The sequence below is a fragment of the Notolepis coatsorum genome (genome assembly GCF_963971535.1).
Source record: "Notolepis coatsorum genome assembly, chromosome: 6".
NCBI lineage: Eukaryota > Metazoa > Chordata > Actinopteri > Aulopiformes > Paralepididae > Notolepis > Notolepis coatsorum.
Window position 1 is genome coordinate 70812620 of NC_140170.1, and position 72089 is coordinate 70884708.

General features: G+C 41.2%; 3 protein-coding genes across 3 annotated transcripts; all 3 read left to right on the forward strand.

Moving 5' to 3' along the window:
• Positions 1–1131: 1131 nt before the first annotated feature.
• On the forward strand, positions 1132–2004 carry LOC311229544 (Y-box-binding protein 1-like; the record flags this gene model as incomplete). Its single annotated transcript, XM_084315619.1, has 1 exon — positions 1132–2004. One exon carries the CDS (start codon positions 1132–1134, stop codon positions 2002–2004), a length of 873 nt encoding a protein of 290 aa, XP_084171745.1.
• Positions 2005–3821: 1817 nt separating this feature from the next.
• On the forward strand, positions 3822–12062 carry LOC311229545 (acidic mammalian chitinase-like; the record flags this gene model as incomplete). The annotated part of the gene is made up of 11 exons (XM_084315620.1): positions 3822–3846; positions 4215–4238; positions 5127–5328; positions 6362–6418; positions 6567–6732; positions 6873–6997; positions 8629–8752; positions 9041–9226; positions 11020–11136; positions 11409–11547; positions 11794–12062. The coding sequence occupies 11 exons, from the start codon at positions 3822–3824 to the stop codon at positions 12060–12062; spliced, it is 1434 nt and encodes a 477-aa protein (XP_084171746.1).
• A 1618-nt stretch (positions 12063–13680) lies between these two features.
• On the forward strand, positions 13681–37330 carry LOC311230590 (nucleolar protein 56-like). The gene is made up of 31 exons (XM_084316913.1): positions 13681–13765; positions 17237–17326; positions 18284–18398; positions 19362–19404; positions 19573–19608; positions 19812–19892; positions 20077–20103; positions 21142–21190; positions 21376–21403; positions 21684–21715; positions 22466–22499; positions 22856–22921; positions 23102–23151; positions 23692–23732; positions 23992–24018; positions 24487–24558; positions 28324–28403; positions 28572–28607; positions 28830–28910; positions 29095–29121; positions 31813–31861; positions 32047–32075; positions 32358–32389; positions 32944–32977; positions 33165–33197; positions 33923–33986; positions 34167–34206; positions 34739–34779; positions 35032–35058; positions 35511–35593; positions 35833–37330. The coding sequence occupies exons 1-6, from the start codon at positions 13763–13765 to the stop codon at positions 19828–19830; spliced, it is 306 nt and encodes a 101-aa protein (XP_084173039.1). The 5' UTR covers positions 13681–13762; the 3' UTR covers positions 19831–19892; positions 20077–20103; positions 21142–21190; positions 21376–21403; positions 21684–21715; positions 22466–22499; positions 22856–22921; positions 23102–23151; positions 23692–23732; positions 23992–24018; positions 24487–24558; positions 28324–28403; positions 28572–28607; positions 28830–28910; positions 29095–29121; positions 31813–31861; positions 32047–32075; positions 32358–32389; positions 32944–32977; positions 33165–33197; positions 33923–33986; positions 34167–34206; positions 34739–34779; positions 35032–35058; positions 35511–35593; positions 35833–37330.
• The last annotated feature ends 34759 nt before the right edge of the window (positions 37331–72089 follow it).

The following is a 72089-nucleotide window of genomic DNA, read 5'->3' on the forward strand; positions in this document are numbered from 1 at the left end:
TGGCGGAGTACAGGGAAAACGCTCATCATTGCTGACGCGTCTTGTAAGATTTGCTGCCATATTAATGTGCGGCATCTTTTTTCTTTTCTTGGCGCGAGCACCGCGATAACCTTAGTATTCATCATTCGCTTATTTGTATATGTTCCACTCTTAACGCCGTAGACAGCGTGAGCGCATGCGCTGGGTTCTCGGGACATGCCCGGGCAAAGTGAGAGAGAGAGCATATTGATCTGTGGGGATGAACAGACTCATCCCACAGGTAACTAAGATAGAGTGTGGTGTGGAGAAGACGTTTGGCAGCATTAACAGCGCGACGCAGCAACGTATCTTGACAGAGAGCTGTACAGCTAATTAGATACTACCTAATATTGTCGAGCCACTATTGGCACAGTATAGTGACTTGTGTGAGTGAAGTAACGTTGAGAGACTTATAGCTAAACCCAGCGGCGTTCTGGATTTACCTACCTATTGAAGACGACATGTGGGTTGGCTCTAAGTGTACAAGGGCTAACTAGCTAGCAACCATGCCATCGGGCTTTTTGGAATAATAGCTATCAATCCTGCCATCGGGCGCTAGGAATACAGGAACCCGGTCCGTACGAGACCTCCTCCCCAGCGACGACAGGATTACCACCCAAGTTTGTCTACAGCTCTCTGGAGTAGGAGCTCCAGAGAATTACCGTCTACACCCGCCATCTTGCTCTCCCCATGCGGCTCGCTTCTTCTCACTCTACTCCAAGCTTCAATGGTCGAGTACTCGTAGTTCAAGACTATCGTTACCTCTGACATTATTGCATTGACACTATCGTATTAAAGGAGATCTGCGCTGTGTATAACATGTATGTTTTGCTATTGCTATTAAAGTGATTATTCAACTTGTATCACTGTCCCCTCGCCATTAATAGAGCGTCCGCCATTTTGTGTACCTATACTGTCTGGCTAATTAATATTCTTTCGTAGTGGTTTAATCTAACATATCAATACAGTCCGGGTTGTGTAGCCCCTTAGCTACAATTGGTCCTTCGAGCCGGAGGGTATCAGTAATAATAATAATATTAGTGATAATATGGCCAGCGGCGGACACTCTCCAACCAGCTCTCCCCCCTCACCGCGCCCGAATCTGCTGTAACCATGAGCAGCGAAGCCGCCGAAACGCAACAACCACCGCAGCCCGCTGACGACGCAGAGAGCCCGTCCAGCCCGGCCGCCGAAGCTTCCGCGGCGGATAAGAAGGTCATCGCAACAAGAGTCTTGGGGACAGTCAAGTGGTTCAACGTCAAAAATGGATATGGTTTTATCAACAGGAATGACACGAAAAAGGACGTGTTTGTACACCAGACGGCCATAAAAAAGAACAACCCAAGGAAATACCTTCGCAGTGTTGGAGATGGAGACACTGTGGAGTTTGATGTGGTTGAAGGGGAGAAGGGAGCAGAGGCGGCCAACGTCACCGGCTCAGCAGGCGTTCCAGTCCAGGGGAGCAAGTACGCCGCTGACCGGAACCGCTACAGGCGCTACCCCCGCAGGAGGGGCCCACCCCGCAATGGAGAATACCCTGAGAAGAACCAGAGAGGTCCAGACCAGGGCGGCGACAAACCAATGCGACAGACCTACTACAGAGGCTTCCGACCAAGGGGTCCATCCAAAGTACCTCTTAACTCCATGTTAGAAAGGCAACAGCAAATCCTGCAACAAGTTCAGCAAAATGTGGCTCAGGCCCAGGAGCATCAAGCTCGAGGCTACAATAGAAGGAGGTCTCCTGTCACATACCAAGTAGGAGAGAAGGTATGGGTTAAGTTGCACCCACTGTATGATGCCAAGGCCATGTTTATGGCAAAACTTGCTCCAAAGTGGAGAGGGCCAGCCACAGTTCTCAGACATTTAGGGTCAGTGAACTACAGAGTAGCCATGGATAGCAGTCCTGACACCCATGAAACCTTGCATGTTGAGAACATGAAGATGTTTTATGGCAGTGGTACTACGCTTGGTGGGGGGGATGTGTAACATGCGTTACTCTATGAAGAATATGTCAATGTGTTGATAAATGAAGTGTGGGCCCAATATGTTAGGATATGCCAATGTCAGCATATTTGGGTCACTTGACCTTTAAGATTCCAGGTATGGGTGTGGTTAGAGGCGGTCCTAACCATCAGGGGGCCATCTTGGATTGGAATCATGGCCGCATGGAGTTTTGTTTGCTACTGCTATTGTGAGAGGAAGGAGGGATTTTTCCAGGCCTCCTAAAAGATTCTCCATTAACCAAGGACAGTTCAGCTGCAGTGGTGCTAATGGACTGTAAAGCTGACAGGACTGTTCTTATTAAGATGTGGATCAACCCAGGACTTATCACCTTTTGGACACTCAAAGGTTTGAGTGTTGCTGGAAACTACTAGCTCTACCATGCAGGCTGCATGGTCTGGTAGGCCTGAACATTATACATGGTTACATTAGACATGGTAACATTATACATGGTAACATACATGGTACATTATACATGGTAACATTATACATGGTAACATTATACATGGTAACATACATGATAACATACATGGTAGCATACATGGTAACATACCTGGTAACATTATACATGGTAACATAAATGGTAACATTATACATGGTAACATACATGATAACATACATGGTAGCATACATGGTAACATACCTGGTAACATTATACATGGTAACATAAATGGTAACATTATACATGGTAACATACATGATAACATACATGGTAGCATACATGGTAACATACCTGGTAACATTATACATGGTAACATACATGGTAACATACATGGTAACATTATACATGGTAACATACATGGTAACATACATGGTAACATACATGGTAACATACCTGGTAACATTATACATGGTAACATACACAGTACATTATACATGGTAACATTTATGTTGGGGCTAATGGACTGTAAAGCTGACAGGACCGTTCTTATTGGTTTGAGATGATTTTTGTTGTACCATATATTGCTATGGGGTGCCCCATTTATTTTGATCCTCTTTTTGGTTAATACAACACTTTGAATTTAACACTGTTCCAGTACTCTCATTCTTTATAGCTGAACAGGTTTGTTTATTATTTCAAGCTTGTTACACTAGAACTAAGCATCATTCTTGTTTCTTTTGGACGTTTTAGATTTGTAATCAACGTGTACTTGTTAATTGCATGCAACTGCTAATTGCTCTTGCTTATGAACTGTTGTTATTATTATTATTATTATTATTATTATTATTATTATTATTATTATTATTATTATTATTATTATTATTTTTCTGACTATGTATTGATGATCTATTGTTTTAAATGGATTGTGTGTCCTGTTACATGCAATGCTCTGTATTGAAAACGAGGGTATCCCTCAATGACTCCTGAGTTTAAATAAAGTATGAATAAATAAAAAAGATTACGTATGTACACTCGACGTGACTGTAAATGAGGGACACCTCAGTTGTCTTTCATGTTTAAATAATAATTTAATTTAATTTATTCTTAGCTGCACAGAGTTCTACACTTCCTGCTGACTTGTCGTACAGAACTCGTAAGTCACTTTGAATAAAAGCGTCAGCTAAATTATTAATCATACATAGAATCTTTATCAAAGGGTATTTCAAGTTTATCAGTGCTTTCAACAATGTCAGTGGAATATCCAGGTGTTGGTCAAAACAAGTGAGTCAGGCTTACTGCTTTATATGGAGTTATATGGCAGAGTTTAATCTGCCAGATCAAACAGGGCATACAGATATGGAGACGGACTAGGCAAGTATATAAGGGACCACAGACCTTCAGATGGTTGTAGAGAGGCACCATGGGTAAACTCCTCATCTTCGTTGGTAAATTGAGAAGTTGCTTCTCATCCTTTCTTTTGCAGATTAAATATGTTGGTATTTAGTAGTCAAACTGAATATACTTGTGATCAACATGATGTTGTATAACAGTGCATCAGAATGATCTCTTAATGCCCATTTCTTACCTTAAATACATGCATGCTAGGTAGGTACATACTCCTGCCATTGACCTTGAGCAAGGCACTGGCATTAGACCTGGACGTGGTCCCTGGGCACCAGACTGTGGCTGCCCTGCTCCTAAATAGTTAGGATGGGATTAATGCAGAGGATGCATTCCTAATATGTGTACAAATGTAATGCTACTTCTAATTCTCTCTGTCTCTATTTCCTTCTCAATCCCTTCCTCTCTGCAGGCCTGGCTCTCCTGCTGCAGTTAGGTAAGATACAGTATAATACAGTATATAATGCAGTTAGGTAAGATACAGTATAATATAGTATATAATGCAGTTAGGTAAGATACAGTAATACAGTATATAATGCAGTTAGGTAAGATGCAGTATAATACAGTATATAATGTAACAACTAGGTAAGATACAGTATAATACAGTATATAATGTAACAGTTAGGTAAGATACAGTATAATACAGTATATAATGTAACAGCTAGGTAATATACAGTATAATACAGTATATAATGTAACAGTTAGGTAAGATACAGTATAATACAGTAATGTAACAGCTAGGTAAGATGCAGTATAATACAGTATATAATGTAACAACTAGGTAAGATACAGTATAATACAGTATATAATGCAGCTAGGTAAGATACAGTATAATAATGTAAGTTATAATATACAGTATAATACAGTAATGTAACAGTTAGGTAAGATACAGTATAATACAGTATATAATGTAACAGTTAGGTAAGATACAGTATAATACAGTATATAATGTAACAGTTAGGTAAGATACAGTATAATACAGTATATAATGTAACAGTTAGGTAAGATACAGTATAATACAGTATATAATGTAATATATACATCTTCTATGTTCTGAAGTGGTTCCCTGGGTCTGAGGATCATGAAACTCACTCGGCACATAACGACCTGCAAACTTTAAATGCAGATGCAGAAAGAATTATTCAAACAAACACTAGAATTGAAGTTACAAGGTTTTTAGTCCCAATATGTCACGATGACGACAGAATAGCACAATATCCTCCAACCTCGACCTGTACTTGTACCTTCACCTGTACCTGTACCTGTACCTGTACCTGTACCTGTACCTGTACCTGTACCTGTACCTGTACCTCACCCCCCACAGCTTCATCATACAAGCTCTCCTGCTACTTCACCAACTGGGGACAGTACCGTCCCGGAGCAGGAAAGTACTTCCCCACCAACGTGGACCCGTGTCTCTGTGACCACCTCATCTATGCCTTCGCCGGGATGGACAACAACATGATCAAGACCTACGAGTGGAACGACGAGAAGCTCTATGCCCAGTTCCAGGCCCTCAAGAATGAGTTAGTACATACATGGACATGCACATGTACATACTGTATACATATATATATATATATATTATGCATGAAATGTTCACATAACCAGGGGTAGTAATTGAGTATTTTTTACTCAAGGACGAGTTTTGATGTACTCAGCAGTACTGTATTTAAAGGGACAAAAACAACACTGATTTATTTTGCACATAATCTCACACATATCCCAAGGCTCTAAACTGTTTTGTACACATTCCTTTAGTTTGACAGTTAAAGAGAGCTAATGAGTTTAAATGTCTCCTCCCATGATGTCATCAGAGGACACTGAATCCTTGCGTTGTGTTAATTACCGCTCAGTGAAATGATGTCGATGAGAAAATAGAGATAAGGATTGCAATATGGATCCATTTCATTGAGCTGTAATTAACACACCACAAGGATTCAGTGTCCTCTGGTAGCTTTCTTGTACTACTGACAAAAAAATATGCAAATGTCTCTGCTTTCTGTTGTACCAAGTTATTTACCTAGTTACCGAGACCCTTTTGAGGAACGTGATGATAGCACCATGACCATTGATTAATGCTTCCATTGAAACACTAGCCTGATAGTGTGAATCCAGCAGGATACACACAGAGGCAGAGACACAAAAGTACATGAATCATGCCTGTAAAATGAGGCGAGAGCCAGTGGCGGACTGGCCATCGGGACGTTCGGGACGAATCCCGATGGGCCGGAACCAAAGTGGGCTGGTCCAAAAAATAATTATATATATTTTTTTAAACTTTTTTTGGGGGGGGGGGGGGGGGGGGGCAGCAGTGTGTGGGCCAGTGTGTGGGCCAGTGTGTGAGTCGGTGTGTGGGCCACTAATGTGGGCCAGTGTGTGGGCCGGTGTGTGGGCCGGTGTGTGGGCCGGTGTGTGGGCCGGTGTATGGGCCAGTGTGTGGGCCAGTGTGTGGGGTGGTGTGTGGGCTGGTGCGTCTGAATGTCCCGGGCTGAATTTGTGTCCCAGTCCGCCACTGGCGAGAGCACTAAATCAAAGTACACTTTCCTCTGCTTTCAGCAACGCTGACCTGAAGACTCTGCTGGCTATTGGAGGATGGAACTTCGGCACTGCCAAGTGAGTATCCAATAGGATCAATGATGCCAGGACCTTGAGTCCCTTGTTAAGATGCTGATTGTTATTGTCTCTCTCCTCAGTTAAGATGCTGATTGTTATTGTCTCTCTCCTCAGTTAAGATGCTGATTGTTATTGTCTCTCTCCTCAGGTTCACAGCCATGGTGGCCAGTGCCGCTAACCGCCAGACCTTCATCAAAAGTGTGATCAAGTTCCTGCGCATGTATGAGTTTGATGGTCTGGATATTGACTGGGAGTACCCCGGGTCTCGTGGTTCCCCATCTGTGGACAAGGCGCGCTTCACTGTCCTGTGTCAGGTCTGTCTGCTTTAATCCATATGATATATTGTTATTATTATTATCATTATTATAATAATAGCACCCTTATATATCTGAATATAATGCAACAATACAATATACCTCCTCCTCCTCCTTGCCTCCTCCTGTCCCTCTTGTAGGAGCTGCTGACGGCCTTTGAGGCGGAGGGCAAGAGCACCAACCGTCCTCGTCTGATGCTGACGGCTGCCGTCTCCGCTGGAAAGGGAACCATTGAGACTGGATACCAGATTGCTGAAATCGGAGCGTTAGTACACAGACGTGCACACGCGCACCTGCTCTCATGCACTCCCATGTTTTCACATGCCCCTTTGCAGTGGCTCCCTGTAGCTTTGAAAAATTATAATAATATGGTAATAAATAACGGTTATTTTTTATTTATTTTCAAAAGGAACACCTCTTATTTGGATATCGAGGTGATACTGTGACACTGAAATAAAAAAGTGTTTAATATTTCATCAACTAGGGCGGCTAGGTGGCACAGTGGGCAAGGCGCTCGCCACCAACGCAGGAGATGCTGGGTTCGAGCCCAGCTCTCGGCGTTGCTACCAGCTTGGCTGGTCGTTCATGCTAATACAATTGGCAGTATTAGGGGGTGGGAAGCTGGTGGGTGGGGATCGGACGTTGTGGACAGCGACTCCTACAGGTCGGTTGGTGCGCCTGCGCAGTAGAATCAGGAAGCGACGGGGGCGGCGTGTCCCTCCCACGCAGACCCTCGCTGCTGAGAGATCGCGCTGTGCAGGTGAAAAGATGCGACGGCTGCCTCCTCGTGTACCAGAGGGGACACGTGATGCAAGGCTTCGTCCACATTGCAGCTGGCTTGTGGGAGGCATGGCCTAACAACGTTCGAGACAGGGGAGGGTAGAATTGTACAATAAGAAATTGGGGAAGGGAGAAAAATAGAAAATGGGGAAGAAAAAGTAGATTAAAAAAAAAATGTCATCAACTAAAATATATACGTCACACCCCGGTGCCTCTCCCTGCCATCTGCAGATGGCTAATCTTGCATTTCCGACACCTAGTAAACTAACCAGGAGTAGATAGAGAAATTATAGGAAATATATAAATAGATGCGTTCGTTAGAGAACACTAATTTCAATAATCTATGCCTTATTCTATGCGCACTGCCAGCCAGCTACACTTAACATTTTGACAGAGAAGATAATCTCCCAATTCAGATACAATTCAACACAAACGGTTCCAAACATATTGAATGTTTGTCGGCATATTTTCACACCAACTGGGTCCGTTGTCTCTTATTCGGAATGGATTTGGTGCCAAAAACGGGTGTTTTTTCACACAGTGTGGGAGATAATACAGCCGGACTATCTAACAATAATTAACATATTTACAAGTCGGATTAAGTTTTGTAAATAAGGAGACAGATATAGAAGATTTCAAAATAAATGAATAAATGAACAAAAGAATAACAATAAAAAATAACAATAGGTACATACTAGAATTAAGCTTTTAAATAAATTCCAATCCCTCTCTATATATTATATAACTACAGTATATATAAAACGTTATACACTGTATTATCTTAAATTTTAAGGGTAAATAGGTTTTGCCGCTCCAGATTAACTTTATTTCGTGGCAGAGGGCAAAATGGCTTTTGATAGTAAAGGTTGCCGACCCCTGGGATAAGGGGAGAGGTTGCTACTGCTGGCCACACCTCAGGCTCTGCCAAGGGAGGTCTGGAGAAACACAAACTATAATAATTTACTAAACTCCAATCCACACATCAAACCAAAACAAAAGAAAATGTCAACAAAGTGCAGTACCAAAGCTGGGCTCTTTTGCCTAGAGGTCACTGTTTGATTCTATACCTTTACACAACCCTCATTGACAGTTATCCCCATGTGTTGTTGTCACCAGCCTGCTGGATTACTTCCATGTGATGACCTACGACTTCCATGGCTCCTGGGAACGCGTGGTTGGAGAGAACAGCCCTCTGTACAAAGGCGCCGCCGACAAGGGCTACAGCATCTACTTCAACATGGTGAGCTGGAGGATTCATTTACAATGATCATATTTTAGGCATTTAGCAGATGCTGTTATCCAGAGCAACTATATTGACCTATCTCAAACCCTGCCCTCTTTCCTTGATCCTCCAATCTCCGGGAAGCAACCGTTGTTATAGGATGATCAAGACAAGAGAGCGGGTTTGAGAACAGGTCCATATCACTGGATGTAATGAATAGCACTGTAATAGCACTGCTTTTTTACAGGGTTTTTTACTTTTTGTTTGTGATGATTCTTCTCATAGCGCCTGGTTCCCTCTCCTTAGGACTATGCTATGAACTACTGGAAGAGCAACGGTGCCCCAGCTGAGAAGCTGCTGGTTGGTATGGCCACCTATGGACACAACTTCAAGCTGGCCTCCCCCTCTAACACAGCTGTGGGAGCTCCCAACACTGGACCTGGACCTGCCGGTCCCTTCACCCGTCAGACTGGCTTTTTGGCCTACTATGAGGTGAGATAAGATGAGGCTTGAGACATGTTGGCCTACTATGAGGTGAGATAAGATGAGGCTTGAGACATGGTGTCCTACTATGAGGTGAGATAAGATGAGGCTTGAGACATGTTGTCCTACTATGAGGTGAGATAAGATGAGGCTTGAGACATGTTGTCCTACTATGAGGTGAGATAAGATGAGGCTTGAGACATGTTGTCCTACTATGAGGTGAGATAAGATGAGGCTTGAGACATGTTGTCCTACTATGAGGTGAGATAAGATGAGGCTTGAGACATGTTGTCCTACTATGAGGTGAGATAAGATGAGGCTTGATACATGTTGGCCTACTATGAGGTGAGATAAGATGAGGCTTGAGACATGTTGTCCTACTATGAGGTGAGATAAGATGAGGCTTGAGACATGGTGTCCTACTATGAGGTGAGATTAGATGAGGCTTGAGACATGGTGTCCTACTATGAGGTGAGATAAGATGAGGCTTGAGACATGTTGGCCTACTATGAGGTGAGATAAGATGAGGCTTGAGACATGTTGGCCTACTATGAGGTGAGATAAGATGAGGCTTGAGACATGTTGTCCTACTATGAGGTGAGATAAGATGAGGCTTGAGACATGTTGTCCTACTATGAGGTGAGATAAGATGAGGCTTGAGACATGTTGTCCTACTATGAGGTGAGATAAGATGAGGCTTGAGACATGTTGTCCTACTATGAGGTGAGATAAGATGAGGCTTGAGACATGTTGTCCTACTATGAGGTGAGATAAGATGAGGCTTGAGACATGGTGTCCTACTATGAGGTGAGATAAGATGAGGCTTGAGACATGTTGTCCTACTATGAGGTGAGATAAGATGAGGCTTGAGACATGTTGTCCTACTATGAGGTGAGATAAGATGAGGCTTGAGACATGTTGTCCTACTATGAGGTGAGATAAGATGAGGCTTGAGACATGTTGTCCTACTATGAGGTGAGATAAGATGAGGCTTGAGACATGTTGTCCTACTATGAGGTGAGATAAGATGAGGCTTGATACATGTTGGCCTACTATGAGGTGAGATAAGATGAGGCTTGAGACATGTTGTCCTACTATGAGGTGAGATAAGATGAGGCTTGAGACATGGTGTCCTACTATGAGGTGAGATTAGATGAGGCTTGAGACATGGTGTCCTACTATGAGGTGAGATAAGATGAGGCTTGAGACATGTTGGCCTACTATGAGGTGAGATAAGATGAGGCTTGAGACATGTTGGCCTACTATGAGGTGAGATAAGATGAGGCTTGAGACATGTTGTCCTACTATGAGGTGAGATAAGATGAGGCTTGAGACATGTTGTCCTACTATGAGGTGAGATAAGATGAGGCTTGAGACATGTTGTCCTACTATGAGGTGAGATAAGATGAGGCTTGAGACATGTTGTCCTACTATGAGGTGAGATAAGATGAGGCTTGAGACATGTTGTCCTACTATGAGGTGAGATAAGATGAGGCTTGAGACATGTTGTCCTACTATGAGGTGAGATAAGATGAGGCTTGATACATGTTGTCCTACTATGAGGTGAGATAAGATGAGGCTTGAGACATGTTGTCCTACTATGAGGTGAGATAAGATAAGGCTTTAGACATGTTGTCCTACTATGAGGTGAGATAAGATGAGACAGGTCAATTGACTACAAAACAAAAGAAAAACACATCCAATGATCTTTAAGGTGGTGGAACGAGCGTGAGTGTGCGAACTATAGAGTGTGTGTATGATAAACGGGAAAAGAGACCTAAATCTCTACCCCCTCCTCTCAGATCTGCACCTTCCTGAAGACAGCCACTGAGGCCTGGGACGCCCCTCAGCAGGTGCCCTATGCCTTCACCAGTGAGGTCTGGGTCGGATATGACAACATCAAGAGTTTCAACATCAAGGTATGTTTATATGCGATTGTTCAGATGTTGCACATCGCTGTGCTTTATGACCAGTTGAACCACTGTGTGTCTCTCCACAGTCCCAGTTTAACCACTGTCTCTCTACAGTCTCAGTTTAACCACTCTGTGTCTCTCCACAGTCCCAGTTTAACCACTGTGTGTCTCTACAGTCTCAGTTTAACCACTCTGTGTGTCTCTATACAGTCCCAGTTTATCCACTCTGTGTCTCTACAGTCCCAGTTTAACCCCTGTGTCTCTGTGTCTCTCTACAGGCTGACTGGCTGAAGAAGAGTGGTTTTGGAGGAGCCATGATCTGGAGTCTGGACATGGATGACTTCAGCGGCACCTTCTGTGGCCAGGGGAAATATCCTCTGATCAGCGCCCTCAGAACTGCCCTGGGAACTAGCAGCGGTAAGACACACACACACACAGACAGACAGACAGACAGACAGACAGACAGACAGACAGACAGACAGACAGACAGACAGACAGACAGACAGACAGACAGACAGACAGACAGACAGACAGACAGACAGACAGACAGACAGACAGACACAGACAGACAGACAGACAGACAGACAGAGACACACACACACACAGCCCTGCACACACAGTTCGCTCTCTTGATATTTTCTTCTTTTCCTCTGTCCCACCTAGACTGCAAACCTCGCCCTGACCCCCTGCCAGCCGTCACCCCCACCGCACACCCAATAACCCACCCAGGCGGCGGTGGTGGAAGTGGAGGAGATGGTGGATCCGGTGGATCTGGTGGAACTGGCTTCTGTGCTGGCAAATCCGACGGACTCTACCCTGACCTCAAAAACAAGAAACACTTCTATCATTGCTCACAGGGAAATACCTACAACCAGCAATGTCCTGCCGGCCTGGTCTTCGACGTCAGCTGCAAGTGTTGCAACTGGCCTTAAAAAGGACTTCGCTCCAGTTCCATAGAATGGTTCCCCCAGCCTTCTTCAGTTAGGAGCTGGTCTGGGATCTGCCTAAGAGGGCATTAGGGATGCACCATATATGGCTATATTATTTCTTTGTCTTGCTGCCGTTGTGTGTGTTTGTGAGTATTGAGAGTTTGTTTGGGTAATGTTACTTGCATGTGACAATGACTCAGCATAGGATTGTTTTAGTAATTTGATTATCATAGACATTTGTTTTATGTTTTCAGATCATATCAACATCTGTAATATTGGTTAACATCGGTGCATCCCTAAAGACCATGATGGTATGACCCATGTAATTAGGGTTCCATAGAAAGTAACATCACAGATATTTTCCAAATAAATCCATGATTTAAACGAGTCTCCTGTGTCTTCTATTGATCAGCTCTATTTACAGTTGGTGTCAATAATGTCACCGTAGACCAAAGAGGTACCAAGAAGTTCTTTATTGTAGCAGAATTTTGAGATGATCAGAGATGTGGTCGACACCAATCATTATCATCAATGACATCATCATCATCCTCATCGTAATCATCACCCCATAAGTTAATGCATGTATGACCGTAACAGTAGTAAACTAATCTAGTAGACACATCAACACCAGGAATGTAACAGACACATCAACACCAGAAATATAAGGCAAAAGAGCCCCTTCTGGTGTTGCACTGTGTTTACAGCATGTGAGGGCAACAAGGCTGCTGATTTGGCAGCCAAAGAGGCCCTGAGGAGGGAGGAGGTGGATGTGGGCATAGCCTTGGGGATCTCAGAATACTGCAGTAAAATACAGGAGGAGATGGGAGGTGGCAGAAGGAATGGGAGGGAGAAAAAAATGGAAGGTTTTATTACAACATACAAAATAATGTCAGGGGAGGGAACGTCACTCTGGGGAACGACAGAAGGGAACTGGTGATAATGACAAGGTTGAGGTTTGGACACTGACTGTGGACTAGCAGGGGGACTGGCTGGCATTGGGAAGCATGACAATGGACTGTGTGAATGTGGGGCAGAAGAAACGGTGCAACATGTGATTATGGAATGTGCTAAATACACAACGAAGAGGAGTGTGCTGTTCACTGCAGTACTGGATGCAGGGCTGCCCTGCATCTCACTGAGGAATATACTAAAACCTGACGAACAGCAAACTAAAGTGCAGTGGTGAAAGCTGTCACAGAGTTTCTTGTGGACACAGGCCTGTATTATATACCTGTATGTCATGTATGTCCGTCCCTATGTCATAAATGTCATGATGTCATGTATGTTGTGTAACTTGTGTATGTCATAAATGTCACTATGAAATTAAAATGGGGGACCCTGATGTAAACAAGACAAACGTCTTTCTCTGGTCTGCATCACCTTAACAATTGTGTGTATTGAGCCGTACTGTATTGTACCCCTTCTGCAATCTGTTAAATAAAGTTTTCATTCATTCATTCATTCATTCATTCATTCATTCATTCATTCATTCATTCATCATAAGGTGGTAAGGCCACAGTAGTGTGCAGTACCTAACACAAACAGTGTGAGGCAGCAATACGCCGACGAGTAGACTACCGGAAAGCCAAAAGAAGAAGAAGACGAAGAAGAAGACGAAGAAGAAGAAGAGAGGGAACTTCCGGGAAGTCTTTTCTCTGAGGCGACGAGAAGAACAGGACACACGCAGCCGATATTTTACAATAATGGTAAGATTTTGTTATTTATTTGGTGCCAATTGTCAAAATAAAAGTCAGATTAGTTACACAATGGAACGATACTTAGACATTTAGCTTCAGATAAGCACAGAAATGGTATATTTTCTTTGTACAGCTGTTGGATTGGAAGGCATCCTGGGCATGGGCTCAGCCCGACCAGAGAGATGACAACCTGTTAGCGTGGCGACACAGGAGTGTGACATAAATAACTTGTCATTTCTTCTTCTTCTTATTTGAATTTCCGGCAGAGTAGACGCATCGAGGCGTATTACTGCCCTCCGCAATTCTTTTTATGGGCTCTTCTTCTTCTCCTTCTTATCCTTCTTCACCTTCTTTTTCTTCTTCTACTGGACCCCGTCATCAACTACATTGTCCATTGGAGTGCATCTACTGCTGCTACTTCCTGTCTGAGCCCCCCTCCGCGGGACCCTCCTTGCCCCCTGCTATCTTATCCTGGGCCGCTTTGTCCCTCGCAGCCCTGTCCCTCGCAGCCCCCTCAGCCAACTCTTCACACACCTCCCTCCAGTCCAGACCTTCCAATCCCAGATGTTGAACCGCTATCCTAACAATCATCTTCACCATCTCTGTTCTACCCGTAACCTCTGCCATACCAGTAACTACCCCTGCCACGAAGGCCACAATACCTAATTTCTCCTCCCTTCCCCTGTCTCTTTCCACCTGCTCTACCCTCACTGCCAAATGCCCTCCTTCAACCCCCTGCACCCTTTCTTGGCTCCCCTGTCCTGCCCTGCTAACCGCCCCAGCATACGTCAACTTACCCTCCCTTCTCTCTCTCCGATCCGCGACCTGCTTCATCATCACCTCGCACCCCCGAAACGCTACACTGTGCTCCCCACCACAACTACAGCACCTCGGCTTCACTCCCTCTCCACATTTCGCAGCTGAATTGTTGCCAGTTGCCACGTGGATTGATTGAAAAGTTTATTAACAGATTGCAGAATGGGTACAGTACAGCTCAATACATACAATTGTTAAGGGGATGCAGACCAGAGAAAGACTTTCGTCTTGTTTACATCAGGGTTCCCCATTTCAATTCATCATAACATATATGACAATGACATACAGACAGTACTGCTACATCTATACATTTATGACATATCAGATTAGCAAATACAGTAGTTTGTGATACAAAAAGTGTCCAAAAAAAGAGTGTATATACATTTGATGTAGAAACTACATTGGAGGAGGTTGGGTGGGTGGGGGCTGTACATTGGAGGTCGGGGGGGGGGGGGGGGTTGGGTAGGGGGCGGGGGACACTGTACACTCTACATTGGGATGCTGACAAAGCCATACTTGGTCATTTACTGTACAACTGGGTTAGGACATTTGGAGGGGCCTGTTTCGACCAACAGTGCAGCAGGATTGAGTTTCAAGTTTCTTTAATAGTTGTCATACAGAAGTACAGAATACTTTCATACAAAATGCTTCTTACTGTTACGCTCCAGAGACTGTGCTAGACAAGATAGTATCAAATAACATAGTATAGCATGTAAATTAGAAGTAGAAAATGAGGTCACAGTGTTCAGTATAGACATATGTACAATGTTCGATGCAGAATAGACGTAACTGAGTTACCATATAATATACAATACTATGCAGTGTACTAATGTACAATATTATATAGTGCAAAGCAGAAATGGGATGACGATGAGGTACAATTTAGGTACAATTTACAGTAAGGTGTACGAGTTGTAGTGCAATCCTTCATCAATAAATATAAAGTGTGGGGAGTGGGTGCTACAGTGTGTTTGTTTAAAGTGAGTGTGTGCTATAAAGTGTGGGGAGTGGGTGCTACAGTGTTTGTTTAAAGTGAGTGTGCGTGTGGATGTGTGTGCTATGTGCGTTTGATGGTTGTTGTTGTGTAGTGTTCATTGTTCGTTAAGCAGCCTGATGGCCTGGGGATAGAAGCTTCTTCTGAGTCTTTCTGTGCTCCCTTTGAGACTCCGGTATCGCTTGTCTGACCGCAGCAGTTCAAAGAGGCAGTTGTTCGGGTGACTGGAGTCTTTAATGATTCTCTTAGCCTTGCCCCTGCACCGCTTGTTGTAAATGTTCTGGAGGGTGGGGAGCCCCCCTCCGATTGTGCGTTCGGCTGAACGTGTCACTCTTTGTAGTCTGCTTCGGTCTTGTGCAGTGCTATTCCCAAACCAGGAGGTGATGTTGCCAGTCAGGATGCTCTATTGTACATGAGTAGAAGTTCTTAAGGATCTTCTGACTGACTTGGAACTTCCTTAGGCGCCTGAGGAAGTAGAGGCGTTGTCGTGCCTTCTTCACAACACTGTCAATGTGTTTGGTTAGGGCTGGGCGATATGGAAAAAAATCATATCGCGATAACGATATGATAATTTTATTTTATTTCTCTATCGATAATTATCGAATTGTTATAAGTATAAAAAAAATAATTTTTTTTTTAACAACAGATGTATGTTTATTTTGCAGCAATTCTTTGTCATTGCCGCCATCTTTAGTGTTACATCCCCTCACACTCCAGTTCTCAGGCTGCAGCTGAGAAAGCTAAAGTAAACCGGCTTCTCTGCTGGCTGTGGCTCCAGAGGAGTTGAACAGTTCTGGCTCTGCTAGTTTATTTTTGATCTTTTGGCGCTTTTTTGGTGGACAAACCACTGCACATGTGCACCGTGACTCGTGACTGGAGTCTAGCTCTGCTAGCACACATAGCCTACTGTGTACAGACGGTTTCAAAATGTATTTTAAATTAGAAAGCAAACAAAATAAATGGACAAGAGAAAAAGAAATCTGAATTTGGTCAGTATTGTCATTTGGACAAGCAAAGCCATTACTTTAAGTTGCAGGCAAGAAAGACAAGTCTGTCCACTGTCTCTGGTTTTAAAACTGCCCTGTTGTAGGTAAAAAAAAAAAAACGATTTTTTTATTTTTTTTTATTTCGATATCGATTATTAAAATATATCGCGATATTTATCGTTATCGTTATATCGCCCAGCCCTATGTGTGGTCCATGTCATGGCTATGAGTTTGGAGGGGACTATGGTATTGAATCTGATTGAAAACGTTATTTAACGGATTGCAGAATGGGTACAACAGTGCAGCAGGATTGATTGATTGAAAACGTTATTTAACGGATTGCAGAATGGGTACAGTACAGCTCAATACAAACGACTGCTAAGAGGATGAAGACCAGAAAAATACTTTTGTCTTGTTTACATCAGGGTCCTCCATTTTCAATTCATCAAGACTTATGACATACAAGAAGACATACAAATATATGGTTCTGTATGTAAGAAAGAGAACATCATAAAAAAATATATATATCCGAAGGGGAAGAAACTGTAAATTAGAGGGGGTGGGGGGGATTTTTCCTAAATTTGCTTAGCAAAATTGCTAAATTAAACACCAGATGTTTTATTTACACCATGGTGTATTTTTCATTTGTTTTCAACATGGATGACCTTGTGTTTCTCCTCCTAGGTGCTGTTGCACGTCTTGTTCGAACATGCGGCAGGCTATGCTCTGTTCGCCATCAAAGAGGTGGAGGAGATCGGCATGCTGCTGCCTCAGGTGAGTCAATATGCTACACATTTTACACATGGACATTCATGCAGTCTCTGTATTATATTAGATTAAAATGTGGGGCGCCCTGCCAACCACATAACGCGCTGAGTCGCGGCACGGCCGACCCGGGTTAGATTCCCAGACTTGTCGTTATTTGCCAAATGTCTTCCCCCAATCTGTCTCCCTCTCCTTCTCTCTCTCTACTGGACTGCCCAGTGGGAAGAAAAAAAACGATAAACGCTAAAAAAAAATCTTAAAAAATAAATGTAACTAAAAGGCGACTAATAACATTCATTAGATTAATGTATCGTCATTATTCAGCACAAGTACAGTACAACGAAAAGAAGTTTGGCATCCAAACCAGAGTGCAAATGTAACAGTGCAATAGTAATAACCAGTGCACAGGTGATTTAAAGGGCGTATAAAATATATACATTTGTAGCCCCTTTTTTTCCCCACTCTGGACTAATGCCATGTCCTCGGTGCTAACACAGGGGGGCAGAGCCAGCTCTCTCATAAACCTGTAGTGAAGGCAATACCACCTCACTGCGGATCCTGTCGGGAGAAACGAGCCACGCTGTCTTCCTGGGAATAATAACTAGTGTTTGTTATTTGATCACATCCCTATTTTACGTTTGAGGACAAACCATGCACTACTGAGTAATGGTGCTTATCGGATGCACATGCAGAGTTGGTAGTATTAATTCATTAATATGTTGTACTGTGATGCAGGTATAAAGGCGGTATGGTAGTAAGTCATACTGGCCAGCAGTGTAACTAGTAGGGGATATGTATAGATATAGTATATACAGACCGATTTGTATATATATTTCAACAAATTGTTCTAGTAGGTTCTTTGAAAGGACCACTGCACTCGGGACAAATGAATACCTCATGTGGCAGAAGAGTGGTACTGTGCAGAACCTTCTCTAACCGCAGCGACCTGTTTTATTTCCTCTGCAGGTGGAGGAGAGTGTGCTGAGTATTGCCAAGTTAACAAGCATGGTCAGCCTGGCTGCCTTCTTCCCATTCAAGTCGACACAGGCTGCCCTGGAAAACATCAACTCTATTTCCGAAGGTGTGTTTCTTTTTGTCTGTTGGATATTTTGTTTAGTTTTACCCAGGTGTAATGATGTTAAAGTTAAATCTGTCAATCCTCTGAATCTCTGTGTTGAGAGCATACCGTAACTCCTGAACACCTGGGTACAAGCTGAATACTTCTGTTACCAGAAGTCATGTTAACTAATCACAATATAGGTCGGCTACGTGGCGTAGTGGGCAAGGCGCTCGCCACGAATACTGGAGACGCTGGGCTCGCCTGTTCGAGCCCAGCGCTCCACATTGCGTTCAGTTTAGCTGGTCGTCCGTACTAATACACATTGGCCGTATTAGGGGGTGGGAAACTGATGGGTGGGGATCGGGCGTTGTGGACAGCGACTCCTACAGGTCGGTTGGTGCGCCTGCGCAGTAGAATCAGGAAGTGTCGGGGGCAGCGTGAGCCTCCCACGCGTTACTCCTCGCCACTGAGAGATCGAGCTGCGCAGGTGAAAAGATGCGACTGCTGTTACCTCAAGTACCGGAGGGGACTTGTGCTATGTATGACTTAGTCCACATTGCAGCCGGCTTGTGGGAGGCAAGAAACGGCGTTCGTGACAGGGGAGGGTTGAATTGGATGATACGAAATTGGGATGGGAGAAAATATAGAAAAATGGGAGAAAAAGTGGATAAAAAAAAACGAATCACAATATAGACTGTGCCATTTACCCACTGGCTTAACCTCTTCCACTCGTGCATTCCGGTACCGGACCACAAATGACATCATGTCATAAATTATTCTCTAGTCTAGACTGTCCGTAGAGTAGACTCACTATCATGAAGGGTATAAGCATTATAAGCTAACAAGCGAACGAATAAACACAATATGAATATTATATTTAATATCTGGTAATGGATCTCTTACACAATGGACCTTTTCTTTTTGTGCCAGATATGCTTTAATCGCAAAGGAAACAACATTTTAACATGAATTGCATTCCACCAGGTTTTATCTTGCTGGTTGAAGGAGATGCTGGATATCTTGACTGGTAAGAATAATTGACTGATTCTGGTGCACATCTAATTCAAAGTCGATGATTATTCAAGAGTAGTGGACAGATGTGATTTCTGAGAACTTATACACTGAGACTTTAATTGTATCTGCTTTATTTACACGTTAAAAAAAACTGCTATAAGACTTGCTCTTGTCTCAACAGGTATCTAGCAGAATATGAAGAACTTGGACAGATGAGGTACGATGGCAATTAGTCACAAGTTTAGCTTGGCTTAACTCTTAAATAATAAAAAACTACATGATAACTATTATGATGACCTCATTTGCTACTCTTGACAATCAGGATGATGAACACGCAACCACCAATTGCATTATCTGAAACACTGATATCATCTCAACTTGAATCCTTGCGTTGTCTTGACCTTTTCTTTTTCCTTGCAGTTGCAAAGTCTTCTGCTAACCTATTAAGTGATGTCCAGGCAAACTCTTACAGCCTCCCCAGGGCCAACTGTACCATGACAGGTAATATACCAGACTGTTTTATTGGCACTACAAAGACTTCTACTGTCAATGATGATTGTTAAAAAAAACAATGGGAATCTCTCTGAACAAAAATGAAAGAGGCTTGTTTTCCTGATGCAGTATACTTTGAACTGCTACACATTCTTCATTGTTGATGTAAACTAATGTTATGATTGATTTACAGATGGCCTCTTCTGATCAGTTTACTCGGGTGAGTTACAACCTTGTGCTTCATGGGTCTCCCTCACTGTTCCCTGGCTGTATATGTAATGACACCATCTATGTATTGCATACATATCATAACTCTAATGCGCCCAGCCTGGATGCACTTCTTCTCAAACCCACTCTTCCCCCAAAACATTCAGTTTGTTTACCAGTGTTGTGTTTTCCTGAGCACACTTTATGTCAAAGTGCGCGTGGCTCAAGTTGATGATCATTATTGGACTACTTGACTATTTTGGGGGAAAGGTGACGTTGCGCTGTCCATGGTGAGTTCTTGGAGACTACTGGAATAGATTAAGTGCCTCCAGGTGGGTCTCACATTTTTTAATGAACCAGTTCCTGACTCTGTATACAGTCCCTGTAGTACAGAGCAGGGTTCACACCACAGCCAGCCACATTATTTCACTACAATGACTGTTATGATCCAGATGTATGGCCACATTTCTCCCTTCTGTGATGACACGATGACGAGTCGGAACGGGTCACAAGTCTGTCTGTGGGGCTTCTGGGTCAGGACCATGTTCTTTGGTTTTGGTTCAGTTCCTCAGAGCAGCGTGTCCTTTCAGTTGAAGACATGGAGGCATTTGTCTGAGAAGGTCTTAAGCCCGGAGTCTATGTCTACAGTTGAGTGTTGTGGTTTATTATCCTGAATAATAAGAGATATTAAAAAAAAATGCATACAGAAGTATGAAGCTTGAAACCCCATAGAAGCTTTTGGGAAGTGTCGTTCGGAAAGATTCATTTCCAACACTTATCAAAAGCTACGGTGTCCTCTACAAAATGGCAGCAAAAAACTACAATTCCTGACGTTCAAATTTTCCAAAATAGTCTCTTACAAAGTAAACGAGACCAAAACAAAAATGATCTAATAACACTTTAACCTATTGGTAAACTAACATAGTGATGATAATATACATTATAAATGCTGTGACATTGTTATGATGTTTATACTTGAATACGTTTGAAAAATAAAACGATACTTTTGTATGACGTTAAAGTATTTATTTTATTTGCATCTACCTTACAGATTCGAATGCATCTCTGCAGAAATGCGCCTATGGCCACCACCAGGACAGGTAATGGACCAAAATGTTGTGTTGGCACTACATGGGACTTTTACTGTCAATGATGACTTGTTAAAAACAATGGGAATCTCTCTGAATAAGGATGAGGAGATGATAGTTTTCCTGATGCAGTACATTTTAAATGGCTACACATTCTAAATTTGATGTTAACTAATGTATGCTTATACATTTTACAGGTTGCCTATGTTCCTCGATAGTTGACTGGTGAGTTACAACCTTGTGTTATGTTGGTCTCCAAGTCATCTGACCCGTTCCTCATAGTGGATAACTGAGTTGGCTGAATAAGATACATTTTGACAGGCATGTGATTTTCTGTTCCCATGCTCAAATGATGAATTAAGTGTTGGTAGGGACATCTGATTAAAGTTGAGGAAACGCCAACCTTTCTGACTGTATGGGAGCATGGCAGCAATGGACATGTTATCTCAAATTTGACATCCGACACATCTACTTGATGTGAACTAATGTATTATTTATTTTACAGGTTGCCCATGTTCCTCAGATCAGTTGACTCTGGTGAGTTACAACCTTGTGTTATGTGGTTCTCCTAGCCATCGGGACCCGCTCCTCATACGTGGATAACAGAGTTGGCTGGATAATATGAGTTTGCCAGCCATGGGATTTTCTGTTCCTTGGAGCAAGCTTAGATTTTAGCCTGACCTGTTACCAGAGCAATGATTCCCTCACCTAACCTGCAAAAAAGCAGCTATATTCACTGGATTATTCTATCCTAATTTTATTATACATTTTCATGAGGCCATCTGAAAATGTCTCAAGCTTGTTCTCAATTTAGATGCTTAGGCAGTTTTATATTTCACCATATGGATTATTTTTGTAATTTAATAAACGAGTCAGTTGTCTAAAGTTTCCTGGCTTTCTCCAGAATGCCCCATCTTGGTTTGTCCAAGATGTCCACATTATTGGAAACCTGCTTGTGTAGGCAACCTGTGTTTGAGTAACTGAGTTGGCCAGATGCAAATTTGCAAGATGATCAACACTGCATAAATCATATTATCCATCTGTTTAGCGTATGAGGAACCCATTTAGTCTGGATTGTTGGCAAATACTATGAGTTTGCCTTCAAATGCTACATTTTCCCACATTTCTGTCTTGATACAATGATGAACTTATAGTTCAACAGATTAACCATGAAGAACTACTAGCATTGTCTTTCGCTCCTATCTGATGTATCGGCCTTGGTGACCTGCCAACAACACTTTGTGTGAGAAGCAGAAGTTAACTCATTTTAAATGTCTTCTCCTCCAGGAACATGACTGGGCAGGAGAGTGCAGGGAAGGATGTGAGTTAAATTGATGAATGATATGATTTATTTTATAACGATACAATGATGAACTTATAGTTCAACAGATTAACCATGAAGAACTACTAGCATTGTCTTTCGCTCCTATCTGATGTATCGACCTCGGATGAGTCTGGACCTTGTGTGTAAAACAAGGGAAATTAAACTTTTTTTTCATTTATTTTTCAATGTTTGTAGTTTCTCAATAAAAGTTATGATGACCAGTAGCAACTTCCCAAATCCAATAACATGCTTGATGCAATGGTGGCCTTGTAGTTCATCAATTAACAATTAAGCTACTAGCTGTATTTATTTTTGTACCTCAATTTGTTAAAGAAAATCTCTCTTCTCTCTAGAAACCTAGAAATGTCTGAATCCAGTGTATTTTGGTTTTGGAGGTACCTCAATTGGAGCTGATTTCGGTAAGCATGTTATGACCGGTTACATGGTGTTTTTCTTTTTTACAATCTGATATGATGCTTTTGAATCGGGTCGCTGATCCTTTTGAGGAAAATATCACTTTCTGATCTAGATTGTAATCTAACCCCTAATGCTACACTAAGGATTAGATTAAATACTAATGCGCTTGTGTTGTTTCACAGGTGAGATGGAATTCTCAAAGGATGTCTGCACAAGATGGAAGTGAGGAGAAGTAAGGCAGATCTGTCGGGGCCTCTCTGGGTAGAATTTCAGGCCATGTACACACTTCGTACAAATGCATTGTTCTAGTTGAAGTTCACTCATATTTTGCTGTTTGCAACAGTTATCTCTGGCTTCCAGCAAGATGAATGAATTGCACATGTGTCTGTACAGTGTAATCTCGGGTCTGAAACAACCACCCATGTACAAGTGTCACTGGTCCATTCTCCATCCAGCCTGGCCTCTTAGATTCCACATGCAGCACTGTGCCCACATTTTCAATGCGTATGCCAGAGAAATGGGTGAATATAAAGCTCTTCTTAAAAGTTTTATAGTAATTGTATTAATGACTACTTAAAAACTCACAACCAGAAGAGGCCAGGCAAATGGCACACGAGTGAGATGTGACATGGTGTGGCCTGTGTGATGATAAAGTAACGTCTGACATCAACCGTGGAGTCAGTAATTAGCTCTAGCTGATCTGGGCAGTGCTGCTCTTGCATCCAAATGCTTAGTTTGCATGGTTGATCCTAATGTTGGTCCGTCTCCCCAGGTACTGTGACAATCCAGCCGGCACTTCCTATTTTCTTTAAGGTGAGACTAGTACACTTCCAATGGGGATGCACAATACCTGAAACTATCGGTATCTTGACTTTTTGTAAATATGCCACAAATGTTTATTGGTGCATCCCTATTAGGAGGTACTTCCTGTATGGATGAATGATGTTTTACAAATGTCTGACCTGAACATTTAATGTGGACATAATTATTTACTGACTATCCTTGTTTGCATAATAATATGATTTAATGACTCAGGAGTAACTTATTAAAACACACTGCTTTTGATCTTCAGGTGTTTGCTGGATTTTGATCGACCATGGTAAGTAAAATGCACTGAGGCAAGTCCAGAAACTTGTAAAATGCACTGAGGCAAGTCCAGAAACTTTGTAGAAATAAACCTTGGCTTGGCCAACATGATTGGTACATCAATCTTTGGCTTATCTAATGTTACCGGATGAAATTAAGTTGGTAATCTACTTTACACCCAAGGGAGTGCAGGCTCTAGTGAAGTTGATTGGATGAGTGGTTAAACGCTTCAGGCGGCAATACCGGGGGCCAAGCAATTGTCATGTTCCTAGCAGTAGTTAATCTAAATTGAGTTTCTGGACATGGCCTTTAATAAATAAAACCTGTGATGAATGATTTTGCCAGATGAATTCCTTTGATTATAACATTACCGTTCCATTTCATACTGAGGTTGGTAAAAGTCAATACAATCATGATGTGTGTTGAGTTCCAAAAATAATGCCATTCCCCCCCCCCCCCCCCCCCCCCCCCTTGCAACTAGATTGGATGACTGTGCCTGGATGCAGTTATGGCTGTCGGGACAATGGGCAAGCACCACCATGAAGATCATTGAGTGAGTGTCATTCATGCTAGTCCACAAACCTCCATTTGCAGAAATTAACATTGGCTTGGCCAACACTGGAAATGGCCCATTTTATAAACTTACAACAAACAACTGCTAAGAGGATGCAGACCAGAAAAATAATTTAGTTTTATGATGTACCTGGCGATCATTCTTTTACCTACAACTAAGGACGACACTCGGGGCCCATGGGGTCAATCGTTGCTGCGGGCAGATTTTAGGTTTGGCGAGTGAGACTGAGGTCTGTCCGCCATGTGGCGGGCAACCAAATAGTCATGTGAAAACCGACCGAAAAACATGATCCAATTCTTAGCGGACTTCTCACTCGCTGACTCCTGAAGCACACAGACCTGCAGCGCACTGCTCCTCCTCCTGCCCCTCCCAAACCCGTGTAAACACAGAGGCTATTGCCTCGGGCAGTCTGCTGACTGCTCTAGTCTAGTGGGACCTCCGTCAGATATTAGTTTTACCCAGGTGTAATGATGTTAAAGTTAAATCTGTCAATCCTCTGAATCTCTGTGTTGAGAGCATACCGTAACTCCTGAACACCTGGGTACAAGCTGAATACCTCTGTTACCAGAAGTCACCTTAACGAATCACAATATAGACTGTGCCGTTTACCCACTGGCTTAAGGTGGTGGAACGAGCGTGAGTGTGCAACAGGGTGTAACTAGTAGGGGATACAGGCATTAAAACGTTCCGTCTCCAGGCGGATTTCTGTCAATTTGATTCGGAGTCTGACGGAATTGGCTACCTGGTATAATATGATTTGTAGATGCATACAGATTGAAACTAAATATCATGAAAAAGAGCAAAAAAATGTCTATCACAGCGTGGCCGCGCCAAGCAGTCATTGGCGAGCTGCGGAGCAATAATGGCAGGACTCAGCGACTCGAGAGACAGGATTACGCTAATAGTTCGTCGTCGGAAATGTATAATAATCGCAGACAGTGTTGGATCTAAATAAATGGATTTATGGACACATTTATGCCCGGACCACAAAGCTTATTGAAGGGTTAGTGGAGGCGCGACGGCTCTACCGGAGCCCGTAAGCCTGTTATATGAAAATGTAATTGTGCTGTCAGACCCCGATACGGGTTGTCCTTTACTTTTAGCTAACGCTATTAAATATAAATATACAGTGGAGGTTAAAATAAGAATGACTTTGCCTGAAAAAAAAGTCGGGAGATGTTTTGAGATGACGCACCCCCGCGGGAATCTACTTTACCATAAATCATAGGCTGATATAATACGCTACATTCTCTTTAAACATATAAATGTTACAGGACAAAAGTAATTGATTTAATCACTTTTATTCTTTTAAACTTGGTCTGACCGACCTTCAGCATAGACCATGAACAGGCAGTAGATCCAGTCGTAGAAACGCATGTCAGAAAACACGAGTCTTGCGCCTCGCGCGTCAAATCTCTCCTTGTTTACCGACGTCGCATCCACCACCTGCTTATGTACCTGCTTGCACTTAAAGGACGACTCCACTTTTTTTGGAAATTAGCTTATTTAACATCTTCCCTGGAGTTAGACAAGAAGATGCATACCTTTTTTGTCTCTGTGCGTGCATTTTAGCTTTGGGAATAGACGCTCCGTTAGCATAGCTTAGCTTCATCACTGGAAGTGGGGGAGGACAGTAGCCTTACAGTGCCTTACAGTGTATTGCAAGGTCTGACATTGACCAAACTTGATATGCATGACCTTGGTGGGCTCTAGGTCAACTCCTGAAAAGGGGGTCAATGTCAGACTTTGCAATCAAAGTTAGGGGGCTAATAACCCTTGCCATAATTTCAGTGTGCCCCCTAACTTTTGATTGCAAGGTCTGACATTGACCCCCTTTTCAGGAGTTGACCTAGAGCCCACCAAGGTCATGCATATCAAGTTTGGTCAATGTCAGACCTTGCAATACACTGTAAGGTAGGGGTGGACGGTATGGTCTAAAATTTATATCACGGTATAATTTGAAGCATAGACGGTAACGGTATATATCACGGTATCAGTGTTTCTGTTAGAATAATTTTTTTTGCCTGATAGGCAGGCTATATAAAGAATGAAATCCTCAAGGCATGTAGATTTATAATATTGTAACTTAAAACTAGGCTACTTTTGCGTATAAAGTCATTATATTCCAAATAAAAAAAGTCCAGAGTCGAGACTCCTGCTCCCATTGCAAACAGCGGGGCTGGATTTTGCTAGAAGCATATGTAGCTGCAGAGCCGCAGAGCGAATTGAATTGAATAAGAATTGAGACAAAGGTGCCACTCATCCTCAGCTTTAAGAATTGACAATTGCGTCAACAAATTGACACATGTGTCAACAAATTGACACATGTGTCAACAAATTGACACACAAAATGCTTAGAGACGATGGGGGTCAGAACGGCGCAAGGGTGGGGGGGCGCTGTTTGACGGGCCTGTGACCAGACCTGAAAGAGCCACTGGCTCTGCGGCTCTGCAGCTGCATGCTATTCGCAAATCCACTGCTGCACGCCTTCCTCCCGGCTCCCGCTGCTGCCGTCGTTATCATAACACTACACACATATCGTAATGTTTACAGCAAACTGTAGTTGATCACCAGGTATGTTTTATTAACGTAGAATAATTCATATAAGAAAAACGATAGGGAAATATCTTACCTTTCTCCACTGGTTAAAAATGCCAGGAACTGAAATTGAAACTTGCTGTGCGCCGCGGTGATATGTGTTTATTATGAAATGACAATTGCATGTTGACACGCCCACTGCGCGAAGCCTCCTAAATAACTTTTTCCAGTTTGCACATATCTATTATCTATGACTAATTCTATCTATTTTTAGGGGCAAATGCGATTGAAATAGTCGCGCTGTGGTTACATGACGTCATTGCTATTTTAGAGCTGCTCTACCGGTTAAACGGTATGTCAAAATCCATACCGTAGAGCAAATTAATACCGTTTATACCGTATAGCGTTTATACCGTCCACCCCTACTGTAAGGCACTGTAAGGCTACTGTCCTCCCCCACTTCCAGTGATGAAGCTATGCTAACGGAGCGTCTATTCCCAAAGCTAAAAATGCACGCACAGAGACAAAAAAGGTATGCATCTTCTTGTCTAACTCCAGGGAAGATGTTAAATAAGCTAATTTCCAAAAAAAGTGGAGTCGTCCTTTAACGTTACGCACGCCTGCTATACCGATTAGCTAACGTTGGCATAATAACGTTAATGGAAGGAGTAAGCCGGCCACTAAAAAAACCCACCGCAGTGTTCTCGGATGAAGGATAAGCGGCAGCACCTAATAAAAAAAGTTTCGAGAGGAAGTTTGAAGAGACTGGCTAGGGCCTAGGCTACTGGGGGCTGTCTGTAGTGGTGAATTGTTAACTTGTTCCGAACTGTACATTGGGGGTGGGGGGGTGTAACTGTACATTGGATTATCGACTAAACCGAAACTAGTAGGCTCCCTTAAAACGCTAACGCTATAATAAAATTTAAAAAAAAATACAGTGGATGTTAAAATAAGAATATGACTTGGCCTGAAAAAAAGCAGTCGGAAGATTTTTAATTTTTTTTGCTTTAATCCCTGTAATGGTTAACACATGTCTTAGTCAAAAGCTTGGCTGGCTCTGTAGATTAGACTCACTATCATACCTAATGAAGGGTACATTATAAGCTAACTATAAATAAGTGAACTACTAATAAACACAATATGAATATTATATTTAATATCTGGTAATGGATCTCTTACACAATGGACCTTTTCTTTTTGTGCCAGATATGCTTTAATCGCAAAGGAAACAACATTCCACCAGGTTTTATCTTGCTGGTTGAAGGAGATGCTGGATATCTTGACTGGTAAGAATAATTGACTGATTCTGGTGCACATCTAATTCAAAGTCGATGATTATTCAAGAGTAGTGGACAGATGTGATTTCTGAGAACTTATACACTGAGACTTTAATTGTATCTGCTTTATTTACATGTTAAAAAAAACTGCTATAAGACTTGCTCTTGTCTCAACAGGTATCTAGCAGAATATGAAGAACATGGACAGATGAGGTACGATGGCAATCAGTCACAAGTTTAGCTTGGCTTAACTCTTAAATAAAAAAAAAACTACACGATATCTATTATGATGACCTCATTTGCTACTCTTGACAATCAGGATGACGAACCCGCAACCACCAATTGCATTATCTGAAACACGGATATCGTCTCAACTTGAATCCTTGCGTTGTCTTGACATGAATGACTAGTGGCTAATTTTCTTTTTCCTTGCAGTTGCAAAGTCTTCTGCTAACCTATTAAGTGATGTCCAGGCAAACTCTTACAGCCTCCCCAGGGCCAACTGTACCATGACAGGTAATATACCAGACTGTTTTATTGGCACTACAAAGACTTCTACTGTCAATGATGATTGTTAAAAAAAACAATGGGAATCTCTCTGAATAAGAATGAAAGAGGCTTGTTTTCCTGACGCAGTATACTTTGAACTGCTACACATTCTTCATTGTTGATGTAAACTAATGTTATGATTGATTTACAGATGGCCTCTTCTGATCAGTTTACTCAGGTGAGTTACAACCTTGTGCTTCATGGGTCTCCCTCACTGTTCCCTGGCTGTATATGTAACGACACCATCTCCCTCACTGTTCCCTGGCTGTATATGTAACGACACCATCTATGTATTGCATACATATCATAACTAATGCGCCCAGCCTGGACACACTTCTTCTCAAACCCACTCTTCCCCCAAAACATTCAGTTTGTTCACCAGTGTTGTGTTTTCCTGAGCACACTTTATGTCAAAGTGCGCGTGGCTCAAGTTGATGATCATTATTGGACTACTTGACTATTTTGGGGGAAAGGTGACGTTGCGCTGTCCGTTGTGAGTTCTTGGAGACTACTGGAATAGATCAAGTGCCTCCAGGTGGGTCTCACATTTTTTAATGAACCAGTTCCTGACTCTGTATACAGTCCCTGTAGTACAGAGCAGGGTTCACACCACAGCCAGCCACATTATTTCGCTACAATGACTGTTATGATCCAGATGTATGGCCACATTTCTCCCTTCTGTGATGACACAATGACGAGTCGGAACGGGTCACAAGTCTGTCTGTGGGGCTTCTGGGTCAGGACCATGTTCTTTGGTTTTGGTTCAGTTCCTCAGAGCAGCGTGTCCTTTCAGTTGAAGACATGGAGGCATTTGTCTGAGAAGGTCTTAACCCCTTAAGCCCGGAGCCCTATTTTCTGAAAATCTGCCTAAAATACATAAGTAAATGGAATATTGCTCCACTTCTACAAGGTCCATTTGCATCTAGGGACATCTATGGACCTCAGTGAATGTATTCCCAGTGTCAGAAATATTGTGGTTAGTACTAGGCTTGCTTAAATTGTGATGAAACAAAGGAATATGAATAATGATTTTTCTTTGCATCTTTGATAGTAAATAACACCATGCTAATAATGACCAGGCATGAAAAACTGCCACTGATCTCGTTCAGTACCTTCTTGAGATAATATGTGTACAAAAAAAAATCTAAGGAAATGAATAAAGGGAAGATGATCGGAAGGTTTTGTAGATTCAGTACTGAATTCTCCAATCCGGACCAATGCAATTTGAAATATTATAGAATAGCAGTCTTATAAATTACCTTATAGCCAATTCACACATTTATGGATTGTGCCAAATCTTATATTTCAAATGGCAGAGTTCAATTTGGATTTAGTATCACCAGGCGTGCATAAGAACTGATAATGAAATCGACTGTATACAGTAGCTTTTTTTTATCAGGATGCAACCGTTTTGAAACTAATTTCAAATCCAATTGTTGCTACATGCTAAAAATAGGGAAGAGAAACTAACCGCTTCAATATGTCTACAGTTAAGTGTTGTGGTTTAGTATCCTGAATAATAAGAGATACTAAAAAAATGCATACAGAAGTATGAAGCTTGAAACCCCATAGAGGCTTTTGGGAAGTGTCGTTTGGAAAAATTCCAACACTTATCAAAAGCTACCGGTGTCCTCTACAACAGCGGTTCTCAACAGGGGTGCCGCAGAGAGCTGCCCCTTGAGAGCTTGAGATTTAAAAAATAATAATCTTAAATTATTTTTGGATTACAGAAAATTATCACTAAAGTGCTATCTGTTGCTGCAGCTGCACTGTTTTCCATAAATACCATATTTGGATAAGTTTGACCATTTCTCAAAATCTGAAAATCATTATTTAATAAAACACAGAAAAGGATCACCAAGTTACTCTGGATAAAAAAAAAACCTTTACAGACAACATTTAGACGAAGCTTCCTGACACATCTCCATCCAAACTCTTGGAAGAACTCATTGAAATCTCATCTGATGCCACCTGGAGAGCTAGTTTCAGAGTGTGGTGCTGAGTACCAAGTATCATGATGCAGCAGTTAAGGTGTTGATACCATTCAGCACCACATATCTATGTGAAGCTGTTTTCATCCATGACAGCTCTGAAAACAAAATGTAGGGCCAAGTTGAGCCTTGAGGATGACATGCGTGTTGCCTTGTCAAAGATCTCCCCACGTATTGACCGTATTATTAGCTAACAGCAGCAGACCTCGCATTGAGCTAGAAATGTCCACTGAGTGAACGAGTGCTTATTTTCTGTATTTATTTATATTTTTTGAGAAATGGTAACTTGGTGATCCTTTTCTGTATTTAAAAAAATACGTGATTTTCTGTTTTTGAGAAATGGTCAAACTTATCCAAATATGCAATTTTTATGGAGAACAGTGCAGCTGCAACAGATAGCACTTTAGTGATCCTTTTCTGTATTTAAAAAAAAAATACATGATTTTCAGTTTGAGAAATGGTCACACTTATCCAAATATGCTATTTTTATGGAAAAGTGTGCAGCTGCAACAGATGGCACTTTAGTGATAATTTTCTGTAATTTTATTTACAGAAATATGCTACTACAAGCAGTGTAATGTCAACAGTACTAAGCCATTTAGACCTGAAACACCTGTTAATAATGCATTATATAGCCTATAATTTTCCAAAATAAGTCTCTTGCAAACTAAACCAGACCGAAAATTATCTCACTTTAACCTATTGGTAAACTAACGTAGTGATGATTATATACATTATAAATGCTGTGACATGGTTATGATGTTTATACTTTAATACGTTTGAAAAATAAAACGATACTTTTGTATGACGTGATGTCATTTTGGGTCCCGTCGGGTGGAAGAGGTTAAGTATTTATTTTATTTGCATCTACCTTACAGATTCAAATGCATCTCTGCAGAAATGCGCCTATGGCCACCACCAGGACAGGTAATGAACCAAAATGTTGTGTTGGCACTACATGGGACTTCTACTGTCAATGATGACTTGTTAAAAACAATGGGAATCTCTCTGAATAAGGATGAGGAGATGCTAGTTTTCCTGATGCAGTACATTTGAAATGGCTACACATTCTAAATTTGATGTTAACTAATGTATGCTTATACATTTTACAGGTTGCCTATGTTCCTCGATTAGTTGACTGGTGAGTTACAACCTTGTGTTATGTGGGTCTCCTAGTCATCTGTGACCCGTTCCTCATAGTGGATAACTGAGTTGGCTGAATAAGATACATTTTGACAGGCATGTGATTTTCTGTTCCCATGCTCAAATGATGAATTAAGTGTTGGTAGGGACATCTGATTAAAGTTGAGGAAACGCCAACCTTTCTGACTGTATGGGAGCATGGCAGCAATGGACATGTTATCTCAAATTTGACATCCGACACATCTACTTGATGTGAACTAATGTAGTATTATTTTTACAGGTTGCCCATGTTCCTCAGATCAGTTGACTCGGGTGAGTTACAACCTTGTGTTATGTGGTTCTCCTAGCCATCGGGACCTGCTCCTCATACGTGGATAACAGAGTTGGCTGGATAATATGAGTTTGCCAGCCATGGGATTTTCTGTTCCTTGGAGCAAGCTTAGATTTGAGCCTGACCTGTTACCAGAGCAACGATTCCCTCACCTAACCTGCAAAAAAGCAGCTATATTCACTGGATTATTCTATCCTAATTTTATTATACATTTTCATGAGGCCGTCTGAAAATTGGCCAGATGCAAATTTGCAAGATGATCAACACTGCATAAATCATATTATCCATCTGTTAAGCGTATGAGGAACCCATTTAGTCTGGATTGTTGGCAAATACTATGCGTTTGCCTTCAAATGCTACATTTTCCCACATTTCTGTCTTGATACAATGATGAATTTATAGTTCAACAGATTAACCATGAAGAACTACTAGCATTGTCTTTCGCTCCTATCTGATGTATCGGCCTTGGAGACCTGCCAACAACACTTTGTGTGAGAAGCAGAAGTTAACACATTTTAAATGTCTTCTCCTCCAGGAACATGACTGGCCAGGAGCTTGCAGGGAAGGATGTGAGTTAAATTGATGAATGATATGATTTATTTTATAACGATACAATGATGAACTTATAGTTCAACAGATTAACCATGAAGAACTACTAGCATTGTCTTTCGCTCCTATCTGATGTATCGACCTCAGATGAGTCTGGACCTTGTGTGTAAAACAAGGCAAATTAAACTTTTTTTTTCTCATTCCTAGAAACGCTTGCAATGGCTTCATCTTACCAGAAAGGTAAGCCTGGCTTCATCGTGTTTTGTTTGTAGGGTTTGGGAAGATTCATTTTGCCATACAAGCCACCATACACATACAGGGTCATTCCCATTGATTGTGTTGATGGGTGCATTTATGGGGTAAAGTCTGCCACAAGTCTCACGGAAATCATGGCAGTAGTTAATCAATTAACGATGAACACTTTGAATGCCCAGCAGGGGGCGCACATTTGGTGCTTGAATGCCCACCATCCGCTTCAATGTTAACGTTAATATCGCCTAATCTATGTTTTAAATTATGGCTGTCTAATCTGCCCGTCGCATTATCAATGACTCATTTCCAGTCAACATTGTCGAAGCGGATTGTTTTTTTTATCAGTTCATTTCAGTTTTATAGCATTTTGAAAAGCCCTCGTTTTCACGGAAAAAAGAGAGATTCCATGATAATCACCCTGTACTGGAATATTCTAGAACGTAATTTTTCTGCCTATTTATGAATCGTTTTCAAATAAATGCTAGATATATCTGAGCACCTGGGGTGGCTGATTTACCAACGGTAGACTCGGTTGATATATTCAGATCGCTAATGTGTAAAAAAAAAAAAAAAAAAAAAATATTCCCGTTATGGGCATTCAACCTGTGGGGGGTAAACCCGAGAATATTCGTTATGGTCATTCAAAGTGTTAAGCTACTAGCTGTATTTTTGTACCTCAATTTGTTAAAGAAAATCTCTCTTCCTCTCTCTAGAAACCTAGAAATGTCTGAATCCAGTGTTTTGCTTTTGGAGGTACCTCAATTGGAGCTGATTTCGGTAAGCATGTTATGACCTGTTACATGGTGTTTTTCTTTTTTACAATCTGATATGATTCTTTTGAATCAGGTCGCTGATCCTTTTGAGGAAAATATCACTTTCTGATCTAGATTGTAATCTAACCCATAATGCTACACAAAGGATTAGATTAAATACTAATGCGCTTGTGTTGTTTCACAGGTGAGATGGAATTCTCAAAGGATGCCTGCACAAGATGGAAGTGAGTAGAAGTAAGGCAGATCTGTCGGGGCCTCTCTGGGTAGAATTTCAGGCCATGTACACACTTCGTACAAATGCATTGTTCTAGTTGAAGTTCACTCATATTTTGCTGTTGGCAACAGTTATCTCTGGCTTCCAGCTAGATGAATGAATTGCACATGTGTCTGTACAGTGTAATCTCGGGTCTGAAACAACCACCCATGTACAAGTGTCACTGGTCCATTCTCCATCCTATTGCCTGTCCTCTTGGATTCCACATGCAGCACTGTGCCCACATTTTCAATGCGTATGCCAGAGAAATGGGTGAATATAAAGCTCTTGTATTAATGACTACTTAAAAACACACAACCAGAAGAGGCCAGGCAAATGGCACACGAATGAGATGTGACATGGTGTGGCCTGTGTGATGATAAAGTAACGTCTGACATCAACCGTGGAGTCAGTAATTAGCTCTAGCTGATCTGGGCAGTGCTGCTCTTGCATCCAAATGCTTAGTTTGCATGGTTGATCCTAATGTTGGTCCGTCTCCCCAGGTACTGTGACAATCCAGCCGGCACTTCCTATTTGCTTTAAGGTGAGACTAGTACACTTCAAATGGGGATGCACAATACCTGAACTATCGGTATCTTGACTTTTTGTAAATATGCCACAAATGTTTATTGGTGCATCCCTATTAGGTACTTCCTGTATGGATGAATGTTTTACAAATGTCTGACCTGAACATTTAATGTGGACATAATTATTTACTGACTATCCTTGTTTGCATAATAATATGATTTAATGACTCGCGAGTAACTTATTAAAACACACTGCTTTTGATCTTCAGGTGTTTGCTGGATTTTGATCGACCATGGTAAGTGTTTCAGTAAAATGCACTGAGGCAAGTCCAGAAACTTTGTAGAAATAAACCTTGGCTTGGCCAACATGATACTTTATCTTGGTACATCAATCTTTGGCTTATCTAATGTTACCGGATGAAATTAAGTTGGTAATCTACTTTACACCCATGGGAGTGCAGGCTCTAGTGAAGTTGATTGGATGAGTGGTTCTCAAACGCTGCAGGCGGCAATACCGGGGGCCAAGCAATTGTCATGTTCCTAGCAGTAGTTAATCTAAATTGAGTTTCTGGACATGGCCTTTAATAAATAAAACCTGTGATGAATGATTTTGCCAGATGAATTCCTTTGATTATAACATTACCGTTCCATTTCATACTGAGGTTGGTAAAAGTCAATACAATCATGATATGTGTTTGAGTTCCAAAAATAATCCCACCCCCCCCCCCCCCCCCCCACCTGCAACTAGATTGGATGACTGTGCCTGGATGCAGTTATGGCAGTCGGGACAATGGGCAAGCACCACCATGAAGATGTAAATGCAATGCTCCAGTGAGTGTCATTCATGCTAGTCCACAAACCTCCATTTGCAGAAATTAACATTGGCTTGGCCAACACTTAGTTTCTGGAAATGGCCCATTTTATAAACTTACAACCTGTGATGAATGATTTTGCCAGATGAATTCCTTTGATTATAACATTACCGTTCCATTTCTTACTGAGGTTGAGACAAGTCGATAATGGATTCTCAAAAAATCCCTTTGTCATTAAACTAGATTTATTCTTTTCAGATCGGAGGCCTGCTCTTCATGTTGGCTTGGAAGCTGTGCGTATGAAGTATGGACAAGAAGCTTTTGCAACAGATGAAATGCATTTCAGTTTAACTTTACAAATTGCAGAATGTGTACAGTACAGCTCAATACAAACAACTGCTAAGAGGATGCAGACCAGAAAAAATACTTTAGTTTTATGATGTACCTGGCGATCATTCTTTTACCTACAACTAAGGACGACACTCGGGGCCCATGGGGTCAATCGTTGCACTGGTAATGGAGGTACTGTGAGTCTATCCAGTCACGATGGACTTCCAAGTGTTGTGAAGTGACTGTGGACATTAGTGGTACTGCAAGTTAAACTCACTCCCCCTTAACCCATTGAAACCGGGAAACACATTTGTGTGTTAACAACCTGTTAAGCCTTAAGGTCCCCCTATAGGGGACTTTTCTTTTCTTTATCATAAATCGATCAACAGTATTAGATCCCCAATTATCATATCGTATCATTGGAAAGCCACACTCATTGGCTACAACCCTGTGCAAAGATTTTCGAGATCGCCAAATTATTGACAGAGCTAGAGCCCCGGGAGTTGGGGGTGGTAATGTGTACTTTTGCGAACTTTGGCGGCACGCCTCACATATCGGCATGTAACTCGAGAACCGCTGAACGGATTTCGTTACCTGAAAGGGCAATCAACGGGCAACAAATAGGGCTTTAATTCTATCTATATGTTGTATTAAAAGAAATGCACACCCGAGCCACTAGAGGTCGGCAAAGAATCGTCCACATGTGGGCCCTTGGATGTTAACACTTAATCACCATGGGTTAAATTCATAATTTACCATCCCTCGCCAGCTCTATTTGTCTATGGAGAAGTTCCCCTTCTTTGCAGGGCTATAACTTTTTAAATTCTATTGCTAAATTGCCATTATTATGGCCCATTCAATGTCCTATATGTATTGTTCAGGGTGTAGCAACGTTAAACTTTTTCATTCACATATTCATACTAAAATATGGTCTAAAGCAGGGGTAGGCAACCCTAGGCACGCGTGCCTGCGTAGGCACGCGGGGGCATTTGCATAGGCACGGGGCAGCATACAAAAATAGTATAATTTTTTTTTTTTATATATATTTTTGTGAAATATTTTGCACTGTTGTCGCATTTATCTTGTTGAAATCCTCCCACAGGTTATTTTTACTACCACATATTTAATTGAGACCCTTTATTTGTTTATTATTTCAATTTAGCTGGAAATACATTGCTACATCATTCATTAACATTTGCAGAGCCTTATAACAAACATTATTACGGTCACCATTGTGACCAGTGGGATTAATCAACACTTTATTATTTATTTTTCTATTTCATTGAACATTGCACATGTTAAAAGCAATTTTTTTTTACTCAAAATGTGATTATTACCAAGTCAACTTGTGTTCTTAAAACAATGACAATAAACATAGTTTTATTAGGTTGAAATAATGTGGTTGTGTACTTATTTTGATTGAAAACTGAAAACATTAATGCACAGTAACTGAACTCAATATTTTTAAGTTCTGGTAATTTTTTTTTTACAGTAGTCTTGCGATCAATCAAAACTTATTTACACAATATACCTCACATTCACCCTCCATTCACATCCTGGTGTTCTCCATTAGGCCTGTAGGTGGAGCTATGACAGCACACGTACAGTACAGTTCGGTCGGTGCGCCTGCTCAGCGAGGGTTGGAACTGAGGAGAGATAGTGTGGCCTCCCACACGCTACACTCTCCCCGGTGAGAACCTGCGCGGCCAGGTTGGCCTGCCCCAGGCTGCACATGCGTCGGAGGAAAGCATGTGACAGTCTCCGGTCTCCCGGACCAACAGTAGCGGAAAGTACGCAACAGCCAGGAAGGGTGGGATGGGAGAAAAATCGGGAAACAGGCACTCATGTCAAAAAGGTTGCTGACCCCTGGTCTAAAGTATAAGTATGTTTTTATCGTTTTCTGCAGCTTTCTTCAGAATGTGATTTATAGCCCTAAATGCATTATATTGATGATCAAATACAGTTTGGTAGGAATCTGTGCGAGAGAAAAAATTTCAACTGGACGTGGTTCTAGAAGTTTCTACGCATCATCTGATGACCGGATGGGCGGGTGATTGTTTATAATTCCGTGGGCAGCGTTAGATGATTCATCCAGAGTGGGTCATAACGTTGAATCTTACCGTGGCTTCCTCGCGCCGCTGGCAGATGAGCGTGGAACAGAATTTTTTTTCTATTATGGGATGGAGAAATGCCCGATCCATTTCCAGGTTGTATAATAGTATATACGTCCAAGTCATGTCGTTTTTTCGAGTTATTTGCACCGATCGATGTTCACTGTCAATACGGAGTCTCTCTAACGATAGCGAGTGGCCGGACCACATGGATGAGCACTACCTGTTCAAAGGTTAATTTCCGGTTGGCGATCTGCCGATCAGCCACCAGATGGCGCTCTTGAACCGCAGTTGAGAGGAGATCAGCAGTGTGTCTCAGGGCTCCGGAAAGGAAATATGATTTCGATGACAGATTTCTGAAATATTGACATCAAAGACGAGTTACGGTGTCTTCGGCAGAATGAGCATGGCTAGGAATGACGTGAAAACTCGTCCGCGGCGATCATAGTGTTAAGAGGTCAATGTTTTTAAATATTTTTTTTAGCCTAGAGTAAAGACCATAACCCTATCAAAAACGGTAGTCGAAGTGTATTTTCATTTTTACCGATGTTTTATACGATTTATCGTAAAAACCACAAGGAAATGACTAAATCCAGATTCAACCCTGCCATTGTAGTCTAGATGGAAATAGGGTCCACGCGCACCCCCCGGAACTTTTTATGCCACCTGATTTTTCTTAATCCTTAAAGTGTCTACTTTCAGAATCTGCCAGGTGCCAAGCTGAAATAATGTCCGAAAGGCTCCATTTTAACCCTTTATTGCACCTAACCCAAAACCGAAACATTAAAATTTGATGTAGCAAGAGGCATAACCTTTGAAGTAAACAACATACAGAGACAAATGAATAAATTTTTCCATACAATTCTGACCCTATGAATTCAATGGAATGGTTATTTTTGACAACATTTTGACTATTTCTGGACAAAAACAGCAAAAAAAATGCAAAATACCGGTATGTGTGTCTGACCAACTACTTTTTTATTTTTCAAACGCATAGAGTGAATATTTGTTGACAAATCAGTTTTTTTTCACCCTCCAAGTGTTTATTTTAAGATTATATTGGGTACCAAGCTGAAATAATGTCCCAAAGGCTATGGGATGGTTATTGTTGACATTTGACAACAGTTTGACTGTATTTCTGGACAAAAACAGCAAGAAATTGCCAAAAATGTGTGTATGACCAACTACCTTTTCAACACATAGGGTGAATATATGTTCACAATCAGTTTTTCTCTAATCCTTTAAATGAAATGAAATGATTAAATAAAATCTTGTTGGGTTTATTTTTAACTCTTTATTGCACCAAAATCAAACATGAAAGATTATGTAAGTGTGATATAATTACAACTTGAACAATGAATACATTTACTGTTTCATGTCACTACCAACTTGCTGACCTAAACTACTCATCATCCTCATCGTCACTGAAGAGATCTTCTAATTCAATTTCTTCCATCTCTAGCTCTTCATCCTCATGCTCGTACTCTCCATCCACTTCACCCACAGACAAAGTTATTGTTGGTGTAATCACCTTGTCAAGAGCTGCATGCTCTTCTGACTCTGCTCTCTGAGCCAGTACCTCAACAAGAGAAGGAGGGAGAGCCAGAACATGCCCGTTTTGCCCAGGTGGCCCCTGCGTACCATGTCTTGGTATTGGAGATAGTCACCAATCAGCTTGAGCAGTGTGGGATCCTTCAGAGTGGAGTTGAGGCTCTCAAGTGCAAGAGTGGATGAGGTTGAAGAGGATCGAACCCCAGCTACTAGGACAGAGAGGCTTAGGCTCAGCTTCTTCCCCCAGGCCATCACAGAGTCTTGAACAATGAACATTGAGTACCACAGAACACTGAACTATCCACACATGAGCACACACACGACACGCACTCTCACACACTAGCAGCCACTTTAACATGAGCGGGCACACACCCACACTTATTGCCAAAAGGAAAGGCCACTTTAAATTAGTATTAGCAACAGTAACAGTGTATTGCACTACCAAAGCTACCTAGCATGTCCTATATGCTCTGTAAATAACTATGTACAAATATCGAGATGTCACACCATGTTACCTGTTATTGCACAATGTTTTTTGTATTGGATTCTATTATGTTGTACCACTGTATTGCACATCGTTGCGGGCAAGACCACCCGCATTTCATTGTATACTCGTATGCCGTGCTTCAGTCTTCCCCTTGAACTTGGTTGTTGTTTTGTCACAGAAGATGATCTGGGAACAAGAAGGAACACCGAGCCCCTTCAGTTTGACTTGAGAGACATTTGAGATGGCGTAGGGAGTCTTTTATCGATGACGATGATTCACCAGATGTAGAAGCCTTTGACACTTGTAAACGATCCAATTTCCCTGTGAAGGTTTTGTAGCAGTTTTGATGATAGCCAGTTTTATCCAAAGGCAAGCCTTCTAATGTCAATGGTATTTGGACACAAATATCCTTCATGCGGTATGGTGAGGTGGCTGTTTCGCAGAGTCTCATATCACGAACACTGTGTAGATATGATAGCTTCTCGCTTGCCCCCCCTTGCATTTGCTGAGCGTGATAAAATTACCATACTCAGAAGTTGAGACATGTAAAATACATGTTATCGATCTAATCCTCTTTGGAGGCACTTCAGCTGTGTTACAATGTTTCCTTTTTCCCATTGTCAGCAGTTTATGAAGTAATCAGCCTGAATAAAGAAATTAGAAACATTAGATAGCTACCAACACTCTGAGGAGGACCAAATGATGAAGTATACAATGTTTCCGTTTTCCTATGGTTAGTATGAGTAATCAAACTGAAAATAAAGACAAACATTATCTAGCTACTAACTTAGCTAGCTACCAACACTATAGTCAAGAATACAATGTTTTTTCCTATTGTTGGTGAGTAATCAGCCTGAAATGCTGAAAAACATTAGCTAGCTATCAACTCAGCTAGCTACCAACACTATAGTCAAGAATACAATGTTTTTTCCTTTTCCCTATTGTTAGTAGTGAGTAATCAGCCTGAAAATGCTGAAAAACATTAGCTAGCTATCAACTTAGCTAGCTACCAATTTAGCTAGCTACCAACACTACTTAGTCAAGATGAAGAAGTCTCCGTCTTATCAGCTACACACAAAGGACTATGTCGGGCACTGCTGAAGTCGAGGATATTTATGAAAGGCGAGAATACTTCATACTTCATTTTGAGTTTTAACGAGACGGAAGACGACAGTGGTTTTGGTTGTCTGAGTAATAGCACAGCTCCAGGGCAACGGAACTCCCCCGTGTAGGAGAGAGCGACGGAAGCTGCCCCGTTTAGGAGAGAGCGACAGACAGCTCTCCTGTATGATATTTCATAAAGACCCCGGATGTGAAGTGAGTGACCCACCACCATCACCACCATCATCATCACCACCACCACCAGCTAAGTACCTAGCTTAGCTTCAGTTTAGCCTAACCTGAAAAGACAGGAAATAAGGGAATATGCCGGGACTCGGCTCTCCCACAGAATGTACTAATTGCTTGAAGATACGTATGAAGATTGTAAAGCTGGAGGCTCGGGTTTCTACCCTGTACCAAATACAGCAGAATGAGCAATTCCTTGACTCTATGCTTGAAGCTACTACAAATATAGCCAACAATACCATGATTGAAACCTGGCCTATGCTAGCAGCTACAGAACAGCACCACCCAAAAGACGGTCCTTGGCACAACCAAGGAGCTAGACCAAAGCAGTGGATCACCGTCAAGGAAAAAAAGAGAAAAAAACGAACCAGGACCTCACCCCCGGTACCGCCAAGAAATAGTTTCAACCTACTCTCAGAAACATGCATATCAACACCCAAAGCAAAGAGACATAGAAGCGTGGCTAACAACGCTAACGAAGCAAATAGCGGGCGAAACGGAGCTCACGCTAACGACGCTAATAGCAAGAATATCGGAGCTCACGCTAACACTAGCGAAGCAAACAGCTGGCATGCCGGAGCTCACGCTAATGCTAGCGAAGCTAACAGCCGGCACATCGGAGCACACGCTAACGACGAGACGACGAGGAAAACAGAGCCACTAGCGACACGGCTAGCAAACACGACCCAGACCGAGCGAACGGCTAACAGCGAAGAGACTATCATGCGCCGAGAACGTCGCGGTAGCCAACGCCGAAGGTACGGGACCAGCGTTAACATGCCGGCTATTGAGAAGGCTAACGAGGCTTCACCAAGGCCACAGGACTGTGGAAAGAACCGGCAGACTAGGCCTAGCCCAAAAACAAACGGCCCCAAAACTGTTGGAAAGAAAAATGTTAACCTCACACAGAAAATAGACTGTATACTGATTGGAGATTCCACAACAAGGTATGTGGAGATGGCAAACACAGAAAATATCTGTCTAGACAATACATCTGTCAAAGAGCTGGCCGAAAAACTTCCAACACTAATCAGACCGGGAATAAGAAAAATTGTCATTCACTCTGGATCGTTTGACATCCTGCGAAAGAAGACTGGCACAGAGACTTTGAAAGACGATTTCACACGTTTAATGAACACACTAGACAAACATCAGTCTGTGTACACAAACACTGATGTGTCCATCAGTGGACCAATTGCATGCTTTCGCAGAGGACAGGAAGCATTCAGTCGACTCCTAAATTTTAATTCATGGTTAGGGGCTGCATGTCTCGTACACGACCTGAAATTCATTGACAACTTCAATGTTTTCTGGAATAACCCAGAACGTTTTCAAAGAAATGGCTTCTTCCCAAATCGCTTAGGTTCAAAGCTCCTATCAGCAAACATGCGTCATGCCTTGATGGCCTCCAAGAATATTAAGCTCACACCAGCACGAGAGATAATCATGAAGGACACAATCTCCACACGGATTACAGCAGCACAAGACGTCCCGTCCCCCCCCATATCACACAAGGCCATCTCGTCTGATCAAATGTCCCCGAAAGCACAGAACAGTCAGTACGGTACAGAATAGCACAATTGCCATGCCATCTCTCAAAACATACAAGTAATCCTAACCAGCCAATGGCATGGTGAAAAATATACACCATCAATGCGTTTACCTGCTATTAACCTCAGGGCCATCACGGTCAAGCCAAAGCAGACCTCCTCTAAAGAAGTCCAACAAATAAAATTAGCTCTCCTAAATGTCAGATCACTGAATAATAAAACTTTCTTAGTAAATGATCTGATTAAAGAAAATAACTTAGATTGCATCTGCCTAGTAGAGACATGGCTAAATAATGACACAGCTACATCAATAATGATAGAAGCTTGTCCACCAGACTATAACTTTTTTCAAATACCCAGGAAAAATAAAAGGGGCGGAGGAGTTGCAGCAATCTTCTCCTCAAAACTCTTGTTTAGAATCACAGAACTAGGCGAGTTCATTGTTTGTTTATTGTTTAAAAAGGATCCCCATTAGCTGTCACCTAAGTGGCGAGCTAGTCTTCCTGGGGTCCACATAGAAAGACAACACAAAACATAACAACATAAGATACATATGACAATCACAATTAACAATGATAATCTAAAAACAGTAAAACATTGTAGACATCATTATCTAAAAACATTGTAACATTGTCTAAAAACAGTAAAACATTGTAGACATCATTATCAACATCAGAATATTATGCTCACATATTTAAGTAGTGCATTCTCAGGTGGTATTTGAAAGACACTTTACTATTCAATTTACTTATGTTCAGTGGGCAGTTATTCCAATGATTGATGGCACGATAAACAACAGTCCTCTTTAAAGCATTTGATTTTGGACGTGGTAACATAATATGTCCATCATCAGCTGACCTAGTAAAATAAGAATGAACCTGACTGCATCTGACAATTTGTTTGTATAAGAAAACAGGTTGAGACGAAAAGACAGTGTTCCTGAAAAATGTAACTGTGTTGAAAACCAGCCTATTCTCTACCGTTAACCATGAGAGTTGCCGGTGCATAGTGATGGTGTTTGTTCTCATGGAACAATGTAAAACTAACCTTGCAGCTCTGTTCTGGGCAGTTTGCAATTTCTTTAGTTGACCTTTGGATGCAGAGGACCATACTGGTGCACAATAATCTAGGTGACATAAAATTAAAGATTTCGCCACCTGTCCCACAATATATGTAGGGACATAAGAAAGACATTTCCTCACCATGGAGATACCACTCCCCATCTTCACCATGGAGATACCACTCCCCATCTTCTTCACTATGGTATCAATGTGTTCTGCCCATGACAGCTGGCTATCAATTATTATGCCCAGTAATTTTACTTTATTTACCTGTTCTATGGGTTCATCAGACACGTTCAAACTCATTTTTGGTATTGATGACAATTTATGACTCGAACCCAAGATAATTGATTTGGTTTTTGAGATGTTTAGTACCAACTTATTCCGTTTTATCCAATCAAACACCATATTTAACTCAGCTGATAAAACATTGTCCAGTTCACTGACAGTTTTTGCAGCATAGTACAATGTGGAATCATCAGCATACATTTGTACAGTTGCTTTACACAGAACTGATGGTAAGTCGTGTCAATGGAATATCTTGCCATTGAACTAAAAACAGAATCAACTATTATTGTCACAATATACCGCCCGCCTAGACACTCACCAGTATTTATACAGGAGCTCTCTGAACTGATCTCACTATGTGTTACCGGATATGATAAGGTGATCCTAAATGGAGACCTGAACATCCATTTTAATAAGAAAACAGACTCCAAAACTATGGAACTAAAAAATCTACTGGATAGCTTTGACCTAATACAGCATATAACAAATGCAACTCACCGGCTTGGGAATACACTAGACTTAGTTATAACAACAACTGGGCTAAGCATAACAAATATCTCAATAACTGAATTACCTCTCTCCGACCATCACTGTATATTTTTTGATACTCAAATAACCCTTACTAAAACAAAAAAAGAAATCATAGTTAAAAAGAGGCTCCTAAACGACAAAGCTGAATCAAAGTTCATTGATCTTATCAGACTACATGAACCTGCACACAATCATGACAGCTCTCTAAATGAAATGGTAGAAAATCTCAATGATGCAATGTCATCTATATTAAATTCTGTTGCCCCATTAAAAACGAAAAAGAAGAAAACTAGAGCCTCGCCCTGGTTAAACTATAATACGGTCAACGAAGAAAAAAGGAAATGTCGTGCAGCGGAGCGAAAATGGAGAAAAACAAAAACCACCATATGCTGTGATATATACAAAGATGCTTTAACTGCTTATAATAAAACCATCCGCTTAGCAAGGAAAGATTACTTCTCTAAAATCATTACAGAAAATGCTGGAAACTCCAGAATCCTCTTTTCCACTATTAATGTACTACTCAACACTGCCCCTACACCTCCTCAGTCATCAACGGTTAAGTGTGAAGAACTTGCACTATTCTTTAACAACAAAATAACCTTGATCAGGGCCAGCATTACTCATGATGGAAATAAAGTTGATTGCGGCAAACCGTGCAATGTAACCATGAGAAGTTTCACATGCATCACATTAGATGTACTCTGCAAAACTGTCTCAGAATGTAACTCCTCCACCTCAGACATTGACCCTATACCTACAGCTTTCTTCAAACGGGTATTTAATAGTGTTTCAAGCCCTGTGCTAGATATCATAAACACTTCCTTTGGACTGGTATTTTCCCGGATGCCTTTAAAACAGCAGTTGTAAAGCCATTACTAAAAAAACCTAACTTGGATAGTAATGAAATGGCAAATTATCGTCCAATATCCAACCTACCATTCATTAGTAAAGTACTTGAAAAGATAGTTTCAGTTCAAATAAATTCCTTTCTTGAAGAAAACAACATCTTAGAAGAATTTCAGTCAGGATTCAGAAAATATCATAGCACTGAAACTGCCCTCACCAAAATAATCAGTGACCTCAGACTAAACTCTGACGAGAATAAGATCTCCATCCTTATCCTGTTAGATCTCAGTGCAGCATTTGATACAATCGATCACGATATTCTAATCGATCGTCTTGAAAACCATGTCGGTTTCTCAGACCATGTGCTAGGCTGGTTTAAAACATACATCAGAGGGAGGAAATTCGATGTTAAACTAGGAGATCACATGTCTGATATATACGACAACAACTATGGAGTTGCACAAGGGAGTTGCTTAGGTCCTTTACTCTTCTCCCTTTACATGTTACCGCTGGGTGATATCATCAGAGAACATAATGTAGATTTCCATAGCTATGCGGATGATACACAACTGTACATATCTGCTGAACCAAATGATACAGCGATTAGCTCCATTACAGACTGCTTACTGGCAATAAATAAATGGATGAGTAAGAACTTCCTGAAACTAAACGAGAACAAAACTGAAATTCTAATTATCGGCTCCAAAACTAAAAAAGAAACATTAATAAAGAACCTGGGGGGACTAACCCCTTGGATCAAATCTGAGGTCACTAGTCTTGGGGTTGTCATAGATTCAGAACTGAACTTCAATTCTCATATTAGCAAAGTGACGAAAACATCGTTCTTCCATCTCAGAAATATAGCAAAAGTACGACCATTTATTAATCAGAACGATGCTGAGAAGCTAATTCATGCATTCATATCTAGCCGGCTAGACTACTGTAATGCACTTTTCACAGGTCTCCCTAAGAAAACCACAGAGAGGCTTCAGCTAATCCAAAACTCTGCAGCCCGACTGCTAACTAGAACCAAAAGGAGAGAGCACATTAGTCCAGTCTTAGCCGCTTTACACTGGCTTCCTGTAACATTTAGAATTGACTTTAAGGTCCTTCTCCTTACATACAAAGCTCTAAATGGACAGGGACCTAGCTACATCGCCAACACTCTAATAAATTACACACCAGCAAGAACACTGCGATCATCAGCTGCTGGACTACTAGAGGCTCCCAGAAGCAGTCAAAAGAGGATCGGTAATGCAGCCTTTATCAACTATGCCCCAAAACTATGGAACAAACTACCCCAAAACATCAGGGAAGCCAACTCGTTAGACATCTTTAAAAGACAGCTTAAAACCTATCTCTTTGCTCAGGCATTTCACTGATAGATATCTGCTACCACCTAGTGGCAAGAGGAAACATCAGGGATATCCTGACACAACTTGTATTTATTCTTACCCTGCCTACTCTTTTACACTGCCTATCAAATTCATGTGTCGGTTATTGCACTTTTTACTTCTTACTGATGACTATTTTTAAACTGAATCATTTTAAACTATTCTTATTATTTGCTATGCTCGCTCATGCCTGTATTTTTTTTTTTTTTTTATGTCCGTCGCTGTTAGTAGAACCAGGTTAACTGTGTCCTGGCTGTAGTAGTAGAACCAGGTTAACTTTGTCCTGGCTGTAGTAGAACCAGGTTAACTGTGTCCTGGCTGTAGTAGAACCAGGTTAACTGTGTCCTGGCTGTTGTAGAACCAGGTTAACTGTGTCCTGGCTGTAGTAGAACCAGGTTAACTGTGTCCTGGCTGTTAGTAGAACCAGGTTAACTGTGTCCTGGCTGTAGCAGTTTGGTTTGTTAGAACAGACTGTAATCTTATGCTTATGGCAGATCAATCAGCATGGATTGTCTGTAAACTTTAATACATGGCAGTTTGGTTTGTTAGAACAGACTGTAATCTTCACTTGCTTATGGCAGATCAATCAGCATGGATTGTCTGTAAACTTTCACTTGCTTATGGCAGATCAATCAGCATGGATTGTCTGTAAACTTTATGCATTGTTGTCACTTGCCATATCTTGCTATGCTCGCTCATGCCTGTATTTTTTATGTCCGTTCTATTTTATAATTTTTATTTTATTTTATTTTTATTTTACTATTTTTAAACTGAATCATTTTAAACTATTTTTACTATTTGTGTTACTGAAAACTGTAAGCGGAGAGCCTATTGGGATGCTAGATCCTAATGTGAAACACTGTGATTCTACCTGTCTATCTTTTTATGCTCACTTATGCCTGTATTTTTTACTGTTGTGAAGCACTTTGAACTGCAACCTCTGTATGAAAAGTGCTATACAAATAAAGTTATTATTATTATTATTATTAAGATTACAGATGTGATTTCTGTAGACCTTTTGTTGAAGAATTACTTGTATATGACTATTAGGTATATCTTAATAGTTAATAATAATAATTAATAATACTTACTAAGAAAATCCTTGAGATTGTTCCCAAAGAAAGCAGTGGGAGACTGCCATCTGCAGGTAGCCAGGTACCAGGTAACCAACGGCAACCAACTGTCCAACCAATTGCAGAGCCTCGGTCACCAACATCATCAGCTTGGTACCCAATATTATCCAAAAATAAACACTTCTAAAGTATTAGAAAAAACTGATTGTGAACGAATATTCACTATGTGCTTTAAAAATGTAAAAGGTAGTTGGTCATACACATATTTTTGGCAATTTCTTGCTGTTTTTGTCCAGAAATACAGTCAAACTGTTGTCAAATGTCAACAATAACCATCCCATTGAATTCCTAGGATCAAAATTGTGTGGGAAAATGTATAAATTTCGCTCTGTAAGTTGTCTACTTCAAAAGTTATGCCTCTTCTACATTCTATTTACATTTTTCCATTTTTGGGTTAGGTGCTATAAAGGGTTAAAACTAGCCTTTGGGACATTATTTCAGCTTGGTACTGATTGTCAACAAATATTCACTCTGCGTTTGAAAAATAAAAAAGTAGTTGGTCAGACACACATCTTTTGCATCTTTTTGCTGTTTTTGTCCAGAAATACAGTACAATTTGTCAAATGTAAAAAATAACCATTCCATTGAATTCCTAGGGTCAGAATTGTATGGAAAAATGTATTAATTTGTCTCTGTATGTTGTTTACTTCAAAGGTTATGCCTCTTGCTACATCAAATTTTTATGTTTAGGTTTTGGGTTAGGTGCAATAAAGGGTTAAAAATGGAGCCTTTCGGACATTATTTCAGCTTGGCACCTGGCAGATTCTGAAAGTAGACACTTTAAGGATTAAGAAAAATCAGGTGGCATAAAAAGTTCCGGGGGGGGAGCTCCAGTAGCTCACCACGTACCGCGAGTGCTATTTCAGCGCCGTGGACAACCGCGCTCGCGCGGATCTGGGGCTGAGCGCGTTCGAATCCCGGACGGCAGCCGTGCCTTTCCCAGAGTGTCTCCCATCTGAACCCTTTCAGCCTGCTTCTGTCGGTCGAACTTGACCAAGTATGAATGCGAAGAAAAAGCGATAAACGCTAAAAAGAACCAGCTGACTGGTCAAAGTTAAAAAAAAAAAAAAAGTTCCGGGGGGTGCGAGTGGACCCCTATTTCCATCTAGACTATTGGAAAGAGGAGCATTTTCCCTATCCATAGATGTATGATTTGGCCATAATAAGGTCACGTTCAAGGTCAAATATGAATTTATAATTAAAGTCGATTATCATTAATTACTGTCTACAAATCCTTCTGTTTAATCATCTTCCCGCGGTTAATTTGCTTAGATTTTTTTGTACACATGATCTCAATAAGGTGGTGAATGAGCTTAGTGAGCATTTTCTCCTACCCGTATCAATTTTTGATCAAAGATGCAAAAATCATAAATCATAATTTATATTCTCCTTTGTTACTAGGCTTGAGTAAATTGTGATGAAACAGACACAATATTTCTGACACTGGAAATACATACCCCCAGGTCCCTAGATGTTCCTAGATACCAAGAACATGCAAATTGACCTTGCAGAAGTAGAGCAATCTTCCATTTACTTAAGCATGTACCTTTAGGCGAAATACGGCTTACAGATTAACAGGTTAATATACATTATACAGGCTATATAATGCATTATTAGCAGGCGTTTTAAGTTTAAATGGGTTAAAAGGCATCCAGACACATAACCAAGAAGTGAATTCACCTCTTTGGTATAGTGGTCTGCGATGTCGTTCGGGGTTCGAGACTCACTCGGGGCAATCCCTTAACAGGGGTCCAACTCTTAACACAACACAGCGATGGCAATACGAGATTGGTCACAGTGGTGCCTATAGACCCTGATGCCCTGGGTGGAGTGAGTTTAGGGGAGAGTGTAACTGAGGTACCGCGAGTATCCACAGTCACGATCGACTTAAAGTGTTGTGAAGTGACTGTGGACGTTAGCGGTACGGCAAGTTAAACTCACGCACTCAGAGATGGCCATACGAGACGGGCTACACACCCCCACCCTTTTGTCCGGCTTATTGGTGACCGGACAACCACAAGGGTTTGTCTCAGACCTTTATACACATTTCATTTGTTCGTGACGGGTTTGGGGTGCGCCCGGATGATGGTCGCTCCTCTCCTGTTATGCATTGCAAGTTTGTGGAGAACCTGGTGCTAAATCACTTGTAAGACCTGATACCATGGACCCAATGTTGTTTCTGTTAGAAATACAGAGTGAACGAGTGTTGGACACGGATCAGTACTACAGTATATATTACACATCTTATTGATGATTGCAAAAAAAATTATTACTATTAACTGGATGAAACCTTAGCCCCGTACGACTGCTCAATGGAAACAAAGTTAAACATGTACATATGATGGAACACATGACAGCCCAGCTACAGCTGAAGATGTCTTCTTTGAGAAGAGATGGAGGTCAATTACTAGCTATCTTGGGTAGGCTTAGGGACACTGCTTTGAGACAGGATGGAGGGAAATGTACAAGTGTGTATGGGTATGTATATACAGAGGGGGAAATGTGTATGTATATTTGAGTAGGCAGGAATGTTTTGGAGGAGGGACCCAATCAAGGTTAGTTATTTGTAAATGTTTACTTTATTTATTCCCCCTTTTTTTCCGTCTGTATTGTCATTTTTACTGTACTGTCATTGTATTGCTGTTGGCAATAAAGTAAAAAAAAAAAAAAAAAACTACCTGATTCTGGGTCAGGGTTTCGTGTGTAGTTTACCCTCTGCAATCTGTTAAATCAGCCCTCGATCCCAAGCTTGACTTGTCTGTTGCCTCCCTCCACCTTCACGCCCCACTCCTCCCAATTATACAATGGCATGCAAATTTCTCGATTCTGATTGGCTGAAACAGTCAAGTTTACACGTGGGTATTTGTTATAACCAACGCTCTTGGTCCCAGGACCCACCCACAACCGAATTACTATCAATCCGGCGTGCAAGTTTTTAGAAGTTAAAGCAAGATGGCGGACAGTAAACGCTACGAAAGGATATGTTGATAGGGTCATAAAGACTCAATGAAAAACGATTCTGTCACGGCAAATGTTAGTTTCTTAAACAATGTTGGATTATGTAATTGGTGGGGCATGAGTCATTGTGGAACAAAATAAAAATCGCGCTGATTGATTTAATTGCATTTTTTTTTTTTTTTTTTATCCACTTTTTCGCCCATTTTTCTATATTTTTCTCCCATCCCAATTTTCGTATCATCCAATTCAACCCTCCCCTGTCACAAACGCTGTTTCTTGCCTCCCACAAGCCGGCTGCAATGTGGACTAAGTCATACATAGCACAAGTCCCCTCCGGTACTTGAGGTAACAGCAGTCGCATCTTTTCACCTGCGCAGTTCGATCTCTCAGTGGCGAGGAGTAACGCGTGGGAGGCTCACGCTGCCCCCGACACTTCGTGATTCTAATGCGCAGGCGCACTAACCGACCTGTAGGAGTCGCTGTCCACAACGCCTGATCCCCACCCATCAGTTTCCCACCCCCTAATACGGCCAATGTGTATTAGTATGAACGACCAGCTAAACTGAAAACATTGTGGAGCGCTGGGCTCGAACAGGCAAGCCCAGCGTCTCCGTCATTCGTGGCAAGCGCCTTGCCCACTACGCCACCTTGCCACCCTATTTAATTGCAAATTTTATTACTGTCCGCCTTGTTTCCAATTGGTTAAGCTTGGCGACTCTTTCGAAGTCGCTCTCTTTCGAAGTTGGTTAAGCTTATAGTTCGTCTTTAGAGCAGGGCGACCACCAGCCCTGATTCCAAACTCTAAGCTTAACCGACTTCGAAAGAGTTGCCAATCTTAACCAGTTGGAAACGAGGCAGACAGTAATAAAATTGGCAATCAATTCAATAATCCACGCTCACTTACAGTAAAACGGCGCACCTCCCAGCTGCTTCTATAGAAAGTAGGTTTAAAAAAAAAATCAAATAACTTATTTTTTTCCCCTATAGGGCATAGGTGTCAAACTCATGGCCCGCGGGCCAAATGTGGCCCACCACGTCATTTGATGTGGCCCCCCAAGAGCTCTGGTAAAAAAAATATATATATTTTTTTTAAACATTAATCTTGGGTTAAAAAATAGCGGCGTTAAAATAATTGTGGGTTAATGCGTTAATAAAGCTTTAACTTTGACAGCCTTAGTTATTACACATTCTTACACATGCATGTATGTTGAACATCTGAGGTATTGATGAAGTAACAAAGGAAAAAAGCCAAAAGCACTTACTCCTCAGACATTCTTTGACAATTTTACAGCCCAAAATACAAAAAAGATCCAGGCGGAATAGGTAACAGGTAATAGGTTGAAGAAATATTGTCTGAACTGTCAGATGCAAACTGGCTGTGTGACATAACCGAGCATCTCGCTCAATTGAATAAGAAGCTGTAGGGACGCAAACAAGTCCCACCCAAAACTTCACCAATATAGTTGTGAACTGAGACTACCCTTATTTTGTTATTTGAGTACAGTTACAGTTGTGTGTTCATGCAGACACATAATAGCAATTTCATTACAAATTGAAAATGGTGGACCCTGATGTAAACAAGTCGAAAGTCTTTCTCTGGTCTGCATCCCCTTAACAATTGTGTGTATTGAGCTGTACTGTACTGTACCCATTCTGAAATCTGTTAATTAAAGTTAATTAAACTATCTTCCATTAGTTGGATGTATGGCCTCTGCAAGGTTGTGTGCAGCCATTTGTTTTTGTAACATCTGCTACATCTGTCCCACGTGTTCTTTGCAGCTCAGTTGTTAGTTCTGCCCCTCTTGACTGTGACAAAAAGGTTTTGAACAAACTTAATGTCATAGCTTGTATTTGATGATCTTCTTCTTTGTTATTTACTTGAATGGTTTGATCATTGATTAATGGAGTAATATGGGGTTCTGAAACTAAAATTATTTGTTAAAATAACATAAGCTAACATATATTTTTACATCTATGCAAATGCATATGCAATATGTATAACTTGAATAAGTAATAAATACAGAAACAACATGTTTAACAATATGTAAATGAGTAGCTACATTTATTTTACATTACATTAACATTTATACAGTCTTTGGCCCTTTGAGGGCAACCATAATGCTGATGTGGCCCTCTGTGAAAATGAGCTTGACACCCCTGCTATAGGGCAAAGACAACTTTCTTTCTATAAAAGCATCTAAGAATGAAGTTCTATAGAAAGTAGGTAAAAAAAATAAAAAGTTGTGTTAGTTTGTTGGATGTCTTAGTTGAAAGTAGGGCTGTCCCCGACTAAGGATTTGGATGGTCGACTATGATTGGCCAAAATTTGCTGTTAGTCGACTATTGGTCGACCAAAAAAAATTGTAAATTGTAAAAAAATAAATAAAAAAAAATCATTCCATTTGGGCTGTGGGGGGTGCTTAATGTCTGAAGGAGTCGACTGAAGGCTTCTTGTCCTCTGCAAAAGCATGCAATTGGTCCACTGATGGATACATCTTGATATTTGTCTAGTCTAGTGTGTTCATTAGATGGGTGAAATCCTCTTTCAGTGCCTGTTTTCGTAGGCAGTTAGCCTCTGGTATGCGTGCCATTAGCGTTAGGCTTGTCAAATATACTATATATACTTATTGTTTGTGTCTTGTAAGCCCATATGGGCTGGGCATACATCTGTATGTAAGACACAAAAATAAAAAACATCAATCAATCAAATAAGAGGCGGCAGGCAGAGGCAAGGAAGGTTATGAAAAATAAATTAAACCTGCCAAGTGCAGGTAAGATTGTGGCTGACCCCTACCACCCCTCTGACTGGGCCAAAACCTGAATGAATGAATGAATGAATGAATGAATGAATGAATGAATGAATGAATGAATGAATGAATGAATGAATGAAAACTTTATTTAACAGATTGCAGAATGGGTACAATACAGTACGGCTCAATACACACAATTGTTAAGGGGATGCAGACCTGAGAAAGACGTTTGTCTTGTTTCCATTAGGGTCCCCCATTTTCAATTCATATAGACATTTATGACATACACAACATACATAACATTTATGGCATAGGGACATATAGGTATTTAGTACTGATACATTTGTGACATAAATGGTATTCAAATATACAGTACTGTTACCCCTAGATCCTGACAGAGTATATACATATGATGGGGAGGGGACTGTACATTAGGAGGGGGTGGGTGGGTGGGAGAGAGATATACAGATATACCTCACGCCACACGTTTCTTCCCCTCTGCAGTGAGCCTCATCAACAAGGCTCGGGACCCTCACTAACACCCCCCACTGTGTTACATTAACATGCAATTTGATTGATTGTACCCACATATTCCACAACTTGATCAGTGATTTGTTTCACGTCGGAGGTGGGATTCGAACAGGGGACTCTGTGTGAGGTGAGTTCCCCGCCCCTCTCTGTTTGAGTGGAGGGGGATGGGGGTGCAAGGAGGGGGGAGGAGGCGGGGATCTCACCTCACACAGAGAGTCGCCTGTTCGAATCCCACCTCCGACGTGAAACAAATCACTGATCAAGTTGTGGAATATGTGGGTAGAGAGCATTTAGGTAAGAAACGTCAACACAAGGAGGCCAATAACTTATCCAAGTCCCAGGTGATGCTCTGTTTGAGCTTCCAACAGGACACTCGCACTCGACTCTAGTTCAAAACGGCTAACGTTACCGTTAACACCTGTGAGAGGAGCAACACAACCGTAGCATTAAAATAAGTACCGTTCAGTTGTCGTAGTAATCAGGATAAATAGGCAACTAAGGAATTAGGACCACCCAGACCAAATTTAAACATAAAGCAAGTATCTACAAGGTACAACGTATAACCGGGGATTTTCGACGACCTGGTAGTGGCTAGTGGGATGCTACAATGCCATCCAGAACTTCACAAGCACTATGCAGGCCATAAAGTAAGATATAGAACCTTGTCATAACCTAATGTAATGTAAGCCTATATAATGTAGTGAACACATTTTGTTTGTATCTTTGGAAATGATAACCTTTTTGTGTAACAACGTTAAGTCAGCAATTTGTCTTTTTCCAGGCCATTCCCATATAAAGTAATATTATCTATAAAACTGAATAAGACCAAGAGTTTGTATTTCTTCTGGTTTTTAAGACAGGAATTGTAGGTATTGTCAATGGCATGTCTCACTCGTATACTAACACTATTGGCCTGTGTGCCTTCAGGGGCCGGATTTAATCTCAAGAGCAGCAGCATTGAGCCACAGGGTAATGTAATTTAGGTTGTTAATTACATTCACTAGAAATCTAGCATTCCATATCCTCTCATTAATCAAACACACCCACACTTTACTCTGCGCCCTTCCGAGTCTCATCTTCTCTGAGCATTTGTGTCACCTTTGTGTCAATTCTTCAACCAATCAGAAGCTGAGGATGAGTCAAGTTTTCGAGCGCCCGCCTGTGCTCGGGACCAATGGGAAGCATGTATTTGCTTTTTTATTTTCTGAAAAGCAGCCATTGTTCTCCACACGAGAGACTAGCTCCCAGCGTTACTCTGACCAGCAGAGACACACTGACCTGCAACTTTTCAGAGACTAAGTTCATTTAACGTATTCTAATCTAAAGAAACCTATATATTACTATTTGTTAATCACAGCGTTATCTCCATGTGCTCCGAAGGTTTGCTGTCCCCCAAGCCCTGTATAACAGGCGTCGGGCCCGCTCTGGTCGCGACAGCTCGAAAGCCTTAAGGAGGTGCGTCTTAAACGCCTCATACTTATTCCGGGCAGGTGGAGCTGTAATGAATCCTACCGTCCTCGTCGCTGTAGTGCTCCCGAGGCTCGAGACGACGTGGTAATATCTCGCGGCGCCGTCGTTAACCCCTCGTAGGGCGAACTGCGCCTCTGTTTGAGCGAACCACGCTGCCGCAGACTGCTCCCAAAACTCCTGCAATCGAAGAATAGCGGCATTGTTTGCCATGTTCGGTTTGGTCTCTGAAACTTCAGCGAGACCAATGTCGGGGGCACCAGTGTAGTGCCGAGAGATGGGAGTCGGAGACAGTGGCTGAGGCAGAGCGAATAGTATTTAGTGAGTACGCCTACACGATACAGTACATTACTGGAAAGCTACACTGTAAAAAGTAACCAGCATTTCACAACATTTAACAGTATTATCTTACAGTAACATATTGTAATTAAGGCCTCCTGTAATATCCCAACAAATACATGTAAAAAAGACAGTATCTTTTGATTTCACATTATATTATTCTTATTTCACAATAAAATACCGCAATCAAAATCCTCTGTAATATCACATCAGATGTTGTAATCTCACAATAGCATACCAACATATCACATTATATTATTCTTATTTCACAATAAGATACCGCAATCAAAATCCTCTGTAATATCACATCAGATGTTGTAATATCACAGTAGCATATGAATATTTCACATAATTTATTTATTATTTCACAATAAAATATTGCAATCAAAATCCTCTGTAATATCACATCAGATGTTGTAATCTCACAGTAGCATATCAACATATCACATTATATTATTCTTATTTCACAATAAGATATTGCAATTTTATACAAAACAAGACGAAAGTGTTTCTCTGTAATATCACATCAGATGTTGTAATCTCACAATAGCATATCAATTTATCACATTATATTATTCTTATTTCACAATCAAATATTGTAATTTTATACAAAACAAGACGAAAGTCTTTCTCTGTAATATCACATCAGATGTTGTAATCTCACAATAGCATATCAACATATCACATTATATTATTCTTATTTCACAATAAGATACCGCAATCAAAATCCTCTGTAATATCACATCAGATGTTGTAATCTCACAGTAGCATATGAATATTTCACATAATTTATTTATTATTTCACAATAAAATATTGCAATCAAAATCCTCTGTAATATCACATCAGATGTTGTAATCTCACAGTAGCATATCAACATATCACATTATATTATTCTTATTTCACAATAAGATATTGTAATTTCATACAAAACAAGACGAAAGTGTTTCTCTGTAATATCACATCAGATGTTGTAATCTCACAATAGCATATCAATTTATCACATTATATTATTCTTATTTCACAATAAAATATTGTAATTTTATACAAAACAAGATGAAAGTCTTTCTCTGTAATATCACATCAGATGTTGTAATCTCACAATAGCATATCAATTTATCACATTATATTATTCTTATTTCACAATAAAATATTGTAATTTTATACAAAACAAGATGAAAGTGTTTCTCTGTAATATCACATCAGATGTTGTAATCTCACAATAGCATATCAATTTATCACATTATATTATTCTTATTTCACAATCAAATATTGTAATTTTATACAAAACAAGACGAAAGTCTTTCTCTGTAATATCACATCAGATGTTGTAATCTCACAATAGCATATCAACATATCACATTATATTATTCTTATTTCACAATAAGATACCGCAATCAAAATCCTCTGTAATATCACATCAGATGTTGTAATCTCACAGTAGCATATGAATATTTCACATAATTTATTTATTATTTCACAATAAAATATTGCAATCAAAATCCTCTGTAATATCACATCAGATGTTGTAATCTCACAGTAGCATATCAACATATCACATTATATTATTCTTATTTCACAATAAGATATTGTAATTTTATACAAAACAAGACGAAAGTGTTTCTCTGTAATATCACATCAGATGTTGTAATCTCACAATAGCATATCAATTTATCACATTATATTATTCTTATTTCACAATAAAATATTGTAATTTTATACAAAACAAGATGAAAGTATTTCTCTGTAATATCACATCAGATGTTGTAATCTCACAGTAGCATATCAACATATCACATTATATTATTCTTATTTCACAATAGAATATTGTAATTTTATACAAAACAAGACAAAAGTCTTTCTCTGTAATATCACATCAGATGTTGTAATCTCACAATAGCATATCAACATATCACATTATATTATTCTTATTTCACAATAAGATACCGCAATCAAAATCCTCTGTAATATCACATCAGATGCTGTAATCTCACAGTAGCATATGAATATTTCACATAATTTATTTATTATTTCACAATAAAATATTGCAATCAAAATCCTCTGTAATATCACATCACATTTTTTTATCTCACAGTAGCATATGAATATTTCACATAATTTATTTATTATTTCACAATAATATATTGTAATTTTATTAAAAAAAACAAGACAAAAGTCTTTCTCTGTCATATCACATCAGATGTTGTAATCTCACAATAGCATATCAACATATCACATTATATTATTCTTATTTCACAATAAGGTGTTATAAGTGGTTGCTAGGGTGTTTCTAGGTGGTTGCTGTTATGGGTGGTTGCTAGGGTGTTTCTAGGTGGTTGCTAGGGTGTTATAAGTGGTTGCTAGGGTGTTTCTATGGTTGCTAGGGTGTTATAAGTGGTTGCTAGGGTGTTTCTAGGTGGTTGCTAGGGTGTTATAGCTGGTTGCTAGGGTGTTTCTAGGTGGTTGCTAGGGTGTTTCTATGGTTGCTAAGGTGTTATAAGTGGTTGCTAGGGTGTTTCTAGGTGGTTGCTAGGGTGTTTCTAGGTGGTTGCTAGGGTGTTATGGGTGGTTGCTAGGGTGTTTCTAGGTGGTTGCTAGGGTGTTATAAGTGGTTGCTAGGGTGTTTCTAGGTGGTTGCTAGGGTGTTTCTAGGTGGTTGCTAGGGTGTTATGGGTGGTTGCTAGGGTGTTTCTAGGTGGTTGCTAGGGTGTTATAAGTGGTTGCTAGGGTGTTTCTATGGTTGCTAGGGTGTTATAAGTGGTTGCTAGGGTGTTTCTAGGTGGTTGCTAGGGTGTTTCTAGGTGGTTGCTAGGGTGTTATGGGTGGTTGCTAGGGTGTTTCTAGGTGGTTGCTAGGGTGTTATAAGTGGTTGCTAGGGTGTTTCTAGGTGGTTGCTAGGGTGTTATAAGTGGTTGCTAGGGTGTTTCTAGGTGGTTGCTATGGTGTTATAAGTGGTTGCAAGGGTGTTTCTAGGTGGTTGCTAGGGTGTTATAAGTGGTTGCTAGGGTGTTTCTAGGTGGTTGCTAGGGTGTTATATATGGTTGCTAGGTTGTTTCTAGGTGGTTGCTAGGGTGTTATAAGTGGTTGCTAGGGTGTTTCTATGGTTGCTAGGGTGTTATAAGTGGTTGCTAGGGTGTTTCTAGGTGGTTGCTAGGGTGTTATGGGTGGTTGCTAGGGTGTTTCTAGGTGGTTGCTAGGGTGTTATAAGTGGTTGCTAGGGTGTTTCTAGGTGGTTGCTAGGGTGTTTCTAGGTGGTTGCTAGGGTGTTATGGGTGGTTGCTAGGGTGTTTCTAGGTGGTTGCTAGGGTGTTATAAGTGGTTGCTAGGGTGTTTCTAGGTGGTTGCTAGGGTGTTATAAGTGGTTGCTAGGGTGTTTCTAGGTGGTTGCTATGGTGTTATAAGTGGTTGCTAGGGTGTTTCTAGGTGGTTGCTAGGGTGTTATAAGTGGTTGCTAGGGTGTTTCTAGGTGGTTTCTAGGGTGTTATATATGGTTGCTAGGTTGTTTCTAGGTGGTTGCTAGGGTGTTATATGTGGTTGCTAGGGTGTTTCTAGGTGGTTGCTAGGGTGTTATAAGTGGTTGCTAGGGTGTTTCTAGGTGGTTGCTAGGGTGTTATATGTGGTTGCTAGGGTGTTTCTAGGTGGTTGCTAGGGTGTTATAAGTGGTTGCTAGGGTGTTTCTAGGTGGTTGCTAGGGTGTTATATGTGGTTGCTAGGGTGTTTCTAGGTGGTTGCTAGGGTGAAAAGCATGGTGAAGAGGTCGTGACCCGGGTGGGCGGGGTCTGCCATGATCTTCCTCGCCCTCCTCAAGGCCCTGGAGGAATGTAGGGACTTGAGGGAGGGAAGGGGGCAGCCGATCACACTCTCCGCTGATCGTATCACCCGCTGCAGCCTTGTCCCTGACCGTGGCTGCAGGGAACCAGGTGATGATGGAGAGGGTGAGGATGGACTGGATGATGGCAGTGTAGAACTGGACCATCATAGTCCTCTGCAGCCTAAACTTCCCTAACAGGGGAGCCTATATCATTGGGACAGGTCTCTGCTCATCAGCAAGGAAAGGTACTGCTTTGGGGAGAAAGTATATCATCTACTGCCACCAGGTGTGGGAGGGTGCGGGTAGTATTAGGAGAAGTGTGGGTGTGTGGGGAATTACTGCGAGTCGCCCTGGAGGGCAAGAAGGACCAGCTCACTACCCCTAGGTTAGTAAATCCTATAGGCCCCATCCACCACTCTGCTAAAGCTCCACTCTACTCCTGCACTAAAGTCAGGGATTCAGTTGGACTCAGATCTGCATGCTGCGTTCCCCCTACCTGGTGAACGTTCATAGGGATAATCCACCCTGCTACACAAACATCTCAAAACAAACTGGTCAGACTACATGCTTGACCTTACTCCTAGAACCCACCTCACCCCTGCCCACTTTGACAACCTAGGATGGCTTAGAGACGACAGAGTACATCAACATGCAATGGGCCTGGTACCCAGATTCGGCTCAATCAGGGACTAAACATGTTTCGCAATTATGCCAGATCAATGTGGAACGCCCTACCCAAAGCTGTAAAGGAATGTGAATCACTACCCACTTTCAAAACCACTCTCAAAGAACACCTATACGGGAGACTGCAATTCGAAACTGGCCCCTGTAAATGTCCTAACCCAACCCCCTCCAATGTACAGTAAATTACCAAACATGGTTTTGTGAATATTCCAATGTGCTTGTATACAGTTGTACAGTGTCCACCCACCCCTCCTATACCCAACCTACCCAACCCCCCCACCCCACCCACCCAACCATCTCCAATGTACAGCCCCCCCCCACCCCACCCCACCTAATGTACGGTTTCATAAATGTATAGATGTAGCAGTACTGTCTGTATGTCATGTATGTGTGTGTGTGTGTGTGTGTAAATGAATGAACCGAAATATGTAGTTTGCTGATAGATACACAAAATGGGTTTATTTATGTTGATTTAATTTGGTTGTGTTGATGTTTCCATTTTTGCAAAATGCATATTCTGTTTGTTTTACACAATAAGTCTATTGGTGTGTTGTGTGTGTGTAAGGGCAGGTGTAGAAGATTTTTTCTTCTTCCTGTTCCTTTCGGCCATGGTATTTGGTGAATTATATGTACTGTTGGACTGTGGTAATTCCATGTATGAATAAATAAATGATGATGACGATGTAGTCCTGATGAATTGAAAGGTTATGGGGGACCCTGATGTAAACAAGACGAAAGTCTTTCTCTGGTCTGCATCCCCTTAACAATTGTGTGTATTGAGCTGTACTGTATTGTACCCATTCTGCAATCTGTTAATAAAGTTTTCAATCAATCAATCAATCAATCAATCAATCAATCAATCAATCAATCAGTACCCGTTCTGCACCTGCGTATTGGGGGCCACTATATAATGCATGATTAGGAGACATGTTGAGACTTGTCTAGGCTGCCTGCACACACACCAGCTTCCTGGGCGGGCGCCTCCCAGAATGCACTACACCTGTACCTTGCCTCCCAGAATACCTGCACCTTCCTCCATTGTTGTATCAGCGTGTGCTGTATCTCTGCATCGTTAATCGACAATAAAACGTGAGTATATAGTGCATGATAAAGTCGATGGTGGATATTATTCTGTATCTATGATTTCGATTGCAAACGCCAGCGGAGTAGTGCTGTGTTCGTTTTTTACATGGTTATGCGTTTTTACACGTTATGTGTGCCTGCTGCTAATGTTAGCTGTTAGCTATGTCTGACCTCTGTTGGGTAATGCAACGTTGCCTACCAAACAACGGGACCACTGTGTTTTTTTTTTATATTGCTCCTGGCTGTTCAAACTAATTTTACCGTGTGAAAGAGGGGAAAGTTGGTTCATTTCCACAAACTACCAGTGAAAAAGTGTTGTTCTGAACTGGAGCTATAGTATAGCTAGCCATTTAGCTACCTGGCTACCTATATAGCTTCAGTTCAGCTAACTAGCTACATGCAGCATTTAGCCAGTGATGGGCAAGCTACTTGGAAAATGTAGTAAGCTACACTAGTTACTCTCGATTAAATATAGCTCAACTACAATGGAAGCTATCCCCAGATAAATGTAGCAAGCTACACTACAAAAATAGCACACTACTTTTTTTTTTTTTTTTTTTTACTTTACTTTATGATCAGGTTTCCACCAAACAAATACAGTAGGCAGGCAAAAGAAAGTTCAGTTTGTTTATGAAACAAGCCCTCGGTCTGGCTTTTTGTGTCATCATTTTAACATGAACTTGTATTATGTACAAAATGTTAATAAAGTATGAGGAAATAACTGTGGAAACGTAATAAATAAAAGGCCAAATCAATCAAATAAACACTAAAATATATACTCTCTCTATTGGAATGGAGACTTTTCAGCACAGGATAAACTGCCCACTTTATCAACCAAAACTTCTTCAATATCAGAATTTTAACTAATAATAACTGTCTTACTGAATTTTACTATTATGCTACCATGTCTATACTACCACCAACTATGCTGTCTATACTACAGTATGTACTCGGAGTATAACACTCAAGCTCGACACTGCTAGACAAACAATACTAATTTATAGACTATTTGTTTCCTGTGCAGTACACCTGAGATTAATCACCTCATGCAGTACTGTTTGACATGAATTTATGCGTCGTTCCCTGTGTTTTTTTTCTGTCCTAGGGCCTGCCTACTGATTGCCTATGCCTGAATCTTTCCGGCCGACAAGGCGTACAGGACAGTAATCTGCACTGACGTCTCCCCAGATCCATGCACGGATTGCTTCTTGGTTGTATAGGTAGGCCTATATGCAACACAGATCGTAGTTTATAGACTATATTTGTTTCCTGTGCAGTACACCTGAGATTAATCACCTCATGCAGTACTGTTTGACATGAATTTATGCGTCGTTCCCTGTGTTTTTTTTCTGTCCTAGGGCCTGCCTACTGATTGCCTATGCCTGAATCTTTCCGGCCGACAAGGCGTACAGGACAGTAATCTGCACTGACGTCTCCCCAGATCCATGCACGGATTGCTTCTTGGTTGTATAGGTAGGCCTATATGCAACACAGATCGTAGTTTATAGACTATATTTGTTTCCTGTGCAGTACACCTGAGATTAATCACCTCATGCAGTACTGTTTGACATGAATTTATGCGTCGTTCCCTGTGTTTTTTTTCTGTCCTAGGGCCTGCCTACTGATTGCCTATGCCTGAATCTTTCCGGCCGACAAGGCGTACAGGACAGTAATCTGCACTGACGTCTCCCCAGATCCATGCACGGATTGCTTCTTGGTTGTATAGGTAGGCCTATATGCAACACAGATCGTAGTTTATAGACTATATTTGTTTCCTGTGCAGTACACCTGAGATTAATCACCTCATGCAGTACTGTTTGACATGAATTTATGCGTCGTTCCCTGTGTTTTTTTTCTGTCCTAGGGCCTGCCTACTGATTGCCTATGCCTGAATCTTTCCGGCCGACAAGGCGTACAGGACAGTAATCTGCACTGACGTCTCCCCAGATCCATGCACGGATTGCTTCTTGGTTGTATAGGTAGGCCTATATGCAACACAGATCGTAGTTTATAGACTATATTTGTTTCCTGTGCAGTACACCTGAGATTAATCACCTCATGCAGTACTGTTTGACATGAATTTATGCGTCGTTCCCTGTGTTTTTTTTCTTTCCTCTTGCCTCCCTCCCTTGTCCTAGGGCCTGCCAACTGATTGCCTGCCTGAATCGTTCCGGCCGACAAGGCGTACAGGACAGTAATCTGCACTGACGTCTCCCCAGATCCATGCACGGATTGCTTTTTGGTTGTATAGGTAGGCCTATATGCAACACAGATCGTAGTTTATAGACTATTTGTTTCCTGTGCAGTACACCTGAGATTAGCCTATAGTATACGTTCATAATCTGCATGCAAACTGTAATCTCTCCTTTCTCTGGTTTCCTTTTTTCTAGGTCATCAGAGAGGTCTTTAACATACAGTATCCTGTTCAGTGGCATCTTGTTCAGTGAGGCAGCCAGGCTAACCAGTGTTCAGTGTGAGGCAGATGTAATGATTGGGTAGGTAACTATAGCACGCACAACAATGTTCCACTGTAAATATATTCGATGTCAGCATGTGTCTGAGAGTGTGCATACCTTTGTCCAGCACGCGCAGCTCCACAGTAACGCCCCCAATTATCTTTATCAGTGCGGGATACCTGACTGCTCACAGAGGTTCAGAAAACACGCAGCACTGAGATCTCATATATATAGGCTGCATAGGTGCTACCTGCAAGCTGGTCAGCCGCCTAGACCTCCTAGATCAGCTCTACCACCTGACACATCCTTGAAATGTGTGCTTGAGGCTTGTGCATTTAAGTGTGACACTTTAGCCTCTCTTATCAAGCATTTGAAGACACACATAAAGGGAGGAATGGAATCGCCATGTCCATTTAGAGGTTGTGATTGCAGGTTCACAAACGTAATGACTTTTGCTTCACATATTTCCAGGAAACACAAGGATTCAGTTTTAGATGACTTGGTACTAGACAAGTCTACAGAGTCATTGCCAGAACCCAGTCAGACGTATTCAGAAGCTGCTGGTGAACATGATGAACCAGAAGTGCCATTAGCTGTGGACGAAACCCTTTTTTTACATAACCTTACACTTTTCTATTTGAAATTGCAATCTAAGCTACTCTTACCGGCAAGCACCATACAAACCATTATTGAGGACTTTCAAATTGCTCATGAACTTGGCCTGTCTCATACACTTAACGTTCTGAGTGAGAAATTGAAGAAACTTGGAATCCCTCAGGCCACTATAAGCAGCATGGTTGATGAAGTGAACAGAGATGATCTACTCACACTTTTTAACAAGGGAAGACTCAGTACAGATACAAAGAGGAAGTCTGCTTTTAAAGAGTGTTTCAACCATGTTCATCCCGTGCCTTTGCTCTTGGGCAATGATGAAAATGACAAAGAATGCTTTGCTCAGTATGTACCTATACATGAGACATTGGTGACACTGTTCAAAAACGAGTCTCTACGAGAACAGTATAACATGACACGTTTGCAGCAATCTACTGATGCTGTCTATCAGGATGTCAAGGATGGAGAAGGATTTCAAAGTAATCCAATGTTGAAAGCTGACCCTTCCTCACTTGGTTTGATACTGTACCAAGATGCCTTCGAGGTTGTTAATCCACTGGGCTCAGGGAAGAAAAAGCACAAGGTCTTAGCTGTTTACCTAACCCTGACTGACATCTTGCCTCACAATAGATCTTCTATAGATCAAATGCAACTTGTTCTCTTATGTAGGGAGCAGGACTTTAAGTATTTTGGGCTAAAAAAGGTTTTTGCACATCTGATTGAGGACCTCAAAATCCTGGAGGAGAGAGGTGTAGTCATATCTGATGGCACTGTACTAAAGGGCTCTTTGGTTGCCATTGCAGGAGACAACTTAGGATCCCATTCTATTGGGGGATTTTTAGAAAACTTCAGTCGATCTAAATATTTTTGTCGCTACTGTCAGGTACAGAGAGAGGATTTTGTGAAGAATCCAGTGTTGTGTGGTGCCACAAGAACGGTCCAATCATACACAAGTAATTTGCAAGACCTGGAAACTAGTACCACAGACTCTGTATGCGGTATCAAGTTTGACTCTCCTTTCAACCAGCTTTCTCATTTCCATGTTTGCCAGCCTGGCCTCCCACCATGTCTAGGCCATGATTTATTTGAGGGAGTCATGGCTTATGACCTTCCTTTATATATTCGCCATTTAGTCCAGGAGAATCATTTTACTTACCTGCAGTTAAATCGGTGCAAAAACAAGTTCCGATATGAAGGGAACGATGGTAGGGACAAACCAGCAGACCTCTCTCCCAGCAGTGACAAACTAAGTGGGCATGCAGTTCAAAACTGGTGTTTCCTTAGATTACTCCCTCTCTTGGTGGGTGGCAGGATTAAAGATCCCTGTGACAATGAGGTGTGGCAGCTCATTTTGCAGCTGAGAGAGATGGTTGAGCTTATCTGTGCACCAGTCATTACAGAAGGCCAGGTAGCATATCTGAAAGTCATCACAGAGGAGTACATATGCAACAGGAAAAGGCTCTTCCCCAATGCCCCCCTGAGGCCAAAGCATCACTATATTGGCCATTATCCAGATCTAATCATCCACTTTGGCCCACTTATTCGCCTGTGGACTCTGCGGTTTGAAAGCAAACACACTTTTTTCAAACAGTGTGCCAGAAAATTGCACAATTTCAAAAATCTGTGCAAAACACTAGCAGAGAGACACCAACTCCTCCAGGCCTACCTGAGTGCGGGAAACTTGTTTCCTCCTGTTATACAGGTAGAGAAGGGGACTGCCTTTTATTTGGATGATTACAACAACAAGATCAGGGCATCTGTAGCCAGTTGTCAATTTGAGTCTCAGTCTGCAGTGGCTTGTAACAATGTTACAGTCAAAGGCACAGACTACAGAAAGGGGATGTTCATCTTGTTTGGGAACAGTGATGAAGGACTTCACATGGGGAAGATTATGCTGGTCATTGTTGCCCAAAACTCTGTCCACTTTGTCTCAGAGAAACACATTTGTGTGAAGTTGATTGACATGGGTGTGTACTGTGACTTAGGAGTGGCCCAAGAGGATTACGTGTGCATTAAGCACAAAGATTTACTGGACTACTATCCTCTTCCAGCATACAACGTGCACGATCAGATGCTTATTGCGCTCCACCATTCTTTTCCAGGAGCAGTTTAAACAGGAAAGGGAGGATATGACAGACGTGAGGACAGACGTAAGTGGAGCAGGATATCAAGTAACCTTAAGATAGTTGATTTTGTATTGTTGATTGTATAGCGAGCACATGTTGGCAGTTAACCGCATATAGTGCACTGCAAACAGACAAGTAGGGAATATGCACAAACTGATTCATGATTGACCCTAATCAATGAGACTAGGTAATGGAAGATATAAAGGAAGCAGTTTGGTCATATTTACCGGGCCTCCCTGATGACTTACTGACCACCCTACTTGAGGATCTTGGAGTGGAGAGTGTCGAAGATCTGGCCTTAATGGAGAGGGTGGATCTGGTCCGACACCTCAAACCAATCCAGTGTCGGAAGCTGATGGATGGTCTTAAGAAAGGTAAATTCATATTTAGACTTGCGTGACACTTGGAACTATGCCCTTGGAACATTGGCATAACTGTTTTTGTCCCTTCTAGGGTTAGTAACCCTTAATATGGAGGTGCTCCCTCCCCATCCAATTGCTTCAAGTTCCCCAACACATCCAATTGCTTCAAGTTCCCCAACAACGAGCTCTGTGAACACTCTGTCCTCTCCGAACACCTCTATGCAATCTCTGTTGTGCAGCCCCCCAAGCACTCCAAACTCTTCACAGCCTGGCAGCGCATGGCATGTAGACTTTTGTGTCAACTGGAACCGGATGTCAACAGCCATTCAACGTGCAGTGGAAAAAGAACAGAGACCAAAGCCAGATGAGAGAAGGGCCTTTGTGAACGCTTTGGTGGATCAGATGATGGAGCACGAGCACAACCCAACCAGAACCACGTGCCTCAGTATCGTCCGAACAATTGTCAGGAGCCATCCTGACACCTTTGCTGACATTAGCAGGCGAGGTGAAATGGTTGGAGACGGATGCCACTCTCTTCTCCAACAAGTAAAAACAAGAGTGGAGTATAAAAGCAGGAACAACGAAAACTTCCGGTTTAGCTGCAATATGTAGCGCACGCAATTGGTTACAGCTCCGCTCCCGTTATCGTTAATTTCGTTTAAAAACCTTATTTGGACAATACCTAAAGAGATTAGACCACATCGTATGTATTGATAAGACCCTCTACTAACTATATCAAAAAGACAACATGGATAAGGATAAGAGAAAGGGTGGAAGGAAACAAGACACAGCAATTCTAACGGCGCCGATTGAAACACGCTCAAGGAAAATAACAGGCGACGCTGTGGCAGATCCGTTGGGGACAAGCCCCGCCGCGGGGAATATAGAGGAGAATACACAGGGACCAAGGACAACTGGCCCCGAGATGGAGACAATAGATGACAACATAACAGGAACATCAGAAAAAAGTACCGTGAAGGAAAAAGCAGGCGATTTTGAGAAGATAATAGCAAAAACATCCATCGGATCCCTCACTGCTCCAATAACATCAACTGACACAAGCAGTTCAGTTGCACAGCCCGACTTCAACTCTCTGACTATCCTGATCAAAGAACAGATGGTCGCTTTCAAAGCACACGTAGAAGAACAGATGGTCGCTTTCAAAGCACACGTAGAAGAACACTTGGTCGCACACGCTAAACACATCGATACTAAATTCGAAGAGGTTATGAGAGCGGTCGTTTTGCAGTCCGTGCGAATCACGACAGTGGAGATTTCGGTGACAGAAAACACAAAAGCAGTCAAAGCGAACGAAGGTGGCTTGACAGAGATGGGAGAAGAGATGGAAAGAGCTAAAGAGGAATATCGGAGGGAAATAAAATTGCTTAAAAACGAAGTGATGGAGAGGCAACTAGAAACCCATCGTTACCACAGGCGGAATAACATCCGCATTGTGGGGCTTGATGAAGCAGTGAACTGCGAAGACATCAACTTTCCAAAAGAGTTATCAACGATTTTGGAAAACTCCGATCCAAACAAAGTGCCAGAAGTGGAACAAGTTTACAGAATTGGTTCCCAGGGGCAAAGTATCAACGGGCCGAGAGTCATCATTGTCACTCTGCGGAAAACTACAACAAGGGATGACATCATCAAATATGCTCGCAACCAACGTGGGAAGCTGAAGTATGGTGATAAACCAATATTTATCTACGAAGATTTGAGCAGAGAGGCCATCATCCGACGTCAACCATACAAAGATGTGATGCAAAAGCTGTACAAAGCCGGCTACAAGCCAAGGCTAGCATATCCGGCGCTGTTATCATTCTTGGGCAATAACGGCCGCAGGTCAGGTCCATTTACACCCTTTGAAGCTGAGGATTTCCTGAATCAAAATGCAGCAAATAACCCAAAGCATGACGAAAATGCCGGAATCAGTTAAGCCTCTCTCTAAATATATACCAGTGTTGGAATGACTTTATTGTGTTCATCAATGAGGTCATTCCACCAGTGTTGGAATGACATTGTTGTGTTCATCAAAGTAGCAAACGATATGCAAGTCGTCTATAACAAAGTGTACTGTGTATAATACGATTCATAATACATTATAATTTCAGTCTCTGGTCTCTGAGGGGACAAATAAATATCAATGCAAAAAGATCTATCTGGAATATTCTGGGTTTATCGCTCAAATGCCCTGGGTCTCTTAGATCATTCTGGAATGTAAAATAGTCTAGGCACTAGTATATTCTACAACCTTCTAGAATATAAGGCACCATGACAACGAAGCATACAACTATAACAATAACATTCGGTGTGCATACACATAGCAGATAATAAATTAAATGAAGTGCAATCAGTCCTTAATAATACTTTAAAATTAACCACACATAAACGTATGAGCACAGCAAGGTTATTCTAACAATTTAAGTAATCACTCCATTAAAGGCACATTGAAGCGCTAAAAGGCGCTGCTTTTCTATCTTATCTAATCAGTTAAATCGGTTCTAGTGGCTTCTCCACGTTGATAATTATTTATCTCTTATTCCTTATCTATATCTTTCCATTGATTTTTATTTTATTTAATTTTTTCTTCTCATTACTCTATATTCTTTAAATATATTTTAACTTACATTGTTCTTTTCCAATGTTCTTCACATTAAGGTGTCAATATTACTCTATATTTTTTAAATATATTTTAACTTACATTATTCTTTTCCAATGTTCTTCACATTAAGGTGTCAATATTGCTCTACAATCTTTTCCTTTTTTTCCCCCCCACACGTTGGTGGAGGGTTCAAAGGAATATGTCGATAAAGGTTTATTCTCTTTTTTTTATTTTATTTTTTATTTTTATCTTTAGGTTATTTATCACAATACTTCATTACAGTAAGGGAAGGTGCAAGACCAAAAGCGACATTCTATTGCAATAGAATGGAAATGTTAGATCCTATGGCAATGAGCATAGGAAAATTAGGATTACAATGCTCAGTTTGGGCAATCCGGTGGACCATGGGAGAAAGTCAATCGCGGAGGATGTGTTCTTGGAACACAGGCATGTTCGACTTTCTGGGTGAGGGGAAAATAGGGGATTTTTATTTGTATATATATATGTTTTTAAGCTCAGCTCTCAACGGGACCTCATTAATTGGATGTGCATCTATTGTAGCTTCATACTCCAGAAACATTACCAAAAACTACACGAAAACATGCATAGACTATGGCTAGTTTGAATATAATGGTATGGAACACCGGTGGGATAAACAAACAACACAAGCGCAAAAGCGTGCTTACACTGATGAAAAAAGAACATGTGGACGTGGCTCTATTAAGCGAAACGCACATTTTAGAGGGAGACATAAATACGTTAGCGGATAACATATACCATAATATTAGTCACTCTTCTTTTGCTACGAGAACTAGAGGGGTAGCCATAGTCGTCAGACGCAAATTAAATATCGAATTGAAAGGGGTATGGTCGGATGCTGAGGGGCGCATAACTATAGCTAGGATTATACACAATAACAGGAAAATTGCATTGGCAGCGGTATATGCCCCGAATTTGTACGAAGTGGGTTTCTTCACTTCACTAACAGGAGAAATGTTAAACCATCCCGAGTACTCATATATAATAGGTGCGGATTTTAATGCCATTTGGAACCCAAGGATGGACAAAACTTACCTTTCCTTCTCCAGCGAACAAAAGAATTCATCTAAAGCATTAAAAGATTGGTCGAAATCAACAGGAGTAACTGATTTATGGCGTTCACTTAACCCCATGACCCGCAAGTACTCCTGTCGTTCGGCGAGACACAACACACTATCCAGAATTGATTACGTCTTTGCATCCCCGAGAATATTTGATAAATATGAAGTGGAAATGACACCCAATGCGCTATCAGATCACTGCTACTTAATCCTGAAAGCAACATTTGGTACACTATCTACCCGGGCCCCAAGATGGCGTTTTAATTCGATGCTGCTTAACAACAAGGAATTCATTACACAAATTAAAGAAGCTCTCACAGTATTCCTACAAGATAATGCTAACTCGGTGCAAGATCCCAGAATATTATGGATGTCGGTAAAGAATATGATCAAGGATTTCTCGGATAGATTTACCTCCATATTGCGCAAAAATCAAAACACAAAACTGTCTGAAATGGAAACGCTTTACTCAACGCTTTTTAATTCTTTAAAATACAACAACTCTACTAGACTAGATAACCAAGTTAACATTCTAAAGACAGAGATCAAAGCAATGTACAGACAAAAATCGGAATTGCAAATACGCAGCACTAGACAACAGCAGTACTTCCAAGGTTCTAAACCTAGTCACCTATTAGCCATGCGACTAAGAATTAATGCAAAATTTTCAGATATAACTGCCATTAGGAAACAACAAGCTCTAGTAACAGAACCCAAAATAATAAACGATACATTCAAAGAATTCTACTCCGATTTATATAACTCAGAAACGACCTTTGATCAAGACAAATTAGACACATATCTTAATCAAATTACTCTCCCTAAACTTACGGATGAAGACGCTAAACAGTTAGAAGTACCGATCACATTAGAAGAACTCAAGAAGGCCATATCCGGAATGAAAAACGGCAAAGCTCCGGGAATTGACGGTATCCCATCAGAAATGTACATTTCTTGCTGGGACATATTTGGACCCTTATTACTAAATATGATCTTATACT

What these genes read in the sequence shown, in the direction of transcription:
- LOC311230590 (XM_084316913.1), top strand. An exon ending in TCGGCATGCTGCTGCCTCAG is followed by an intron (nt 17,327 to 18,283) that starts GTGAGTCAATAT and finishes TTTCCTCTGCAG; the next exon opens with GTGGAGGAGAGTGTGCTGAG. An exon ending in GATGCTGGATATCTTGACTG is followed by an intron (nt 19,405 to 19,572) that starts GTAAGAATAATT and finishes TTGTCTCAACAG; the next exon opens with GTATCTAGCAGAATATGAAG.